This window comes from Panthera onca, chromosome A1 (genome assembly GCF_046562875.1).
Source record: "Panthera onca isolate mPanOnc1 chromosome A1, mPanOnc1 haplotype 2, whole genome shotgun sequence".
Classification (NCBI taxonomy): domain Eukaryota; kingdom Metazoa; phylum Chordata; class Mammalia; order Carnivora; family Felidae; genus Panthera; species Panthera onca.
In genome coordinates, this window is record NC_138339.1 from 154,456,716 (window position 1) to 154,528,804 (window position 72,089).

Genomic DNA, 72,089 nt, shown 5'->3' on the forward strand with positions numbered 1-72,089 from the left:
ACTCATAGTGAATTTTTTGAAAATAAATTGTTTAATTCAGTTTGGTAATATTTTTTAAAGATTTTTTAATCTATATTCCTCAGAGATACTGGCTTTGTGGTTGGTTGGTTGGTTGGTTAGTTAGTTTTCTTATTGTAGTGTCTTGGATTGTATAATAAATTTGGTAGCCTTTCTTCTTCCTCAACTTATTAGTATAGTTTAATTAATATCAGTATTAACATTTTTTTAATGTTTGGTAGAACTTATCTGGGAAGCCATCTGATCCTGGACATTTGTTTATTGGCAATTTTATGGTTATTGATTTTATTTCATTGTTATTCTGTTAAAATTTTCTATTTCTTCCTTATTTAGTTTTGAAAGATGATATGTTTCTAGAAATGTATGCATTTATTTTGGTTGTCTAATTTTTTGGCAGGTAATTTTTCATACCATGCTGTTGCAAACTTTTGTATTTCTGTGATGGCAGTTATTTCTCCTCTATTTCTTTGGGTTTTCTCTGTGTATGTGTATCTGTCTCTGTATCTTTTTCTCTTCTTGATGATTTTGGGAAATATTTTATCAATTTTGTTGATCCTTTCAAAGAACAAACTAATGCTTTCATTAATCTGTTTTATTGGCTTTTTTAAAGTCTCTATTTCTGTAATTTTCGCTCTAATTTTTAGTATTGTTTCCTTATAATGGCTTCTGGGTTTATTTATCTTTTTCTAACTCCTTTAGATGTAAGGTTAGCTTTTTTATTTTATATTTTTCTTGTTTCTTGAGATAGGCCTGTATTGCTCTAATATTTCTTAGAAAAGCTTCGTTGCGCTTCAATGATTTGGTTTCTTATTTTTTTTAATTCATATATTGATTTTGAGAGGTGGGGGAGAGCATGAGTGGGGTAGGAGCACAGATAGAAGGTGAGAAAGAATCACAATTAGGCTCCGTACTGCCAGCACAGAGGCCAATATGGGGCTTGATCCCACCAAACATGAGATCATGACCTGAGCCAAAATCACGAGTCAGATGTTTAACCAACCTAGTCACACAGGTGTCCATTTGGATCAATGATTGAGTGGTTCAACACAACCATTGTGTTTCCATTTTCATTTGTTTCCATATATTTTTGTTGTCTCCTATTTGATTTACTAGTTGACCCATTCATTGTTTTGTAACACATTGTTCAGCCCCCATGTCTTTGTGTCTTTCCAGATTTTTTTTTATTTCTGTATTTGCGCCCAGTTTTATACTACTGTGGTCAGAAAAAATAAACATTACTATGTTAATAATTTTCTGCTTATTGAGAAATGTGTTGTGTACTAATGTGATCTATTCTGGAGAATGTTTAATGTGCACATGAAAAGAATGTGTGTTTTGCTGTTTTTGGATAGAATGTTCTGAATATATCTGTTAGGTCCATCTGGTCCAACATGTCATTCAAAGACACTGTTCGCTCTTTGATTTTCACTGGATAATCTCTCAATTGATGCATATTGAGTGCTAACATGTTCTAGTATTATTGTATTGCTGTCAATTTCTCTTTTTATGTCTGTTAATAGATGCTTTATGTATTTAGGATCTACCATGTTGGGTGCATAAATATTTATAATCATTATATCCCATTGTTTGTTTCTTTTTTCATCATATAGTGTTCTTTTTGTCTCCTGCTGCAGTCTTTGTTTTAAGTTATCTTTTGTTTGGTATAAGTATTGCTAACCAAACTTTCTTCTTATTTTCATTTATATGGTAAATGTCCATCAGACCTATACTGAACTATACTTATTAGTATAGTTTAATTAATATCGGTATTAACATTTTTTTAATACTTGCAGTTTTTCCCGATTGAGGATGATGTTAGCTATGGGCTTTTCATAAATGGCTTTTATGATCTTTAAGTATGTTCCTTCTATCCCGACTTTCTCGAGGGTTTTTATTAAGAAGTCTTGCTGAATTTTGTCAAAGGGCTTTTCTGCATCTATTGACAGGATCAAATGGTTCTTATCTTTTCTTTTATTAATGTGATGGATCATGTTGATTGATTTGTGAATGTTGAACCAGCCCTGCATCCCAGGAATGAATCCCACTTGATCATGGTGAATAATTCTTTTTATACGCTGTTGAATTCAATTTGCTACTATCTTATTGAGAATTTATGCATCCATATTCATCAGGGATATTGGCCTGTAGATCTCTTTTTTTACTTGGTCTCTGTCTGGTTTAGGAGTCAAAGTAATACTGGCTTCATAGAATGAGTCTGGAAGTTTTCCTTCCCTTTCTATTTTTTGGAATAGCTTGAGAAGGATAGGTATTATCTCTGCTTTAAACGTCTGGTAGAACTCCCCTGGGAAGCCATCTGGTCCTGGACTCTTATTTGTTGGGAGATTTTTGATGACTGATTCAATTTTTAGCTGGTATGGGTCTGTTCAAGCTTTGTATTTCCTCCTGATTGAGTTTTGGAAGAGTGTGGGTGTTTAGGAATTTGTCCATTTCTTCCAGGTTGTCCAATTTGTTGGCATATAATTTTTCATAGTATTCCCTGATAATTGTTTGTATCTCTGAGGGATTGGTTGTAATAATTCCATTTTCATTCATGATTTTATCTGTTTGGGTCATCTCCCTTTTCTTTTTGAGAAGCCTGGCTAGAGGTTTGTCAATTTTGTTTATTTTTTCAAAAAACCAACTCTTGGTTTCGTTGATCTGCTCTACAGTTTTTTTAGATTCTATATTGTTTATTTCTGCTCTGATCTTTATTATTTCTCTTCTTCTGCTGGGTTTAGGCTGCCTTTGCTGTTCTGCTTCTATTTCCTTTAGGTGTGCTGTTAGATTTTGTATTTGGGATTTTTCTTGTTTCTTGAGATAGGCCTGGATTTCAATGTATTTTCCTCTCAGGACTGCCTTCGCTGCATCCCAAAGCATTTGGATTGTTGAATTTTCATTTCGTTTGTTTCCATATATTTTTTTAATTTCTTCTCTAATTGCCCGGTTGACCCATTCATTCTTTAGTAGGGTGTTCTTTAACCTCCATGCTTTTGGAGGTTTTCCAGACTTTTTCCTGTGGTTGATTTCAAGCTTCATAGCATTGTGGTCTGAAAGTATGCATCGTATGATTTCAATTCTTGTATACTTATGAAGGGGTGTTTTGTGACCCAGTATGTGATCTATCTTGGAGAATGTTCCATGTGCACTCGAGAAGAAAGTATGTTCTGTTGCTTTGGGATCCAGAGTTCTAAATATATCTGTCAAGTCCATCTGATCCAATGTATCATTCAGGGCCCTTGTTTCTTTATTGACCGTGTGTCTAGATGATCTATCCATTTCTGTAAGTGGAGTGTTAAAGTCCCCTGCAATTACCACATTCTTATCAATAAGGTTGCTTATGTTTGTGAGTAATCGTTTTATATATTTGGGGGCTCCTGTATTCGGCGCATAGACATTTATAATTGTTAGCTCTTCCTGATGGATAGACCCTGTGATTATTATATAATGCCCTTCTTCATCTCTTGTTACAGCCTTTAATTTAAAGTCTAGTTTGTCTGATATAAGTAGGGCTACTCCAGCTTTCTTTTGACTTCCAGTAGCATGATAAATAGTTCTCCACCCCCTCACTCTCAATCTGAAGGTGTCCTCAGGTCTAAAATGAGTCTCTTGTAGACAGCAAATAGATGGGTCTTGGTTTTTTTTATCCATTCTGATACCCTATGTCTTTTGGTTGGTGCACTTAGTCCGTTTACATTCAGTGTTATTATAGAAAGATATGGGTTTAGAGTCATTGTGATGTCCATAGGTTTCATGCTTGTAGCGATGTCTCTGGTACTTTGTCTCACAGGATCTCCCTTAGGATCTCTTCTAGAGCTGGTTTAGTGGTGACGGATTCCTTCAGTTTTTGTTTGTGTGGGAAGACCTTTATGTCTCCTTCTATTCTAAATGACAGACTTGCTGGATAAAGGATTCTCGGCTGCATATTTTTCTGTTCATCATATTGAAGATCTCCTGCCATTCCTTTCTGGCCTGTCAAGTTTCAGTAGAGAGATCTGTCACGAGTCTTTCTTTTTTTTAAAAGTTTATTTTATTTTTGAGACAGAGAGAGACAGAGCATGAACGGGGGAGGGTCAGAGAGAGAGGGAGACACAGAATCAGAAGCAGGCTCCAGGCTCTGAGCTGTCAGCACAGAGCCCACCGCAGGGCTCAAACTCACAGATGGCGAGATCATGACCTGAGCCGAAGTTGGCCACTTAACCAACTGAGCCACCCAGGCACACCGAGATCAGTCACGAGTCTTATAGGTCTCCCTTTATATGTTAGAGCACATTTATCTCTAGCTGCTTTCAGAATTTTCTCTTTATCCTTGTATTTTGCCAGTTTCACTATGATATGTTGTGCAGAAGATCGATTCAAGTTATGTCTGAAGGGAGTTCTCTGTGTCTCTTGGATTTCAATGCCTTTTTCCTTCCCCAGATCAGGGAAGTTCTCAGCTATTATTTCTTCAAATACACCTTCAGCACCTTTCCTCTCTCTTCCTCCTCTGGAATACCAATTATGCGTATATTATTTCTCTTTAGTGCATCACTTAGTTCTTTAACTTTCCCCTCATACTCCTGGATTTTTTTATCTCTCTTTTCCTCAGCTTCTTCTTTTTCCATAATTTTATCTTTTAGTTCATCTATTCTCTCCTCTGCCTCTTCAATCTGAGCTGTGGTTGTCTCCATTTTATTTTGCAGCTCATTAATAGCATTTTTTAGCTCCTCCTGGCTGTTCCTTAGTCCCTAGATCTCTGTAGCAATAGCTTCTCTGCTGTTCTTTATACTGTTTTCAAGCCTAGCGATTAATTTTATGACTATTATACAAAATTCACTTTCTGTTATATTGTTTAAATCGTTTTTGATCAGTTCATTAGCTGTCATTATTTCTGGGACTTTTTTTGAGGGGAATTCTTCCATTTCGTCATTTTGGATAGTCCCTGGAGTGGTGCAGGACTGTGGGGCACTTCCCCTGTGCTGTCTTGAATAACTTGCGTTGGTTGGCGGGGCCACAGTCAGACCTGATGTCTGCCCCCAGCCCACAGCTGGGGCCACAGTCAGACTGGTCTGTGCCTTCTCTTCCCCTCTCCTAGGGGCAGAATTCACTGTGGAGTGGCATGGCCTGTCTGGGCTACTTGCACACTGCCAGACTTGTGGTTCTGGGGATCTGGCATATTAGCTGGAGTGGATCACCAAGGTGCACGGGGTCAAGAGGGACAGGCTCAGCTCACTTTTCCTTTGGATATCCGCTTCGGGAGGGGCCCTGTGGCACCAGGAGGGAGTCAGGCCCACTGGAGTGATGGATCCGCAGAAGCACAGCGTTGGGTGTTTGGGAGGTGCAAGCAAGTTCCCTGACAGGAACTGGTTCCATTTGGGATTTTGGCTGGGGGATGGGTGAGGGAGATGGTGCTGTTGAGCACCTTTGCTCACCCGCCAAGCTGAGCTCTGTCATCAGGGGCTCAACGACTCTCCCTCCCGTTGTCCTCCACCCCTACTGCTCTCGGAGCAGAGCTATTAGCTTATAACCTTCCAGATGTCAAGTCCCGCTTGCTGTCAGAACACACTGTCAGGCCCCTCCGCTTTTGCAAGCCAGACTAAGGGGCTCTGCTTGGCCAGCGGGCTGCCTCTCCACCCAGGCTCCCTCCCCCAGTCCGTGTAGCACGCACCGCCTCACCACCCTTCCTACCCTCTTCCGTGGTCCTCTCGTTTGCGCTTGGCTCTGGAGACTCCGTTCTGCTAGTCTTCTGGTGGTTTTCTGGGTTATTTAGGCAGGTGTAGGTGGAATGTAAGTATCAGCAGGACGCTTGGTGAGCCCAGCGTCCTCCTACGCCTCCATCTTCCCAGGATCCCAAGAACTAGTATTTATTCTCATTGATATAATGATATAATTTATATAATAAATGCACTCATTTATTCATTCAATTATTTATTAAATGAATCTTTACTGAACACCTTCTCGGGATGGAGTCAGCGCAAGTCCCAGCGCCCGCTACCCCTGGGCCACAGTCTGACCTGTTCTATTTTTTAAAACTTTATATCATTTACTTATGCTCCAATCTTTATTATTTCCTTTCTGCTGTTGGTTTTAGGTTTTGTTTGTTGTTCATTCTCTAGCTCATTTAGATGTAAGGTTTGTTTGTTTGAGATTTTTCTAATTTCTTGAGGTTGGGTGATATTTCTCTAAATTTTCCTCTTAGAACTGCTTTTGGTGCATCTCAGAGGTTTTGGACCATTGTGTTTATATTTTTATGTGTTTCCATGTGCTTTTTAATTTATTCTTTGATTTCCAAATTGGCCCATTCATTATTTAGTAGCATGTTTTGTAATCTTCACGTATTTATCACTCTTTCTCTTTGTGTGAAGTCTTTCACAGTTTTTCTCTTGTGGTTGTCTTCTAGCTTCATAACATTCTGGTTTAAAAAGATGCATGGTATGGCTTCAATCTTCTTGAATTTGTTGAGATATTTTATAGGATATGTGATCTATTCTTGAAAATGCCTTGTGTGCACCTGAAAATAATATGCATTGTGCTCTTTTAGTATGGAATGTTCTGAATATATATGTTAAATTTTTCTATTCCAGTGTGTCATTTAAAGCCATTACTTCTTGGTTGATTTTTTTTTATTTTAGATGATCTGTCCATTGTTGTAACTGAAGTGTTAAATTCCCCTACTGTCATTTTATTATCAATTAGTTATTTTTATTTGTTATTAACTGCTTTCTGTATTTAGATGCTTCACTTTTGGATGCAAAAATATTTACAATTGTAAGTATCTCCTTGTTGGATTGTCTGTTTTATTTTATGTAGTGACCTTTTTTTTTTTTTTTCTTACAGTCTGTTTTAAAGTCTATTATGTCATACATGCATTGCTACTCTGGCCTTCTTTTGACATACATTTGCATCATAGATATTTCTTCATCCAATGACCTTCAATTCACAGGTGTCTTAGGTCTAAACGTCGTCTCTTGTAGGCATCATATATATGGGTCTTCTTTTCTTAACCATTTTGTAACTCTATAATTCTGTGTTTTTTGATTGGAGCATTTAGTCCATTTATATTAAAGTAATTATGTATTTATTGTTATTTTCGTATGTTTTGTTGTTCTTGAAGATTTTCTCTGATCTATTCTTGTCTCTTTCACGTTTTGCTGATGTTTTATGATATACATGGATTCCTTTGTCCTTAATATTTGCATATTGATAAGTATCTATTGAAATATGGTTGCCATTAGGATTGTATAGAATCACTTCTGCATATAGCAGTCTATATTACGTTGATATTCACTTAAATTTGAACACAATGTTTACCCCTCCTCCACATTTCAGGTATATGTTGTTATATTTTATGTCCTTCTATTTTGTGAGTTCATTGATTAATTTTTTAGAAAAATGTTTATTTTTACTGATTTTTTTTGTTTCCTACCTATATACTTTCACTTTTGGTCTCTCCTGTCCACTGGTAGAGACACTTTTCGTATTTCCTTCAGGACTGGTTTAATGGTCATGAAGTCCCTTAGTATTTGTTTATATGGAAAACTATTCATCTATACTTCTATTTTCTATAATGGCTTTACTGGATAGAGTATTCTTGGTTGTACATTTTGGCCATTGAACATTTTGAATATATTATTCCACTCCCTTGTGACTTGGAAAATTTATTTTGAAAAATATCCTGCTAGCATGATGGGTTTTCCCTTGAAAGTTACTGTTTTCCTTTGTGTTGTTGCTTTAAATTTATTCCTTTATCCCTGTATTTTGCCAGTTTAATTATGGTATGTCTTATTATGGGTCTGCTTTTGTTGATTTTGATGGAAGTACTCTGTGCCTCCTGGATCTGGATATGTGTTTCTTTCCTCAGATTAGGGATGTTTTCAGTTATTATTACTTCATATAAAATTTATGCCCTCTTGGGGCACCTGGGTGGCTCAGTCAGTTGAGATCTGACTTCTACTCAGGTCATGATCTAATAGTTCGTGGGTTCGAGCCCCACATCAGGCTCTGTGCTGATAGCTTAGAGCCTGGAGCCTGTTTCAGATTCTGTGTCTCCCTCTCTCTGTTCCTACCCTTTTCATGCTCTGTCTCTCTCTGTCTCAAGAATAAATAAACATTTTTTTTTAATTTCTGCCCTCTTTTCTCTCTTCTCTCCTTCTGGGATTCCCATAATACAAATGTCATTATATTTGATGAAGTCACTGAATTACCTAAGTCTATTCTACTGGTCGTGGATTTTGTCAATGGTTTGGAATGGCTGGTCATGGTGGCTGAGTACTGCAAGGTGAGAACAGGGTACCCAGAGGCTGTGCAGTCACACAAGGCTTTACCAAAATTTTCCCTGAGCCTATGGCCAAATCTAGCAGGATGGGAGTGAGAGAACCCTCAGGAGAACTCTTGGATGTGGCACAGTGTTAGCACAAAGGTAGCAAGTGTCTATGAAGCTCATCTATCTGCAGATAGACAAATATTTATGGTAAGGGAAGATGGAACAAAATGACACCTGCCTATTCCCTCCATTTTGTAGAAGTCCCTCAACAGACTCTGAATCCAGTAGAAAATATGTTGCTCCTGTTTGTCCTCAGTGTTGTGTAAGCTGTTGTTTTTATGTTGCCTCTCAGAGAAGGCTGCTGTCTCATCAAGAATGGAGACTCAGCTATTACTTGCTTTCCAGGCTCACCTAGTGTTGAGTCAGCTGACATTTGAAATTCCAGGCTCCAAGTACCACTTGTTACCCAAACACAATTCAGCCCTTCCAGTTTTCAAAACCAAACTTTGTGGGAATTAGTCTTTCCCGTGTGAGCTTCCTGGTGCAAGAGCCAATTTCCCTGCTCTCTTAATGCATTCATTCCCCTACCTCTTGCAGGCAACTTCCCTCCACCTTTTTGACTTTCCTAACCTTTCAGATGAAGCTTGTTCTCTGTATTTAGTTGTGGAGTTTCTTCTTCTAGGTTTGGGACACTTTTCAGTTTATTGATTTATATGTGGATGGTATCTATTTGTAAATGTGGGACAGAGTGGGTTTCAGTTCCTCCTACCCAGTTATCTTCCTAAAACAATCCAAAATATATTTTTTAAGACTGTAGTAGGATACTAAGAAAGACACTACATAATGATAAAGAAAACAATACAATAAGAGGATGTAATAATTGCAAATATCTATGTACCTAACATGTGTGTACCAAGGTCCATAAAGAAATTGTTAATACTCATAAATAAAGAAAATTACAGTAATAAAATAATAGTGGAGGACATTAAGAGCTAACTTACATCAATGCAAAAACAAAATCAACAGGGAAAAAGTGGCTTTGAATGAGACATTGGAACAGATGGACCTAACAGGTGTATGTAGAATATTCCATCCAAAAGAAGAGAACACACACTCTTTAAGTACATATAGAACATTTTCCATAATATATCATATGTTAGTCCACAAAATAAGTCTCAATAATTTTAATAAGATTGGAATTATATTAGGAAACATTTCCAAAACAGTGATATGAAACTAGATTGCAAGCACAAGAAAAAAATCTGGAAATATAATAAATATATTAAGGCTTAATAACATGCATTAAACAATGAATGGATCATCCAAGAATTCAAAATCAAAGTAAAAATTCTTGGATACTAAATAAATTAAATAACACAGATATCCAAACTATTTTTGTTACAGCAAAAGCTGTTGTAAGAGGCATGATTGTAGAAATATAGGCATACTTCAAGAAACTTAGAAAAATCTCAAATATACAACCTAACACTATACACCTACAGGAACTAGAAAAATAAGAATAAGCAAAGTACAACCCAGTAGAAGTTAGAACTTGATAAAAATTAAGTATAAATAAATTAAAGCTAAAATAACACAACTATACAAAAACACACACACACACACAAACACACACAACAGAACAGGTAAGTAACAGGAGTGTAGTTTTTTGGAAAGATTAAATTAATAAAACTTTAGTGAGACTCACTAGAAAAAAGAGAGAAGAGTCAAAGAAATAAAATCAGAAATAAAGTAGAATAGGGGCGCCTGTGTGGGTCAGATCGGTTGAGTGTCCAACTTCAGGTCAGGTCATGATCTCGCAGTCTGTGAGTTTGAGCCCCACGTCAGGCTCTGTGCTGACAGCTCAGAGCCTGGAGCCTGCTTCAGATTCTGTGTCTCCCTCTCTCTGCCCCTCCCCCACTCATGCTCTCTGTCAAAAACAAATAAACATTAACAAAATTAAAAAAAAAAGAAATATAGTAGAATAAATTAGGAGAAATAACTGACAATACATAAATACAAAGGAGTATGACAATTTTATGAAAAATTGTATGCCAACAAATTGGACAAGGTAAAATAAATAGATAAATTAATAGAAATGGATTCCTGCTAAAAGTGAATCAGGAAGGAATTGAAAATTTGAACAGACCAATTATCAGCAATGAAACTAAATCAATAACCAATACACTCTCAATAAACAAATGTCCAGTACCTGGTGAATTAAGAGTGGAATGCTATAAAACATTTAAGGAACAGTTAATACTTATTCTTCTCAAACAATTATGAAAGTTTAAAAAGAAAGTAAAACTTCCAAATTCATTCTACAAAGACAGCATTTCCTGATTAAAAAACAAAAAAACAAAAAACCATGAAACTACAAAACTGCAGGCCAATCTCTCTGGTGACCATAGATGCATAGATGCAAAAATTCTCAAGAAAATATTAGGAAATTGAATCTTTAAAAAAAATTAGTGTTCATTTTTAAGAAAGAGAGCTTGAATGGGTGAGGGATAGAGAAAGAGGAATACATTGAATCCAAAGCAGGCTCCAGGCTCTGAGCTATCAGCACAGAGTCAAACATGGGACTGGAATCCATGGATCATGAGATCATGACCTGAGCTGAAATCAAATGCTTAACTGACTGAGCCACCCAGGTGTCCCAGCAAACTGAATCTAACAGCACATTAATAAAAAACCTCATTCACCAAAACCAAGTGAGATGTATTCCTCAGAAGTAAGCATGGTATAATGTTTACAAATCAATAAATGTGATACATTACATTAAGAAGAGAAAGAAAAATCATATGGTCATCTCAATATGTGCATGAAAGCATTATTCAAACTACAAAACTGATTTATGAAAGATACTCTCAAGAAAGTAGGTTTAGGGGCACCTGGGTGTTCAGTCAATTAAGCTCTCAAATTCAGCTCAGGCCATGATCTCTTGGTTTGTGAGTTCAAACTTGGGGTTTTCTCTCTCCCTCTCTCTGCTCCTCCCCCATTTATCCTGAATGAATGAATGGATGTATGAATCAATGAATAAATAAATAAATAAATAAATAAATAAATAAAGTTTAAAAAGAAAGTAGGTATAGAGGGAACATTCCTCAACATATTATGAAAAAGCCACAACTAACATCATACTCAATGGTGAAAATCTGACAGCTTTTTCTCTAAGACCGGGAAAATGATAAGGATATTCTGTCTGGTTACTTTCATTCAATGTAGCTCAGGAGGTACTAGCTGCAGCAATAAAGCAAGAAAAATGAATAAAAGCCATCCAAACTCATAAAAATGAAGTACAAATTTTACTCTTTGCAAAGGACATGATACTACATATAAAAATCCCTAAAGTCTCCAGCAAAAATCTCTACGAGGACAGATTTAGTAAATTTTCAGGATAAAAGTCAATATACAAAAATGATTGCCTTATTATTCATTAATAATAAAGTAGCAGAAACAGAAATGAGAAAATACTCCCATTTACATTTGCACCAAAAATAATAGAATACCTGGGAATAAACTTAACAAAGCAGGTGAAAGACCTGTACTATAAAACTGTATTTCCCTGGTGAAGAGTGACATTGTGCATCTTTTCATGTGTCTGTTGGTCATCTGGATATCTTCTTTGGAAAAGTGTCTATTCATGTCTTCTGCCCATTTCTTCACTGGATGACTTTATTTTTCGGGTGTGGAGTTTGGTGAGTTCTTTATAGATTTTAGACACTAGCACTTTATCCGCTATGTCGTTTGCAAATATCTTTTCCCTTTCTGTCTGTTGCCTTTAGTTTTGTTGGTTGATTCCTTTGCAGTGCAGAAGCTTTTTATCTTCATGAGGTCCCAATAGTTCATTTTTGCTTTTAATTCCCTTGTCTTTGGAGAAGTGTCAAGTAAGAAATTGCTGTGGCTGAGGTCAAAGAGGGTATTTCCTGCTTTTTTTCTCCAGGGTTTTGAGGTTTCCTGTCTCACATTCAGGTCCTTCATCGATTTTGAGTTTATTTTTTGTGAATAGTGTAAGAAAGTGGTCTAATTTCATTCTTCTGCATGTTGCTGTACAGTTCCCCAGCACCATTTGTTAAAGAGACTTTTTTCCACTGAATACTCTTTCCTGCTTTGTCAAAGATTAGTTGGCCATACAAATCAAAACTACAATGAGATATCACCTCATGCCAGTCAGAGTGGCTAAAATGAACAAATAAGGAGACTATAGATGCTGGAGAGGATGTGGGGAAGGGGGAAGCCTCTTGCACTGCTGGTGGGAATGCAAACTGGTGCAGACACTCTGAAAAACAATGTGGAAGTTCCTCAAAAAATTAAAAATAGAACTACCCTATGACCCAGCAACAGCACTGCTAGGAATCTACCCAAAGGATACAGGAGTGCTGATGCATAGGGGCACATGTACCAGAATGTTTATAGCAGCACTTTCAACAATAGCCAAATCATGGAAACAGCCTAAATGTCCATCAACTGACAAATGGATAAAGAAGATGCAGTTTATATATACAATTAAATACTACTTAACAATGAGAAAGAATGAAATCTGGCCTTTTGCAGCAACGTGGATGGAACTGGAGGGTATTATGCTAAGTGAAATAACCCAGGCAGATAAAGACAGATACAATATGTTTTCACTCATATATGGATCTTGAGAAACTTAACAGAAGACAATGAGGGAGGGGAAGGGAAAATAAAGTTATAGAGAGGGAGGGAGGCAATCCATAAGAGACACATAAGGACTGAGAACAAACTATAGGTAGATGGGAGGTGAGGGAGAGGGGAAAGTGGGTAATGGGCATGGAGGAGGGCACTTGTTGGGATGAACACTGGGTGTTGTATGGAAACTAATTTGACAGTAAATTGTATTAAAAAAATAAAATTCAAAGTAAAAAATAAGTAAGTAAATAAATAATAAAACTAAAATATTGGTGAAAGAAATTGAAGATGACACAAATAAAATAAATTTCATGCTCATATATCAGAAGAATCAATGTTGTTAGAATGTCTACACTACTCAAATCATTCTACATATTTAATGCAACCCTTTTGCATTAGGGAACCATCAACTTAATATAGACTGATATATGCATAATATGTTGTGTATGAATGTAAGGTAACTTCAAATCAAAAGCCTGTAATAGATATGAAAAAATACACAGAAATAACAACAATGTATATATATATATATATATATATATATATATATATATATATGGTATTGTATATAATATATATATAAATTCATATAATATTTATATAAATACATATATTTATACATTGTTGATTATATATATGTATATATATACTTACAGAAATACAACAAATAATACTAAAATTTTTACAGAACCACAAAAGACCCCAAAATAGCTAGTTCCATACTGTTTTAATTGCTACAGCTTTGTAATATAATTTTAAGTCCAGAATCATGATGCTTCCTTCTTTGCTTTTCTTTTCAAGATTGCTTTGGGTATTTGGGGTCTTTTGTGATTCCAAACAAATTTAGGGTTGTTTGTTCTAGCTCTGTGTAAAATTCTGGAGGCATTTTTTATATGGATTGCATTAAATATGTAGATTGCTTTTGGTATTATAGATATTTTAGCAATATTTGTTCTTCCAATCCAAAACCATGGAATGTTTCTCCAGTTATTTTTGTGTTCTTCAATTTCTTTCATCAGCATTTTATAGCAGTCAGGGTACAGATCTTTTACTTATTTAGTTAGGTTTTTTCCTGGGTATCTATTGAGTTTTGATGCAACTGTAAATTAGATTGATTGATTTCTCTTTCTGGTACTTCATTATTAGAATATAGAAATGCAATAAATTTCTGAACACTGATTTTGTATCCTGAAACATTACTGAATCTATGTATTAGTTGTAGCAGTTTTTTGATGGAGTCTTTGGAGTAATTATATAGAGAATCATGTCATCTGCAAATAGTGAAAGTTTGACTTTTTCCTTGCTGATTTGGATGCCTTTTATTTATTTGGATTTTTTTCATTGCTGAGACTCAGACTCCCCTATTATGATAAATAACAGTGTTGAGAGTGGAAACCCTGTCATGTTCCTAACCCTAGTGGAAAAGCTCTCAGTTTTCCCCCATTTACTATAAGTTTTTTTTTTTTTAATATAGACTTTATTATGTTGAAGTATGTCTCCTGTAAACTTACTTTGTTAAAGGTTTTTACATGAAGGGATGTTGTACTTTATAAAATGCTTTTCTGCATCTATTGAAAAGATCATATGACCCTTATTCCTTTTTTAATTAATTTCATGTATCACATTGATAGATTTGAAAAAATAAACCACCTTTGCAATTCAGGAATAAATCCCACTTGATACTTATGAATGATTCCTTTAATACACTGTTGGCTTCAATTTGTTAGTAGATTTTTTTTTAAGTTATTTATTTATTTATTTATTTATTTATTTATCTTGACAGAGAGAGAGAGAGAGAGAGAAAGAGGGGGAAAGGAGGGACAGATAGAGAAGGAGAAAGAGAGAATCCCAAGCAGGCTCTTCACTCTTAGCACAGAGCCTGATTAAACTTAAAAATCATGAGATCATAACTGGAGCCAAAATCGAGAGTTGGATGCTTAATTTATTGAGCATCTCATGTACCCCTTGATTTTCTAGCATTTTAGTGAAAAATGTTGCATCTATGTTCATCAGGGATATTGACCTGTAGTTCCCTTTTTTGGGAAGTCCTTACTGGTTGTGGTATCAGAGTAAAGATAGCCTCATAGAATGAATTTGGAAGTTTTCCTTCCTTTGTATTTTTTGGAGTAGATTGAGAATAACAGTATTAATTCTTTAATTGTTTGGTACAGTTCTCACATAAAGCCATCTGGTCCTGGCCTTTTGTTTGCCTTTTTTGATTACTGATTCAATTTCTTTGGTTGTCAGCCTGTTCCAGTTTCCTATTTATTCCTGTTTTGGTAGTTTATATTTTTTTCTAGGAATTTATCCATTTTGTGGATGTGGTCCATTTTTTGGCATATAGTTGTTCATAATATTCTCTTATAATTCTTTGCATTTCTGTGGCATTGGTTATTTATACTATCTTATTAGCAATATTATTCACTTGCATCTTTTTTTTCTTTTTCTATCGGTCTGGATAGGTATTTATCAATTTTATTAACATTTTCAAAATAAACAACTGCTGGTTTCATTGATGTCTCCTATTGTTTCTTTTTGTTTTTTCTTTTATTTTGTTTTTGTTTTTTGTTTTTCTTTATATTTTTGCTTTAGTTTTTATATCATTTATTTCTGTTCTAATATTTATTATTTCCCTTATACTGGCTTTAAGCTTTGTTTGTTCTTTTACTTGCTCCAATAGGTGTAATGTTATATTTGAGAATTTTCTTGCTTCTTGACTTTGGACTGTATTGCTATTTACTTCCCTCTTTTGCCTGCTTTTGCTGCATCTCACAGGTAGGTATTGGACCACAGTATTTCCATTTTAATTTGTTCCCATGTATTTTTTCACTTCAACTTTGATTTCCTGGTTGACCCATTAATTGTTTATTAGCATGTTGTTTAATCTTCATGTATTTTTGGTCTTTCTATTTTTTTTTCTTGTGGTTGATTTCAAGTTCCATAGCCTTGTGTTGAGAAAATACTCATGTTTTGACCTCAATGTTTTTTTACATGCTGAGGCCTGATTGCTGACTTAACATGTGATCTATTCTGGAGAACGCCCAATGTATACTTGAAAAGAATGTTTCTTTTTTTTTTTTCTGAAAATGTTTGTTAAGTCCATCTAGTCCAGTGTGCTTTTGAAGTCAATATTTTATTGTTGATATTTTGTATAGATGATCTCCCCATTGATGTTTTTGGGGAGTTAATGTCCTTATTATTGTATTATTATCAGCTAGTTTATTTATGTTCATTTTGAATTGTTTTACATATTTGGGTGCTCTATGTTGGGTGCATAAACATCTACAATTTTTACATCTTTTTAGATATCCCCTTTATTATGCCATAGTGCCCTTCGTCACCTCTTGTTACAGATTTTGTTTAAAATCTAATTTCTCTGCTATCATTATTGCTACTCTGGCGTTCTTTTGGTGGTCATTTGCAAGATACATGTTTCTCCATCCTCTCACTTTATTTTTTTTAATGAAATTTATTCTCAAATTGGTGTCAATAAAACACCCAGTGGTCATCCAAACAGGTGCCCTCCTTAATGCCCATCAGCCACTTTCCCCTCCTTCCAACCTCCATCAAACCTCAGTTAATTCTCAGTTTTTAAGAGTCTCTTATGAAAAAAAAGTAACTTTTTCCCCTTCCCCTCATCCATGGTCTTCTGTTAACTTTCTCAGGATACACATAAGAGTGAAAACATATGGTATCTGTTTTTCTCAGTATGATTTATTACATAGCATAACACTCTCCAGTTCCATCCACGTTGCTACAAAGGGCCATATTTCATTCTTTCTCATTGCCAAGTAGTATTACATTGTATATATAAACCACAACTTCTTTATCCATTCATCAGTTGATGGACATTTAGGCTTTTTCCATAATTTGGCTATTGTTGAAAGTGCTGCTATAAACATTGGAGTACAAGTGTCCCTATGCATCAGCACTCCTGTATCCCCTGGATAAATTCCTAGCAGTGCTATCTCTGGGTCATAGGGTAGATCGATTTTTAATGTTTTGAGGAACATCCACACTGTTTTCCAGAGCAGCTGCACCAGTTTGCATTCCCACCAACAGTGTAAGACGGTTCCCGTTTCTCTACATCCTCGCCAACATCTGTAGTCTTTTGATTTGTTCATTTTAGCCACTCTGACTGGCGTGAGGTGGTATCTGAGGGTGTTTTTGATTTGTATTTCCCTGATGAGGAGCGACGTTGAGCATCTTTTCATGTTCCTGTCGGCCATCTGGATGTCTTCTTTAGAGAAGTAAGTGTCTATTCATGTTTTCTGCCCATTTCTTCACTGGATTATTTGTTGTTTGGGTGTGGAGTTTGGTGAGTTCTTTATACATTTTGGACACTAGCCCTTTGTCTAATATGTCATTTGCAAATATCTTTTCCCATTCTGTCGATTGCCCTTTAGTTTTGTTGATTGTTTCCTTTGCAGTGCAGAAGCATTTTATCTTGATGAGGTCCCAATTCTTCATTTTTGCTTTTAATTCTCTTGCCTTTGGGGATGTGTCAAGTAAGAAATTGCTGCAGCTGAAGTCAGTTTTTTCCTACTTTCTCCTCTAGGGTTTTGATGGTTTCCTGTCTCACATTCAGGTCCTTCATCCATTGTGAGTTTATTTTTGTGAATGGTGTAAGAATTGGTCCAGTTTACTTCTGTTGCTGTCCAGTTCTCCCAGCACTGTTTATTTTTTATTTTTTTTAACATTTGTTCATTTTTTTAATAGAGAGAGGCAGAGTGTGAGTGGCAGAGGGGCAGGGAGAGAGGGAGACACAGAATCCGAAACAGGCTTCAGGCTGAGAACTGACAGCACAGAGCCCGACACGGAGCTTGAACTCATGGACCATGAGATCATGACTTGAGCCAAAGTTGGACGCCTAACCAATTAAGCCACCCATGCACCCCTCCCAGCACCATTTCTTACAGAGACTGTTTTTTCTCCATTGGATATTCTTTGCTGCTTTGTCAAAGATTAGTTGGCCATACCTTTGTGGGTCCAATTTTGGAGTCTCTATTCTATTCCATTGGTCTATGTGTCTGTTTTTTGTGTCAATACCATGCTGTCTTGATGATTATAGCTTTGTAATAGAGGCTAAAGTCTGGGATTGTGATGCTTCCTGCTTTGGTCTTCTTCAATATTACTTTGGCTCTTCGGGGTCTTTTGTGGTTTCATATAAATTTTAGGTTTGCTTGTTCTACTTTGAGAAGAATGCTGGTTCAAGGTTGATTGGGATTGCATTGAATGTGTAGATAGCTTTGGGTAGTATTGACTTTTTAACAATATTTATTTTTCCAATCCATGAGCATGGGATGTTTTTCCATTTCTTTATATCTTCTTCAATTTCCTTCATAAGCTTTCTATAGTTTTTAGCATACAGATAATTAAAATCCTTGGTTCAGTTTGTTCCTAGGCATTTTATGATTCTTGATGCCATTATGAATGGGATCAGTTTTGGGGTGCCTGGGTGGCTTGGTCGGTTAAGCGTCCGACTTCAGCTCAGGTCATGATCTCACGGCCCGTGAGTTTGAGCCCCACGTCGGGCTCTGTGCTGACTGCTCAGAGCCTGCAGCCTGTTTCAGATTCTGTGTGTCTCCCTCTGTCTCTGCCCCTCCCCTGTTCATGCTCTGTCTCTCTCTGTCTCAAAAATAAATAAGCGTTGAAAAAAAAATTTAAAAAAATGAATGGGATCAATTTCTTTATTTGTATTTCTGTTGCTTCTTTATCTGGAAATGCAAAGGATTACTGTACATTAGTTTTGTACCCTGCAACTTTGTTTAATTCATGTTTCTGTTCTAGCTGAATTTTAGTGGAGTCTATCGCGTTGTCCATGTATAATATGTCATCTGAAAAAAGTGAAAGCTAGACTTCATCTTTGCCAATTTTGATACTTTTGATTTCCTTTTGTTGTCTGCTGATGCTAGAACTTCCAAATTATGTTAAATAAGAGTGGTGAGAGTGGACATGCCTGTCGTGTTCCTGATCTCAGGGGAAAGCTCTGTTTTTCCCCATTAAGATGATATCAGCTGTGGGCTTTTCATAAATTGCTTTTATAATGTTTAAGTATGTTCCTTCTATCCTGACTTTCTCGTGGATTTTTTATTGAGAAAGGATGCTGAATTTTGTCAATTTTTTTTTCTGCATTGATAGACAGGATCATATGGTTCTTATCTTTTCTTTTATTAATGTGATGTATCACATTGATTGATTTGTGAACGTTGAATCAGCCCTGAAGCCAAGGAATAAATCCCACTTGATCATGGTGAATAATTCTTTTTATATGCTGTTGAATTCGATTTGCTTGTATCTTGTTGAGAATTTTTGCATCCATATTCATCAGGGATATTGGCCTGTAGTTCTTTTTTGCTGGGCCTCTGTCTGGTTTGGGAATCAAAGTAATGCTGGCTTCATGTAATTAGTCTGGCAGTTTTCCTTCCCTTTCTAATATTTGGAACAGCTTGAGAAGGATAGGTATTATCTCTGCTTTAAATGTCTGGTAGAATTCCCCAGGGAAGCCAAGTGGTCCTAGACTCTTATTTGTTGGGAGATTTTTGATAATTTATTCAATTAATTCACTGGTTATGGGTTTGTTCAAGTTTTCTGTTTCTTCCTGTTTGAGTTTTGATAGTGTGTGGTGCTTAGGAATTTGTCCATTTCTTCCAGGTTGTCCAGTTTGTTGGCATATAGATTTTCATAGTATTCCCTGATAATTGCTTGTATTTCTGAGGGATTGGTTGTGATAATTCTATTTCATTCATGATTTTATCTATTTCGGTCCTCTCCCTTTTCTTTTTGAGAAGCCTGGCTAGAGGTTTATCAATTTCCTTTATTTAAAAAAAAACACAGTTCTTACTTTCATTGATCTGTTCTACAGTTTTTTTAGATTCTATATTGTTTATTTCTGCTCCGATCTTTATAATTTCTCTTCTTCTGCTGGGTTTGCAGTGTCTTTGCTGTCCTTCTCTTTCCTTTATGTGTGCTGTTAAATTTTATATTTGGGATTTTTCCTGTTTCTTAAGATAGGCCTGGATTGCAATGTATTTTCCTCTCAAGACTGCCTTCACTGCATCCCAAAGGATTTGTATTGTTGTATTTCCATTTTCATTTGTTTCCATATATATATCTATATATTTTTAATTTCTTCTCTAATTTCCTGGTTGACCACTTCATTTTTTAGTAGGATGGTCTTTAACAACCATGCTTTTGGAGTTTTTCCTGACTTTTTCCTTTGGTTGATTTCAAGTTTCATTGTGGTCTGAAAGTGTGCAAGGTATGATCTCAATTATTTTATACTTATTAAGGGCTGTTTTGTGACCCAGTATGTGATCTATCTTGGAGAATATTCCATGTGCATTCAAGAGGAAAGTATCTTCTGTTGCTTTGGGATGCAGAGTTCTAAATATATCTGTCAAGTCCATCTGATCCAATGTATCCTTCAGGGCCCTTGTTTCTTTATTGATCCTGTGTATAGATGGCCTATCCATTGATGTAAGTGGGTTATTAAATTTCCCTGCAAGTAACACATTCTTATCAATAAGATTGCTTATGTTTGTGATTAAATGTTTTGTATATTTGGTGGCTCCCGTATTTGGCACATAGACATTTATAATTGTTAGCTCTTCCTCATGGATAGACCTGTAATTATTATATAATGCCCTTCTTCATCTCTTGTTATAGCCTTTAGTGTAAAGTCTAGTTTGTCTGATATATGTGTGGCCACTCCATCTTTCTTTTGACTTCCAGTAGCATGATAGATGGTTCTCCATCCCGTCACTTTCAATCTGAAGGTGTCTTCAGGTCTAAAATGAGTCTCTTGTAGACAACAACTATATCAGTCTTTTTTTTTTTAAATCCATTCCAATACCCTATGTCTTTTGGTTGGAGCATTTAGTCCATTTACATTCAGTGTTATTATAGAAAGATATGGGTTTAGAGTCATTGTGATATCTGTAGGTTTCATACTTGTAATGATGTCTCTGCTATTTTGTGGTCCTTGCCACATTTCACTCACAAAGTACCCTTAGGATCTCTTGTAGGGCTGGTTTAGTGGTTATGAATTCCTTCAGTCTTTGTTTGTTTGGGAAAACCTTTATCTTCCCTTCTATTATGAATGACAAACTTGCTGGATAAAGGGTTCTTATCTGCATATTTTTTCTGTTCATCACATTGAAGATTTCCTGCCATTCCTTTCTGGCCTGCCAAGTTTCAGTAGATAGGGCAGCTACCACCCTTATGTGCTACCTTTGTAAGTTAGGGCCCGTTTATCCCTAGCTGTTTTCAGAATTCTCTATTTATCCTTGTATTTTGCCAGTTTCACTATGTTATCTTGTGCAGAAGATCAATTCATGTCTGAAGGGAGTTCTGTCTGCCTTTCGGATTCCAATGCCTGTTTCCTTCCCCAAATCAGGGAAGTTCTCAGGTATGTTTTGTTCAAGTATACCTTCAGCCCCTTTCTCTCTCTCTTTTTTGTCTGGAATTCCTATGATAGGGATATTGTTCTGTTTGAGTGTATCACTTAGTTCTCTAATTCTCCCCTCATACTCCTGGATTTTTTTAGCTCTCTTTTTCTCAGCTTCCTCTTTTTCTATAATTTTATCTTCTAATTCATCTATCATCAACTCTGCCTCTTAAATCTGTGCTATGGTCACCTCCATTTTATTTTGCACCTCATTTATAGCATTTTTAAGTTCCTCATGACTATTTCTTAGTCCCTTGATCTCTGTAGCAATAGATTCTCTGTTGTCCTCTATGCTTTTTTGAAGCCCAGTGATTAATTTTATGACTATTATTCTAAATTCTTATTCTGTTATATTGCTTAAATTGGTTTTGATCAATTCGTTAGCTGTCACTACTTCTTGGAGTTTCTTTTGAGAATTCTTCCATTTTGTCATTTTGGGTAATCCCTGTGGTATTTCCAAATTGAAGGGCACTTCCCCTGTGCTGTCTGGAGAAACTTGTGTTGGTGGGCAGGGCCACAGTGAGACCCGATGTCTGCCCCCAGCCCACAGCTGGGGCCACAGTCAGACTAGTTTGTACCTTATCTTCTCCTCTCCTATGGGCAGGACTCACTGTGGAGTGGTGTGGCCCCTATCTTGGCTGCTTGAACACTACCAGGCTTGTGATGCTGCTTCTATGGGATCTGCCAAAGGCATATTTGCCAGGGTGTATCCACAAGGTGCACAGGGGTGGGAGGGGTAGGCTTAACTAGCTTTGCCATGTGTGGTCTCCTGAGGGAGGGGCCCTGCAGCACTGGGAGGGAAGCAGACCCATCGGTGAGATGGATCCACAGAAGCACAGTGTTGGACCTTTGTGCGGTGCGAGCAAGTTTTGTGATGGGAACTGGTTCCCTTTGGCATTTCTGGGGAATGGGAGAGAGTAATGGTGTTTGCCAGTGCCTTTGTTCCCCTGCTGAGCTCTGTCCTTCAGGGACTCAACCCGTCTCCCTCCCAGCATCCTTTCACCCTTCCCACTCTCGAGAGCAGAGCTGTTGACTTTTAACATTCCAGATGTTAAGTCCCACTAGCTGTCAGAACTCACAGAGTTTCACCCCTCTGCTTTTGCAAGCCAGAGTTCAGGGGCTCTGCCTTGCCCAGTCGGCTGCCCCTGCACCTCCCTGGCTCCCTCCCGCCAGTCCGTGTAGCACACACCGCCTCTCCACCCTTCCTACCCTCTTCCATGGACCTCTTTTCTATGCTTCCCTGGGAGAGTCCATTCTGCTAGTCTTCTGGCAGTTTTCTGGGTTATTTGGGCAGATGTGGGTGGAATCTAAGCAATCAGCAGGACGAGGTGAGCCCAGCGTCCTTCTAGGCCACCATCTTCCCATCCTCTCACTTTCAATTCTCAGGTATCTTTTGGTCTAAAATGAGTTTCTTATAGGAAGCTTATAGATCTCTCTCTCTCTCTCTCTCTCTCTCTCTCTCTCTGTCACACACACACTCTCTCCATTTTGACATCCCATGTCTTTGGATTGGAGCATTTAGTTTATATACATTCAGGACAATTTTCATAGATACATATTTATTATCTCATTACTTAATTTGTTACTGTCTTGGAGATTTTCTATGTTCCTGTCTTGTTTTTGTCTTTTTTTTTTTTTTTTTTGGTCTTTCCTTTCCACTCAAAGCACCCCTTTAATATTTCATGTAGGTCTGGTTTAAAGGTCACAAACTCTTTTAATTTTTGTTTCTTTTTGGTTGTTTGTTTTGTTTTTGACTGGGAAACTCTTTTTCTTTCTATTCTGTATAATAGCCTTTCTGGACAGAGTATTCTTGGTTACAGATTTTTTCCCATTTGCCCATTGATATATCATGCCACTCCCTTCTAGCTTGCCAAGTTTCTGTTTAGAAATCTCCAGTTAGCCTTTTTGGTCTTCATTTGTAAATTAATGGCTTATTTTCTCTTAGTACTTTTAAGAATTCTTCTTTATCAGTATATTTTGCAAACGTGATTACAATATGGCTTGGTGTTTTGCTTCTTTTATTGATTTTGATGGGAGTCTCTGTGCCTCCTGGATTTGAATGTCTGTTTCCTTCCTTGGATTAGGGAAGTTTTTACTTATGACTTCCTCAAATAACCTTTTCCCCCTTTTCTTTCTCTTTTTCTTCTATGTCTCTTAAAATACAAATGTTACAACATTTGATGTAGTCACTTAGTTCACTAAGTCTGTTCTTGTGTTCCATTCTTCTTCTTTCTCTCTTTTGTTCAGCTTCATTATTTTCCATTATTTTATAATCTATATCCTTTATTTTTTCATCTGCTTTTCCCATCCTGTGTTCATTGAATCCAGTCAGGTTTGAATCTCATTTATTGCAGTTTTTGTTTCTCACTGATTTTTTTTTTTAACTCTGCAGTAAGGGCCTCCTTGAAATCTTCCATCTTTTCTCAAGCCCAGCTAGCATCCTTAGTATTCTTGCTTTAAATTTTCCATTAGGCACATTGCTTATATCTCTTTCTATTTTATCCATGGATGTGAAATGTTCTTGTTCTTTCTTAAGAGATAAATTTCACTGTCTTGGCATTTTGTCTAGGTCTTTATGTTCTTATGTGTGTTAGGAAAGCCTGTTATATTTTGTTCTCATGAAAATAATGGGTTTATGAAGAAGAGGTCATATAGTGTCCCAGGCTTGGCACTTCAGGGAGTGTCTCTGATGTGTGCTGGGTGTACTATGCTGGTGTGTTTTGGCTGCTCTGTCTTTCAGTCCAGCAATCTACAGAGGCCCTCCTTGCCTACAGTGCACAGTGTTTTCTCTTTGGCTAGAGTGTGTTGAGTTTTAACTAGGTGTTCTCTGGTCTGCTTGTTAAATGAGATATAATGTTACTTCCAATAAAATTGAAGCCTTGCAGAATTCTCTGGTTGGGAGACTTGGTGTGGGTGTGGTTTCTAATGGTCTTCTGCAGAAGTGGCCCACCTGTCCTTCTGAGGAAATTTGAACATGAAAGGCACTATTGGCAGAGTACAGAGGTATGGGATCTGGTGTAAGCTGATTATGCAGTGTGTGTCAGAGTTGTGGTACCAAGGTTATCTTGAGATGTGGGTGAGAGAAATGTTTCCAGTCATCTGCTTTGTTCCCAGAGTGGGTTCTTCATGCTTATCACTCTCAGGAAAGCACCCCATGGAAAGCAAACATCCTGTGTGTCCAAGGCACCCCCAAATCACTCCCTTCATGCTGTCTTCCTCCAGGCTGTTGTCCTGCCTTTTCTCCAGGAGTACTGCAACACTCCCCATGCTTTATCCCAGCAAAGCCAACTGACTTCAAAACTCCAGGATCTAGGGATTTGGTGTGTGGAGGGGCCTGTGCAGACCTCCTGGGGAGGCTCTCACCGACCTGAGACTGCGCTGAACCTTGACCAAGAAGGGAAGTCTCACCAGAATTCAGGGACATGGGACTCGGACTAAGCAGTCTAGGCAGCCAGAGTGGGAGTTGCACTGCCCCTATAAGGTGGTTTTACATTTATGCTGAGGGATGGGGGAGAAAAATGGCACTGGAAAGCTTTGTTGTCCCTCGAGAGGAGTCTCTGTGAATGTTACCTTTCACAGATGTGTTCCAAGAAGATCCAATAATGTCCACGTGTGTGTCTCAGGCTTTCTTCAGATCACAACATCTGCTTCCAGGTTGTCTGCCTTCTCTCCAGAAGCAGGGCCATACCCCCATGGCTTTATCTCAGTCAAGGTTGCTGAACCTTAAAACTCCAGTCATTAAGCCCGATTGGTTGCAAAAACTTGCAAAAGTTAACTTCTCTAATTTTTTCAGCCAATGACTGGGAAGTGTTCTCATTATGTGTTCCCCTGTATGATCATGTCTCTCTCATCTTTCTTTAGATCAAGCCCACCCTTCTGTAGCACTATGATTCATATCTCCCCCAAACTTTTTTTGCACTTCCTACCTTCATCAATGTGGTCTCTTCTCTCCCCCTAGATGTGGGGTTTGTTCTGTCAGTCCAAAGGTTTATTTCTTGGATATTCAGAATGATTTGATAATTATCTAGTTGTGTTCAAGGGACAAGACAAGGCTAGGGTCTTCCTGCTACACTACCTAGTTTCCTCAAGATCACTGAATTTTATAACTCCTGGAGTTAGAACCCACCAAATTTTAAAGCTTTTGGAGTTAAGCTTTGTTGATTTTCAAAACCAGACATCATGGGAATGAATTTTACCTGTGAAGGTCCCAGTTTCCAGGGGCTTCAGGTGTGGGTCTTATTCTTTCACATCTCTATGCTTGTGATGTCCCTTTTGTTTTTGGTTAGTTGGGCTTGAGTTTAATTTGCAACTACATCTCTTCCTCTTTTACACTCTTCAATTGGCCTTCTCTCTCTCTCTTTTTTAAGTTTATGTTTTATTTATTTTGACAGACAAAGAAAGCATTTGGGAGAGTGGCAGAGAAAAAAGGAGGAGACATAATCCCAAGCAGGTTCCACATTGTCAGCAATGTTGAGGGGCTCAAACAGCATTGTTGAGGGGCTCAAACTCATGAACTGTGAGTTAATGACAGGAGCCAAAAAACAAGAGTAGGGCATTTAACTGACCAAGCCACCCAGGCAATCCCATCTGGCCTTCTCTATTTAACTGTGGATGATCTATTTTGATAGTCTTCAGATTGTTTTCAGAGTTCATTGGATAGGTGCATTTGTTGCCTCATTATGTCTGTGGGTATTCTCCTAATCTGTCATCTGCCATCAAATCTCTCTCTAGGAATGTTTAAACTTGAAATAGAAACAAGCTTAAAAACCATAGTAATGCATGTAAATTTAATATTCACTGGTTAAGATAAATCTATAGACAAGTATAGACTACTGTAATACTATAACAGTGGTGTGAAATTCATTTTTAAATTTACTATAAAATTTAATTAAAAAAAGTAATAATAAGAATAACTGAAAGCATGTTATTGGAAACACAATATAAAAATATGTAAATTGTGACATCAATAATATAAAGTGTAGAAATGAGTCAAATTATAGTTTTAATTTGCAATTACAGTAAGTTGCTATCAACTTAAAACAGATAGTTATAACTATATAAAGTTTTACTTAAGTTTTATGATAACCATGAAGAAAGTATATCTAGAACATACATAATATAACAAGAAAACAAATCAGTGCATCATTTCCCAGAATCAACAAATTATAAAAGAAGGCAGCAAGAGAGAAAAAGAGAGACAAATTATCTAAAAGACAGATGAAAAACACTTAAAAAATGACAATAACAATTTCATAGATATTAATGATTATTTTAAACCAAATAGATTAAACTCTCCAATGAAAAGGCAGAATGACTCAAAGTATTAAAATAAAAAATAAAATAGGATATGCTGTCTACAAGACACACATAGGCTGAAATTAAGTGATGGCAAAAGATATTTGTACAAATGATAACCAAAGGAAAGCAATGATGTGTATTTATACTAGACCTAATAAACTTTATTTGAAGAAAGTGACATGAAATGAAAAAAGGTCATTATGTAATAATAATAAGTTCATGAGGAAGATATAAACATTATAAATATGTTTGCACCTAAAATAGGAGCATCTAATGTATAAGTAAACATTGACTTGAAGGAGAAATAAATAACAAAACAAGTAATAGGAAAATTAAGTATCTCATTTTTAATAATGGATAGAAGAACCAAGAGAAAAATTAGTAAGGAAACAGAAGATTTTAACATACTATAGGAAAAAAAAATAAGCCTAGTAGATGTATACAAGTAATTATTCCCAAAATCAGTAGAACATACATTTCTCATAAGTGTTTATGGAACACTTTAAAGGATATATCATGTTTTAAGTGACAAGAAAAACAACATTCTTTAAAACTATGAGAATATTGAAATCATACCAAGTATATTTTCCAAACACGGTGATGTAGCTAGATCAATAACAGACAGGAAACAAAAAATATATATATATATACAAATAAAATAACACACTTCTGAACAAGTGAGTCAAAGAAGAAATCAAAAGTGAAGTTAGTAAATAACAACAACAAAAAAACAAAAACAAGGAAAACATGAGACACCAAAAGTTACATGATGCAACAATAGCAGTACAAAGATGGAATTTTATTAATCTTACATAAAAAAAAAATATTTCAAATAAGCTAAACTTACAGTTGAAAGGTTTAGAAAAGTAGAAAAAAATAAGGCCAAAGCTATAGAAAGAAGGGGACAATAAGATTAGAGCAGAAAAGAACAAAATGAAAACTGAAATACAATAGAAAAACATTAATGAAACTAAAAGTTGGCTTTTTGAAAAGATAAACAAAATTGGAAAGCCCTTAGTTAAACTAGGTATGAAAAAGATGACTCAAATTATTAAAATTATAAATGAAAGACACTACAACTCATGCCACAGTGATACAAAGAATTTTAAGAGATTACTATAAATGATTACAAGCCAACATATAGGGTAATTTAAAAGAAATGGATACATTTCTGGAAACAAGAAATCTACCAAGAATCAAGAGAAAGTGGAAAATTTGCACGGGCTAATAACGAGTTAGAAGATTGGCCCAATAATTTAAAATCTCCCAACAAAACAAAGCCCAGAACCAGATGGCTTCACTGGTCACTTTTCCCAAGTATTTAAAGAAGAATTAACAGCAGTCCATCTCAAAGTTTTCTAAGAAATAGAATAAAGGGGACACTTCTAAATTTAGATTAAAAGTTCATCATTAATCACATATAAAAGCCAAACAAAGACACTACAACAAAAGAAAACTACAGATCAATATTCTTGATTAATATAGACATAAGAATCCTCAACAAAACACTAGCAAACTCAATGTAACAGTACGTTAAAAGGAACATACACCATGAACAGCTCACTTGGGATATTTACTACTGCAGTGCATGAATGGTTCAACCTATCCAAGTCAATTAATTCCATCAGTTAAGAACCCAAATCAACCAATTAACATATGTTAAATGAATAAAGAATAAAAATAATTACATCATCTCAATAAATGCAGAAAAATTATTTGACAAAATTCAATACCCTTTCATGATAAAAACTCATCAATTTAGGAATAGAAAAAAAAATATCTCACCAAAATATAGGTGATATGTAAAAAGTCCACAGTGAACATCATACTTAATGGTGAAAAACTTTTCCTTTAATATCAGGAACTACTCTCCCTGTCAAATAATAATAATAATAATTTTTTAAAAAGGGACACCTGGGTGGCTCAGTTGGTTAAGCTTCTGACTTTTGATTTTGGCTCAGGTCATGATCTCACAGTCGTGACCTTGAACCCTGAATGGTACTTTGTGCTGGGCATAGAACCTGCTTGATTCTCTTTCTCCCACTCTCTCTGCCCGTCCCTAACTCACACCCCGTCTTTGTCTGTCTCTCTCAAAATGAATGAATGAATGAATGAATAAAAATAAATAAAATAAGATCAGGAACTAGGAAAAGAAAATGCTCACTCTCACTACCTCTATTCAATATAGGTCTGCAAGTTTTAGACCAGGCAGTTAGTCAAGAAATGGAATAAATAATAGGGGCGCCTGGGTGGCTTGGTCGGTTAAGCATCCGACTTTGGCTCAGGTCATGATCTCACGGTCTGTGAGTTCGAGCCCCGTGTCAGGCTCTGTGCTGACAGCTCAGAGGCTGGAGCCTGTTTCAGATTCTGTGTCTCCCTCTCTCTCTGCCCCTCCCCTGTTCATGCTCTGTCTCTGTCTCAAAAATAAATAAACATTAAAAAAAAAGAAACAGAATAATACTCATTCGAATCAGAAGAGAAGTTATTTCTGGTTGTAACTGACAATATATTATATGTGCAAAGCTTTAAAAACCATTAAAAATGAAATAGAGTAAAAAAAAATAAGCAAATTTTCAGATTGAAATATCAAAACTTAACACTCAGTTTCTAAAACTAACAAGTTATACAAAAAGGAAATTAAGGAGGAGGGGCCAACATGATGGAGAAGTAGGAGAATCCGATGTTCCCTCATCTCTCAAACAAAGTAGTGTTGAGACCAAAGGAGTTTGAACTGTAAGAGTCCAGGAAGCAAAGTGACAGTCACTTCCAGGGACCCACTGGGACAACCTGACAGGCCACCTATGGGTGGGTGATTGTGAACTGAGAGAGATCAAACAAATGGAGGGGAGGGACTCCTTCTACAGAGAGACAAAGGGAAGAGAAAGAGAGGCTGGGGAATATAGGACTGTATCTGGACAAGAGAAAAACTAGCGACCAATAAGGAGAAAGATCCAATCTCTAACTGCAGTGCTTTCTCTGGACTCAGCCTGGCTGCCCTGTTCACATACCTGGAGAGGTGGGGAGCCAGCCCCAGGCTCAGTAACTAGCTCAGAGGTGCAGTCCACAGTAGGAGAAAGCGATCCCCTCCCTGGAGTGTTGTGGGAAGAAGGTATATATCAGCTCAAAGCAGTGAAACTTCCTGAACCGGGGCAGACAGAGTGGTAACCTTAAAGACATCAGAGTTGAAGTCCCAGCGGAGTGCCAGCGACACATGGGAGTCAGCAGAGTGGGATAAGCCACACATTCTCTGTACTGTGAGGCTGTGGGGCATCTCTTACTCAGAACCAGGATGCACGGAGTGGGAATCTCTAAGACATCAGGGTTTAAATCCAAGCCAAGCACCAGGGAGGCATGGGAGTCAGAAGAGGGGGGCAAATTGCCTCGTTTACATCCATGGCACAGTGAGGACAGCTTGAACAGAGTGGTTTAGGACACCTGGTCTATGGAGGAGAGACAGGGTTGTCACCATTTTTCTCCCCATCACCAACAAGGTGGGGTGTCAGGGAATGGACAAAGGGCCCACAGTGGAGGCAGTACCCACCTCCACCAAACCATGCCCCTCCACACTTGGTAACTGCATATCTTCAAGAGCAGGATTGACGCTGAGAAATTAGACAGCCCCTTCTCCAGACCAGTGCTGTTACATTGCCTGATTTAATTCTTGGACAATTCTTATTGTATAGATACATTCTTCCTTACTTTTCTCCTTATCTCTTCCCTCCTCTTGTCTGGTTACTCTGATTGTTGGTTTGTTTAAACAGACATATTTAATCCATTCTCTTGATACATGTTCTACACCTCCTTCTTTATTCTCCTTTCTCTTTCTCTGGAATAAGCCATATAGTTTCTCGGCCTGGTCAATTTTTATTTTATTTTATTTTCCCCTGCCCCTGTCATTTCTCTCTTTGTATAGGATAAGGCCTCTTCCATCAGCACTGCATCATCAATGTTGTTTGCTTATAGCTGGTGTTTCTGTTTTTTTTTTTTTTTTTAATGTTTGTGTGTGTGTGTGTTTGTGTTTGCTCTTTTATTTTCTGTTTTTTGTTTGTTTGTTTTCCTATCCAGGGCTACTTCAATGAACAAATCAAAGCACATCTGGTGGAGGGACCAAAACATCACTATGAGTAGGGAGATAAAGTAATCAAAGTCAAAATAACAGAGATCAAGTAACACTCTCCAAAATCACCTCCTGTAGGGACAGTCCCTGGACAGTGTATGGACCCTCTTTAATATAATAGTGCTTGCAGGTGCAAAGCACATAACAAGCTTTTAAAACACATAAGGGACAGACGACTAGCCAAAATTATTAAAGGAAGAATTTTCCTAAAGAGAAATTCCAGAAAGAAATGACAGCTAAAGAATTGATCAAAACAGATACAAATAATATATCATTAAAGTCCCCTGTAATTACCACATTTGTATCAATAAGATTGCTTATTTTTGTGATGAATCGTTTTATATATTTGGGTTCTCCCAAATTAGGTCCACAAACATTTATAATTGTTAGCTTTTCTTGATGGATAGACCCCGTAATTATGATATAGTTCTCTTCTTCATCTCCTGTTACAACCTTTAAAATCTAGTTTGTCTTATACAAATATGGCTACTCAAGCTTTCTTTTGACTTTCAATAGCATGATATATGGTTCTCCATCCCCTCACTTTCAATCTGAAGTTGTCCTCATGTCTAAAATGGGTCTCTTGTAGACAGCAAATACATGGGTCTTATTTTTTTTATTATTATTCATTCTGTTACCCTATGTATTTTGATTGAAGCATACAGTCCATTTACATTCAGTGCTATTATTGAAAGATATGAGTTTAGAGTCATTGTGTTATCTGTAGGATTGGTTGTGATAAATCCATTTTCATTAGTGATTTTATCTATGGTACCTTTCTTTTTTAGAAGTCTGGCTAGGGGTTTATCAATTTTGTTTATTTTTGCAACAACAAAAAAAAAACAGCTCTTCATGTCATTGATCTGTTCTTTTTGTTTGGATTCTATATTATTTCTGCTGTGATTGTTATTATTTCTCTTCTGTTGACCTTGGGGTTTCTTTATTAATCTGCTTTTAGTTCCTTTAAGGGTGCTGTTAGCTTTTCTATTTGAGATTTTTCTTGAGATACACCTGGATTGCAATGTACTTGTCTCTTATCACTGCCTTTGCTACCTCCGAAAGGGTTTGGACTGTTGTGCTTTTGTTTTCATTTGTTTCCATATATTTTTTAAATTCTTCTTTAATTGCCTGGTTGACCCATTCATTCTTTAGTTGGATGTCCTTTAACCTCTATACATTTGGAGTTTTGTAAAATTTTCTGTAGTGTTTTCAAATTTCATAGCATGGGGATCTGGAAATGTGCATGGTATGATCTCAATTCTTTTATATTTATTGAAGGCTGTTTTGTGACCCAGTATGTGAACTATCTTGGAGAATGCTCCATGTGCACTCAAGAATAATGTGTATTCTTCTGCTTTAAGATGAAAAGTTAATATATATGTCAGGTCTATTTGGTTCAGTGTATCATTCAGGGTCATTGTTTCTTGATTGCTTTTCTGTCTAGATGATCTGTCTATTGCTGTAAGTGGAGTTTTAAAGTCCCCTGCAATTACCACATTCTTACCAATAAGATTGCTTATTTTTGTGATTAATTGTTTTATATATTTGGGTTCTCCCAAATTAGGTGCATAAACATTTATCATTGTTAGCTCTTCTTTATGGATATACCCCATAATTATGATATAATACAGCAATGGGCAGATCATCTAGACAGAAAAAGCAATCAAGAAACAAATTATATATATATATATATATATATATATATATATATATATATATATGTGTGTGTGTGTGTGTGTGTGTGTGTAAATATATACATTTAAATGTAATGGAATATTACTCTACCATCAAAAAATGAAAATTTGTCATTTATAATGACACAGATGGAGCTAGAATGTATTATACTAAGTGAACTAAGTTGATCAGATTTAAAAAATACCATATGATTTTACTCATATGCGGACTTTAAGAAACAAAACAAATAAATGTATGGTAAGAGGGGGGGAGAGAAGAGAGGGGAACAAACTACAAGAGGCTGTTAATGATAGAGACCATAATGAGGGTTGATGGAGGGAGGTAAGGAGGGCATGGGCTAGATGAGTTATGGGTACAAAGGAGGACACTTGGGATGAGAACTGGGTGTTGAATGTAAGTGGTAAATCACTGAATTCTATGCCTGAAACCAGTATTTCACCATAAGTTAATTAAAGTTTAAATTTAATAAACAGGAGAAAAATTGTGAGACCTAAAACTATCAAACCCCTGGAAGAAAACATAGGAGGAATCTTCATAACACTTATCTTGGGAATTATTCCTTGTATATGACAACAAAAGAAAAAAAAAAAAAGATGAGTAAGATCACATCAAATAAGAGCATCTGCACCAAAAGAAAATAATCAGCAAAGTCCAGGGCAAGCTACAGAATGGGAGAAAATATTCTTTCAATATGTCTGATGAAACAAATTACAAATCTATATTAAAAAAAAACACTCCTTCAAAAAAACAGAGAAAGAAAGAAAAAGAAAGAAAGAAAGAAAGAAAGAAAGAAAGAGAAAAGAAAACAAAATACTCAAAAATGGGCAAGGGAGTTTTTAATTATGTTTTTAATGTTTATTTATTTTTTGAGAGAGACAGAGCATGAGCAGGGGAGGGGCAAGAGAGAGAGGGAGACACAGGATCCAAAGCAGGCTTCAGTCTCTGAGCTGTCAGCACAGAGCCTGATGTGGGTCTCAAACTCATGAACCAGGAGATCATGACTTGAACTGAAGTCAGACACTTAACCAGTAGCCACCCACGTGCCCCAAAAGTGGGCAAGGAATTTAATAAACATTTCTCTATGAGGACATAGCAACATTTATATGAAGAGGTATTCAATGTCCTTCCCTGATGCTCATCATAAGGGAAATGCAAATAAAAACCAAGAAATATTACCTCATCCCTGTTATGGTGGCCAGTTTCCAAAATAACAACAACAACAACAACAATAACAACAACAACAGAAAATAACAAATCTTGGTGAGAATTTGGATAAATTGAAACCACTGTATACTGTTGATTTGAATACAAAATGACACAACTTCCATGTAAAACACTATGGAAATTTCTCAAAACATTAAAAATAAAACTCTCATATGATTAGCAATCCTACTTCTGTGTATTTATCCAAAGCAGCTTGACATCATGATCTTGTAGAAAAACATGCACTTTCATAATTGTGGAAGGTGGCATTATTCATGGTCGCTAAGAAGTAAAAACAACCTAAATGTATATCAACAGACAAATGGAAAAAGAAAATAAGGAAATTCTTTCATATATGACAATATGTATGAACCTGGAGAACATATGCAAAGTGAAATAATTCATTGACAAAAGAACAAATACTGTATAATTCCAATTATATGCAGTATCTAAAATTGTCTAACTCATATAACAGATAGCAGAATTGTGGTTGTCAGTGGCTGGAGGAAGGGAACATGATGGCTCTTCAACAGATATAAAGTTTCAATTATACAAGATGAACTAGACCTTTGCTGTACAACAGTATGCCTGAAGTTAACAATGTTGTATTTTGCACTTAGAAATTTGTTGACAGTGTAAATCTTATGTGTTCTTATTACAATGAAAGAGACCCTTTTATGAGGGTGAAAAGACAGTTATGGACTTGGAGGAAATATGTGTAAACTACACATCTGACAAAGGACTATAGCAAAATATATAACAGACTTTTTTTTTTCTTAAAGAGAGAAAGAAGGTGCTATTAGGGAAGGGGCAGAGGGAGAGGGAGAGAATGAATCTTAAGCAGGTTCCATGCCCAGTGGGGAGCCCCATGTCAGGCTTTATCTCATGACCATGAAATCATGACCTGAGCTGAAATCAAAAGTCAAACCCTTAACTGACTGAGCTACCCAGGAGACCAATATATAACAGATTTTTAATTCAACAGTAATAATCTAATTAGAAACCAAACAAAAGACATGAACAGGCATTTTACTAAAGAAGATTCATAGATGCAAACAAACACATGAAAAAATGTGCAACACCATTAGCCATTATACAAATGTAAATTAAAACCACAATATATACTTCACACCTACAAGAAGAACTAAAAGAATTAGTAGTAACAACAAATGATGGAAAAATGGTAGAAAATTCAGATATCTCACACATTTGTTTGAGGAATATATAATGGCATAGCCATTCTGGAATTATCATCCTTCAATTGCACTTTTGAGTATGTATCTTAGACAATAAAGACTTATGTTTACACAAGAAAACCCATAAGTACTCACAGCAGCTTTAATTCTAATGGCCAAAACTAACCTAAATTTTCTTCAACAAGTGAATAGTTAAACTGTGATACATCCATAGCATGGATTACTACTTAGCAATTAAAGTAAATTAGTGACTTATATAATGTACAACTTGAATAGATCTCAAAGGAATAATACTAGATGGGGAAAAAAAGCAAATATCATAGAGTTACACAATATATTACCCAATGCATACAACGCTACTGAAATAACAAAACTACAGAGATGGAAAACAGATTAGTGGGTCAGGGGCTACAGAAGAGGAGAGAATGAGGTAGCTGTTACTATTTAAAAAAAAGTAGCTGTTACTATTTAAAAAAAAGTAGCATGAGGGATTCCTGTTCTGGAATTATTTTGTATCTTGCCTATGTTGGTGGTCACACAAATTTATACATGGGGAAAAGTGCATATAATGTACAAACATAGAAATGAATGGATATAAAACTGGTGAAATGTGAATAAAGTCAGTGGATCACATCAATTCCTGACTGTAATTGGGGGAAAGTGTGTGAAGCATAAATGGGATCATCTGTGTTATTTTTCATAACTGCATGTAAATACATATCTTAAATTTTAATGTTAAAAAACATAGTTAAGGGCTATACATAACACTTGTTATTTTTTCAAGAATGGAAAATAAAAAAATATGATTTTTCCACAGTATGAAGCCTGTGACTTCATAGTGACATAAATGAATCACTATGAGAAGGAAGGAAAAAAAGGAGAAAGAAAAGGAGAGAAGAAAGGAAAGAACAAAGGAAGGAGGAAGGGAGGGAAGGAGGGAGTGAGGAAGGAAGGAAGGAAGGAAGGAAGGAAGGAAGGAAGGCAAAGGGAAGGAGGGAGTGAGGAAGGAAGGAAGGAAGAATGGAAAGGATAGAGGGAGTAAGGAAGAAAGAAGGGAAGAAGGAAGGGAGGAAGAAAGAGATGGAGGGAGAAAGGAAGGAAAACCAAGCTCCTGTATAGGATAATTCCAAATAATTAATGTAGATAGCCCACCCCTCAAAAAAGGTGAACATTAGCCTGCCTCCCACCTTGAATGTGAACTGCACTTAGTGCCTTGTTTTCAAAAAGTAGGACATATAACAGGGAAGGGAGGAGTAACTTTACAGTGGAGAAATCTTACAAGCACTATCAGCCAAGTGACCAAGATTAACATCATCAGTGATAAGTCATGTAGACATCATGTACCCCTAGCATGACATGACAAGAGCACTTTACATCTGCAATCTTCTTTCCCAAAACCTATAATGTTAGTCTAATGAGGAGAAAAACATCAGGCAAAAAATAATTGAGGGATGTGCTAAAAACTCCTGTCAGTACTCCTCAAAATGGTCAAGGCTTTAAAAACAAGGACTGAATCACTCTCACAGCCTAGAGGAGCCTAAGGAGACATGCTGACTAAATATAATGTGATCTCCTTAAAACAAATCTGAAAAAAGATAAGTACATTATGGAAAATGGGTGAAATCTGAATAAAGTATAGATTTTAGTTAATATTAATGTACAAATATTGGTTCTTAGTTTTACTAAAGAACCAATGTTGGTTCCATAGTAATGTATGATGTTAACAATATAGAAAACTGAATGAAGGATGTATGGAAATTCTGTACTATTTGTCAACTGCTCTATATATCTGGAACTGTTCAAAAAATAAAAAGTTTATTTTAAAATATTATTAACGTTTTAAAAGTATCTAGTTTGATGAATCATTTGATTTTCTTTTGAATCAGGGATCTATTTGGATCCATTTGTAAGAGGAAAATATATTAAAAAGTAGCGTGATAGGATTGGGTGGCCAAAAGTACTTGATTGAAGCTCAAATGTGGCCGTATTAGCAGTAACAAAGGTGACTGTAGGGTTAGTAAAGAGAGAATGAGTGTGTGGAAAGAAATAAATTCTCTCCAAACAATTTCCTCATATTCCTTTTTAAAAATTTTTAATGTTTATTTATTTTTGAGAGACAAAGCATGAGCAGGGGAGGGGCAGAGTGAGAGGGAGACACACAATCTGAAGCAGGCTCCAGGCTGATCTGTCAGCACAGAGCCTGATGTAGGGCTCAAACTCAGGAGCCACCATGAGATCACGACCTGAGTCAAAGTGGGCGACTTAACTGACTGAGCCACCCAGGTACCCCTAGATTCTTTCATTTTAACAAGCTTTAGTGAATTCATTTTTTTCCCACTTTTAATTTAAAGCATATAGTATAGCATTCATTGATTTAATGAAATGTAAGAATAAACCTACCAGGAATAGGAAACGAAAGGAAAACTGAGGCAAAATCCTAGGCTTTCCAGAGTTTAAAATGTTGTTATTAACTGTAAGAGCATGTTAAGAGACCAGTAACAATACAATGTAGGTAATAAGCCCAAACATATATATTGTAATTAACTAAGAAAAATATGTTGTTATCCACTGTGGACATAAAAGGAGACTTTCCTAGAGAGGTCAGACTTAAATCTGACCTTGAAGAAAATGGAAAATGTAGCTATGAAGATACGGTAAAGGAGATGATTCTAGAAAGGGGAAATAGTTTTAGAGTGATAGTTCTGGGAATACAAAGTAAGGAGAAAATAAGAGATGTTAGAAAGGAAAAAAAAATCAATAACTTGTTTAATGGTTGTATGGGATTAATGACTAAAAGACAAAGAGAATTATAAATTGGACCTCTGGGAAAATAATAGAAGTGATGACAAAAAAAAAACAAAAAAGAATCTAAGCATGTTCTAATAGATAGTTTTGAAAAACTCTATATCATGGGGAGAAGATTGCTACATTTGAATACCACAGCTCTTAATGAGAAACTGGAAGGGCTGTCATGAAGCTGCGGTGTTTGGTCTGAGAAGACATTCCACACTAAACCCCAGGGCACTGAGGAATTAGGCAGATCCCAGCTCTGCTCACAAAGCAACAGGCTGAGGAGAGACAACTTATCAAGGCCTACAGAGTTACTTGTTTTTTTCCTACTAAAATAGTTTATGTTTTCTTCTTTAACAATACATTCAATATTAATTGGCAATAGGAATTTTGAACATTTTATATTTTCTAAGAAATTTTAATGACTGAACAAAAATTACAAGGTAAGCACCTTGATAGAGGAAGTAACTCAATTTTTCTGGATTGTGAAAATAGGTTTATGCTAATGCATATTTATCAATAGTGTTTGTAAGGCTCAACTTGGGAAATGGATAATTTGCTCAGAAATAGGACAGTGTTATTTGACTGTGACCTGGTACTTTATTTATATCATTTCTCAAGTGGACATAATAATGTCGAGCCCCCTTCTATATATTTCAACAAAATAAAATGCTGGAAAGTGCTTTAAAGCCTATAAGGGATCATAAGTCAAAATAAAGCAATAATTTCTGGTAGAAAAATGTTTGTGCTAAAAACATTTACTTGGTCCATGCACAATATCTAGTATTCCATCCCTAAGCTGATGATGTATTTAACTCATTTTCACTGAATGCAACATGATGGATCTAAAGAGAAAAGGTGGAATGTGGCAAAGACAGTTCCTTGCATCATATATCTCATGGTTTAAGGGACAAGGCATACGTTAAAATATATAATCACAAACAATGATGAAATTCAGGTTTCAGCCCAGGCTATAATGAATAGAATTTGTAAGGAAATTTTATAATAGAATTTAGCCAAGCTTATGGATACCCAAAAGCTTCAGGAAACAGCACTTGAGCTAGGAATCAGAAACTATGTAACATGGCACTGAAGTCACAGAACCCTGCTTTGCTTTTCTGAGAAGTTAGACAACTTTGAAACATCTAGCCATTCTGAAAATTCAGTTCCTTGCCATCTGATGACTCTATATCAAGCACAGACAACCCACTGGTTACACCAAGACTCACTCCAAGGCAGGAGAAAGTAAGATTCATGATGGCAAGTTTTGTCATTATTATTATTATTACTATTATTATTTTTATCTTAAACTATCTCCATATCTAAAAGCAGGCTAACTCATCAAGTATATCAAACACCCGGTGACAGAAGGCAGGTCTGATTCGCATGTGATCAATTGATTTGAAGGCGATCAACACAGAATGCTGTAATAAAGTATGGATATATGAAAACAGATGCCTATTTCTGGCAGTACCAACCCACAGAGGCTTTCTCATTCTTCACAAGAAGTTTGAGGCTCTTAGTGTGAGCAAAGGGAGAACAGACTTGGATATTTTTGTTGTCATCATTTCTGTATCCAAAAGTCATTACTATTTTTGGTGAGCAAATCAAAATGAAGTATCTGGAAAGAAGCAGTGAATTGAAATCAAATTGCACAAGTATTAGAAAAGTAATCAATGACCTAATATTTGAACACACTGTTTCTAAGGAGAGGGTACTGGGTGGATGCGGGCAACAGATTCTTTTAGTCCTTTTTGTAAATAACAAAGGAAACTTGGATCTCCCTCTTACAGTTGGCATACATACATACATACATACATACATACACAGCTTTCAGAAGAGGGGAGTATCCTAACAATTTAGAAATGATATTTTCAAGAATGTCATGAATGAATGTCACAGCTTTCCAAGGAGATAATAGAATAGGATATTGGAGTCTCTTATTTTACTACACGTTTCTTAGGTAGGTTTTTAAATCATGATTTAGTAAATTCTATCAAGCTTTTGTAACTAATGCAAAAGGCATATTATTTTTTAAAATTTAATCTGTTCTAATTGGTGAACTAACTTTAGAAATACTCTGATATTAATCTTGCCTTACATTAAATTCAGGTAATTATGTTTTTTTAATACACAATTAGGGTCAATTTACTCTTTTCAAAAATAATTTGGAAACTTTTTGCAAGAATACAATTTCTCTTTCTTGTACTATCATCGCCAGGTTTTTGTAATAAGGTTATAGGAGTCCCATACAAAGACTGTTATAGACTCAGCAAGAGTTGTATAGATATTTAGAGTGTTTTATAGATATCTAGAAAGAGGATTAAATAGAGCTAAGATAATCTAAAAAGGATAAAGTTAGTAAACTTGAAGGAAAGGAGGCCTATAGTTTTTCTCTGAGCCCATCAGTGGCATAACAGCTGTAGCTAGAGGTTAAAGACAGTACAAATTCTATAAGAGCAAGAATCCTATAAGCTCATATAGAAATAAAACTTTCTCCCTCATTAATACATAATCTGAATTTACTATAAACCATGTAAATACAATGAGTAGTTTCCCTGGATAGAAAATCAGACCAATTAGATTAAAAACTTAAATAACCATAAATGTGTGTAACACGAAGCACAGGCCTAATGATCAATTTTCTCCTAAATTATAATGTCCCCTAAGTGCCCAGAGCCAAAAGGCTTGACTAAAGTAGAAGTATTTTAAAATTTTGAAAAATCCTTCTATAAATTAAATTAACAGTGATTTTTTTTATGGGAAAACAAAATCTATAATTTTTCCTCAAAAATATTATTGGGACATGTGGGTGGCTCAGTCAGTTAAGTGTGGGACTTTGGCTTAGGTCATGATCTCACTGTTGGTGAGTTCAAGTCCCACATCTGGCTCTCTGCTGTCAACACAGAGCCTACATTACATCCTGTGTCCCAGTCTCTGTCTCCATCCTTCCCTCTCTTTGTGCTCACTCTCTCTCTCAAAAATATACTTTATATATATATATATATATATATATATATGTATATATATATGTAATATTTTGTATGTATTTATATAATATATATTTATATTTTTATATTATATATAAATATAATTTATATTAAGGAAATCACTGAGAAGATGAGAATGGAAATAGCATAATTTTCTAAAGTTATGAAAAACTGGAAAATGGGCAGTTGGAAATTGTGACTTATCAACACATCATCATATTTTACAATTGTAAAAAAAAACAACTACATTTATCCAAAGTTTCTTTTAATATATGAAAATAAATCTCATAAAATAAAATTAATGGAATGCATTATAATACATACACTCTGGTTTCTAGAAGTACATTAGGGCATGGATAAGTAATGTAGAAAGAAATATTAAGAACTGATTCAAGTGATCATGGATGATTATTTTCATATTTGCCATTGTTATTACAATATTATTCTTAAACTTTAATAAGAAAATGCTTCATTTCTACGATATTTAAAAAAAATCTCTTCTCTTCCTTTTTTAAATCTCCTCTCTTCCTGTTAGCATTACAGACAGCCTTGAGGAGCGGGAATGAGACAAAACCCACAGATTTCATCCTCCTGGGCTTCTTCCCTGAATTTAAATACATTTCAGCCATGGTCTCCATCATTCTCCTGATCTACATGGCAACCTTCACTGGCAACACTCTTCTGATCCTCCTCATTTGGTTGTACTCCCATCTCCACACACCCATGTACTTCCTGCTCAGTCAGCTCTCCTTAATGGACTTAACTTTGACCTCTAGCATCATCCCCAAGATGGCAGCCAACTTCTTCTCCGGATGGCGGAGCATATCATTCTTGGCTTGTGGGACTCAAATTTTCTTCTCCCTGACTGTGGCCATTGCGGAATGCATCCTTATAACGCTCATGTGTTTTGATCGTTATGTAGCCATATGCGATCCTCTTCGGTACCCAGCCATTATAAATCTTAGGGTATGCTTACAGATGATTGCTATGTCTTGGGTTGGAGGGGCACTTACTTCCTTGGGCCACACGGCTTTTACCTTGCATTTTAATATCTGCAGCCCCAGAGAAATTCCCCACTTCTTCTGTGAAGTTATGGCTGTGCTTAGGATCCTCTGTGAGGATATCTCAGCCTATGAGAAGGCAGTGGTGATAACAAGCATCCTTGTTCTGCTCCTGCCCTTATCTCTCATCTTGTCTTCTTATGTTCTCATCTTCCTTGCTGTACTCCGAGTGAACTCCCCAGAAGGTAGGAACAAGGCTCTGGCCACCTGCTCTTCTCATCTCTGTGTGGTGGGTCTCTATTTTGGTCCAGGTTTGTGCATATACATGAGACCTGGTTCTGCCAAGACTCCAAAGTTAAATCAGGGTCTTTTTCTGTTTGGAACTGTCCTCACCCCTCTCCTAAACCCTCTTGCCTACAGTCTCAGGAACAAGGAAGTTCTAAGTGCACTGAAAAAGTTAATGGGGCGGTGTCAATCCTCCAGGTAAATGGCAGAAATCCCAATATCAGCCGTAGGCAATATAAAGATGTACCAACAAAGGGACATTTTGTCTGTTAAATAATAATCCCTTCAAACCCTGGTAAAGTCAACTAATCTTACTGAGTTTATCTGAAGGAAAAAAAATGTTTATCTTTTCCTCCCTGTATCTAAAAATTTCTGTCCAATTGTTCTAGATGATGTGATGATAAAGAACAAGGGACTGTATACATCAATTCTCTTCATGATTTACAATTGATGGTAATGTGAATTTTATTATTTCCAAAGCATCATATTGATTCCATGAAAGAAAGGCCAGTGTCTGCATATCTAAAATGCAAAATAATCACCTAGAACTTAGGTTGTGCTTCAGGATAATTCCCTGGTAAAGTTAATTAATGAGTCCCATGATAAATCATCAGGAATCAAATAAAGTTACCAGTATTTCTTTTTTCTCCCTAACATAATTTTAATTCTTCTTAATCCTGGAAAAATACAATCTTCAATCTATGTCAGTGCTTCCAAAGAGTGGTTTTCTGACCTTTTGCATTAGAATCATTTGCTGACTTCACAAAATATGCTAATTTTGCACCCATCTCAGATGAACATCATTAGAATCTGTTAAATTGGGCTTAAGAATCTGACTAGCAAACCTTTTAGTGATTTTCATGTTTACCAAAGTTTGTGAGTCACTGATATAATTATTGACCCCCTTTTCTAGACCAGCCTTGCAAAATAATCTTGCAAAATAATCTTTAAGGTGGCTGGCAAAAACTAATGTTATTTTTTAAGATAGTAGAGAATGAACTTTATGTTTGGAATACTTCAGAATTTAAATATTTTGAGCACACAGTAGTTGAGAAAGTAAACAAGACTCATATTTGTTATATAAAATATGAATGATTGAAAATATTTATAACAGAATGAAATTTTAAGTAGGATGCATCATAGTGTTTCTAAAATATTGATATATGTCAAAAATATACTACATAGGTAGAACACTAGGAATTTATTACATGTGTTTCTTTTTAAAATTTAATTAATTAATTTATTTTTATTTATTTTGAGAGAGAGACAGTGCACTCAGGGGAGGGACACAGAGGGGGGGGGGGGAGAGAGAAAGAACCCCAAACAGGCTCCATGCTGACAGTGTGGAGCTGAATGGGGGGCTTAATCCCACAAACCATGAGACCATGGCCTGAGCTGAAATCAGGAGTCAGACACTTAGCTGACTAAGCCACCCAGGCACCCTTGACTTTTTATTTTAGAAGTGACTGAGTGAAATTACAGGAAAACAGTTTTTTAGTGAATAGGAAACACTCAGAAGGAGAACTAACAGCCTAATTATTTTTCTCTTAAATATCTCAGAAGCCATCAACTAGACATTGTATTTCAGAGATTGTATTACAAAGCTGAGTTTGGAAAAACTTAAATTATGTGTGTTAAATTTCAACTGTGCCAACAATATTAAAAAAGTCCCCTCCAGAATTACTAGAGGAATGGCTGAGAGAATATGGTTCAAGAAAGGACCCTGAGAATTTCACTTGAAACTGACTCAAAATACCACTTCTCTAAAAAATAAAATAAAATAAAAACTATCTCTAACTCATCTCAAATTGGAGGAGTGGGTCATTTAATAGGTACTACAATGGTCTGTCACTACCCAGTTGTTGGTGCTATAATATTCTGGTACTCTAAGGGGAATCCACAGATAAGATTGAATTTAGAAGATGATGCTAGGAAGGAAGGGAGAAGTACTTAAATGATGAAATAGTGCTAGCTGAAGAGTTTCTGCTGAATCATATATGTTCATAAAGCATGTTATTTATGTTTGACAGTTTTTACAAAGAGTTCTATTTTTATATGTAACTCATAAATGAACATTTTAACCATGTGAAGTTCACAGCAAATAGTTTTCCAGATGGATGTCTGGAAAGCACTCATCTTGGACTTTAAACTATGTGGTTCTAACACACTATTGTTGGAGGAGCACCTTTACACAAGAGGACTTAATGCTTTAGGGGAAAATAAATAAAGTAGTTAAGTACATGATTATTCAGAGGAATTATGATTCAATTCTAATTAAATCATGGTTCTTTTGTTTCTTCCCATTCTCATATTCATGATTTTAATTTTCTTCTTCCATTTTAACAGATATCCTATATGTGTATATCTGTTGTGGAACAACTCAAATATCTTCTGTAAATAAATAAAATATTTAAAAATCAACCACATTACTAAATATACATGAAAATAAAATTTTGTAACTGAATAAATTGCTTTAATATGGAAACTGAACTCCGTGGGTTTAAGATGTAGGAAAATGAAACTTTTATGAAAAGGACAAGATGACCACAATCTCAGGTGCACAGAGACTCTGAGATACTACAAATGGAAAATAAACATTAAATTGTATCGGGGAGGGGGCAGGATGTATTTGAAGACAAACACTTTTCAAATGGTTCTCTGACTTGAGACAATTAAAAATAGCAGTATCAGTCATATCACCACAAGAAATTAGCTGAGGCTTTCTTGACAAATTAGATATGTAGATTGTAATCACCAATTCTACAACTTGCACATAAAAAGTCAAAGGGATACAAAATTACATATGAAATATCTCGAAAACTAAAATCACTATAGAACATGAGTGATTGGTCAGTCTTGTTTTTTTTTTTTTTTTTCCAATTGTTTTTGAGCATGCCTCACTAACTCTAACTTTGAAAGAGAAAATTATCAAGGAAGAGAGCAGTTTTGTGGTGACAAATAACTTTTTGTTGACATACAAACAAACATCAGGGTTTCTTCATAAAATTTCAGGTCAATATGACATCAGAGACTATGGTCATTTTGTTTGAGAAATATTTTTTTTAATTTTTTTTAACGTTTATTTATTTTTGAGACAGAGAGAGACAGAGCATGAATGGGGGAGGGTCAGAGAGAGGGAGACAAAGAATGTGAAACAGGCTCCAGGCTCTGAGCAGTCGGCACAGAGCCCGACGCAGGGCTCGAACTCACGGACCGCGAGATAGTGACCTGAGCTGAAGTCGGCCGCTTAACCGACTGAGCCACCCAGGCGCCCCGAGAAATATTTTTTGAGAACCTACTATATGGCAGGAGTTATTTTAGGCACTGGAGCTAAAGCAGTGGAAAAAAGAAGAGCACTACTCTTATGGAACTTAATTCTAGTTGTGGAATATGAGAAATAATAAATACTCAATACGTAACATGCTGATAAGTGACATGAAGAAAAGAGAAGCAGGGAGGAAAGATAGAGATGGGATGCCTTTATATACAGTATGACCTGGTAAAGCATCTTTGATTAGGGGGCATTTGAACAGAGACTGTAATGAGTAAAGGAGGGACAGTACATTTAGGAAAATATTGTTCAAACAAAAGAACAATTTAAAAACGACTTTGGGTGTAGAAGTGGGCATAGCATGTTCAAGGGACACTGATGAGGCGACACCAGACTCATTGAAAAAGTGATAGGAGACACAGTAAGACAGCATCAGGAGCACATTATCTATGGCCAATTGGAAAAGTATTGCAATATTTAAAGTGAGAGATAGTAGAAGTTTGAACAGAGGTGGAAGAATATCAGTAAGAAGATGTAATCCAATTCTGACCATACCTCAAAGGTATGCATACTGAAAGAATGCAGTTTTAAATCTCTGGACCCAAAAGGGAGACATATTACTTCAGCCTCACAGGTTATTGACAAATCTCCTTTGGTGGCCTTGGGACAGGAAGCACCCATATGCTATGGGTCACTGTCATGGGGTCTGTGCTAGGTAGTCCATATTTGACCCTGCCCTCTCTTGACCGGTATGGACCCCTACTCAGGCTTTATCACCCCAATTCTCTTGTATTCTGACATCCTGTTAAATTTGATCTATGAGAGGCACTGGCAGATCAGAGGGAAGAGTTCAGAGTATTGGTGGCCCCACCTTCACCAGGCTGTGTTTGAGTAGTTGATTGCATTCCTTCACAAAAGGCCATAACCCATTTGGGCAGCGTTCTTGGTTCCCTTTACACCACTCCCTGCCCTTAAAATAAAGGGAAGTAGTGTTACCACTAGTAGCAGCTGCCTGCTTTACTCTTTCTGCTGTTTCCCACACACTGTCCTATTTCTGAACACTATATATTTTTTAAATATAATTTGTCAGATTGGTTTCTATACAACACCCAATTCTCATCCCAACAAGTTACCTCCTGCATGCCCATCACCCACTTTGCCTTCTCCCACACCCCCCATCAACCCTCAGTTTGTTCTCAGTCCTTAAGAGTCTCTTATCATTTGCCTCCCTCCCTCTCTGTTATTTTTTCCCTTATCCTCCCCCATAGTCTTCTTTTAAATTTCTCAAGATCCACGTATGAGTGAAAAGATATGATATCTGTCTTTCTTTCCTGAATTATTTCACTTAGCATAATACCCTCCAGTTCCATCCACGTTGCTGCAAGTGGCAAGATTTTATTCTTTCTCATTGACAAGTAGTATTCAATTATATATTTAAGCCACATATTCTTTATCTATTCATCAGCTGATGGACATTTAGGCTCTTTCCATAATTTTTCTATTGTTGAAAGTGCTGCTATAAACGTTGTGGTATATGTGCCCCTATGCATCAGGATTCCTGTACCTTTTGGGTAGATTCCTAGCAGTGCTATTGCTGGGTCATAGGGTAGACCTCTTTTTAATTTTTTGAGGAACCTCCAAACTGCTATCCAGAACGGATTCAGCAGTTTTCATTCCCACCAACAGTGCAAGAGGGTTCCCGTTTTTCCACATCCTCTCCAGCATCTATAGTCTCCTGATTAGTTCATTTTAGTCACTCTGACCAGTGTGAAGTGATATCTGAGTGTGGTTTTGATTTGTATTTCCCTACTGATGAGTGATGTTGAGAATCTTTTCATGTGCCTGTTGGCCATCTGGATGTCTTCTTTGGAGAAGTGTCTATTCATGTCTTCTTCCCATTTCTTCACTGGATTATCTGTTTTTCAGGTGGGAGTTTGGTGAGTTCTTCATAGATTTTGGACACTAGCCCTTTACCTGATATGTCTTTTTCAAATATCTTTTCCCATTCCGTAGATGGTCTTTTAGTTCTGTTGATTGCTTCATTTGCAGTGCAGAAGATTTTTATCTTCATGAGGCCCCAATTGTTCATTTCTGCTTTTGATTTCCTTGCCTTTGGAGACGTGTGAATTAAGAAATTGCTGAGGCTGAGGTCAAATAAGTTTTTTCCTGCTTTTCCCTCTAGGGTTTTCATGGTTTCCTGTCTCACATTCAGGTTCTTCATCCATTTTGAGTTTCTTTTTGTAAATGGTGTAAGAAAAGTGGTCTAGTTTCATTCTTCTGCATGTTTCTGTCCAGTTCTCCCAGGACCCAATTTTTAAAGAGACTGCCTTTTTTTTTCCATTGGATACGCTTTCTTGCTTTGTGAAAGATTAGTTGGCCATACTTTTGTGGGTCCAATTCTGAAGTCTCTATTCTATTCCATTCTGGAGTCTCTATGCTATTCCATTGGTCTAAGTGTCTGTTTTTGTGCCAATACCATGCTGTCTTGATGATTACAGCTTTGAAATAGAGGCTAAAGTCTGGGGTTGTGATGCCTCCTGCTTTGGTCTTCTTCTTCAATATTACTTTGGCTCTTTGGGGTCTTTTGTGGTTCCATATAAATTTTAGGCTTGTTTGTTCTACTTTGAGAAGAATGCTGGTGCAAGGTTGATTGGGATTGCATTGAATGTGTAGGTAGCTTTGGGTAGTATTGACTTTTTAATGATATTTATTTTTCCAATCCATGAGCATGGGATGTTTTCCATTTCTTTATATCTTCTTAAATTTCCTACATAAGCTTTCTATAGTTTTCAGCAGACAGATCTTTGATATATTTGGTTAGGTTTATTCCTAGGTATTTTATGGTTCTTGGTGCCATTGTGAATGGGATCAGTTTCTTTATTTGTCTCTCTGTTGCTTCATTATTAGTGTATAAGAATGCGACTGATTTCCGTATATTAATTTTGTATCCTGCAACTTTGCTGAATTCATGTATAAGTTCTAGCAGACTTTTGGTGAAGGCAATTGGGTTTTCCATGTATAATATCCTGTCATCTGCAAAAAGTGAAAGCTTGACTCATCAGTGCCAATTTTGATGCCCTTGATTTCCTCTTATCTGATTGCTGATGCTAGAACTTACAAAACTATGTTATACAACAGTGGTTAGAGTGGACATCCCTGTTGTGTTCCTGATATCAGGGGGAAAGCTCTCAGTTTTTCCCTATTTAGGATGATATTAGCTGTGGGTTTTTCATAAATGGCTTCCATGATGTTTAGGTATGTTCCTTCTATCCAGACTTTCTTGAGGGTTTTCATCAAGAAAGGATACTGTATTTTGTCAAATGCTTTTTCTCTATCTATCACAGGACTATATGGTTCTTATCTTTATTTGTATTAATGGTATGTATCACATTGCTTGATTCACGAACATTGAACCAGCCCTGCCTCCCAAGAATGAATCCCACTTGATCATGGTGAATAGTTATTTTCATATGCTGGTGAATTTGATTCCATAGTATCTTGAGAATTTTTGCATACATATTCATCAGGGATAATTGCTTGTAGTTCTCTTTTTTTCGCTGGGTCTCTGTCTGGTTTGGGAATCAAAGTAATGCTGGCTTCAGAGAATGATCTGGAAGTTTTCCTTCCATTTCAATTTTTGCAATAGCTTGAAAAGTATAGATATTAAGTTGGCTTTAAATGTCTGGTATAATTCCCCAGTGAAGCCATCTGGTCCAGGACTCATGTTTTGGGAAGTTTTTGATGACTGATTCAATCTCTTTACTAGTTATGGGTCTATTCAAATTTTCTATTTCTTCCCATTTGAGTTTTGGTAATGTATGGGTTTTTAGGAATTTGTCCCTTTCTTCCAAGTTGTCCAGTTTGTTGGTATATATATTTTTTACAGTATTCCTTGATAATTGTTTGTATTTCTGAGGGATTGGTTGTAATAAATCCATTTTCATTCATAATTTTATCAACTTGGGTCCTCTCTCTTAACTTTTTGAGAAACCTGGCTAGAGATTTATCAATTTTGTTTAGTTTTTCAAGAAAAAAAAAAACCTCTTGGTTTCATTGATCTGTTCTACTGTTTTTGTGGATTCTGTATTGTTTATTTCTGCTCTGATATTTATTGTTTCTATTCTTCTGCTGGGTTTGGGGTGTCTTTGCTATTCTGCTTCTAGTTATCTAGGTGTGCTGTTAGATTTTGTATTTGAGATTTTTCTTGTAACTTGAGATAGGTCTGGATTGCAATTTATTTTCCTCTTAGGACAGCCTTTGCTGCATCCCAAAGTGTTTGGGCTGTTGTTTTTTTTCATTTTCATTTGTTTCAGTATATATTTTAATTTCTTCTCTGTCTCCCTGATTGAACCATTCGTTCTTTAATAGGATATACTTTAACCTCCATGCTTTTGGAGGTTTTCCTGACTTTTATCTGTGGTTGATTTCAAGTTTCATTATCATTGTGATCTGAAAGTGCGCATGGTATAATCTCAATTCTTTTATATTATTGAGTGTTCTTTTGTGACCCAGTATTTGATCTATCTTGGAGAATGTTCCATGTGTACTCGAGAAGAATGTATATTCTGCTGCTTTGGGATTTGGGGTTAAAATATATCTGTCAAGTCCATTTGGTCCAATGTATCATTCAGGGCCATTTCTTCTTTACTGATTTTGTGTCTAGATGATCTGTCCATTATTGTAAGTGAAATATTAAAGTCTCCAGCAAACACCACATTCTTACCAATAAGATTGCTTATGTTTGTGATTATTATTATTATTATTTTTATTTTTAATTTGGGTGCTCCTGAATCTGGTGCATAGACATTTAAAATTGTTAGCTCTTCCTGATGGACAGATGCTGTAATTATTATTGAATACCCTTCTTCACCTCTTGTTACAGCCTTTAATTTAAAGTCTAGTTTGTCTCATATAAGTATGGCAACTCCAGCTTTCTTTTGACTTCCAGTAGCATGATAGGTAGTTCTCCATTCCCTCACTTTCAACCTGAAGGTGTCCTCATGTCTGAAATAGGTCTCTAACATACAACAAACAGATGGGTCTTTTTTTTTCCATTCTGATACCCTATGTCTTTTGATTGGAGCATTTAATCAATTTAAGTTCAGCATTATTATTGAAATATATGGGTTTAGAGTCATTTTGTTATCTGTAGGTTTCATGCTTGTAGTTATGTCTCTGGTACTTTGTGGTCCTTGCCACATTTCACTCACAGACTCCCCCTTAGGATCTTCTGGAGGGCTGGTTTAGTGGTAGTGAATTCCTTCAGTTTTTGTTTTTTATGGGAAAATTTTATCTCTCATTATATTCTGAATGACCACCTGTGGATAAAGGATTTTTGGCTGCATATTTTTCCTGTTCATCATGTTGAAGATTCCCTGCCATTCCTTTCATCCTACCAAGTTTCATTAAATAGGTCTGCTACTACTCTCATGCTTCTACCTTTGTATGTTAAGGCCCGTTTATCCCTAGCTGCTTTCAGAATTCTCTGTTTATCCTTGTATTTTGCCAGTTTCACTATAATATGTCATGCAGAAGATCGATTCAAGTTATGTCTAAAGGAAGTTCTCTGTGTGTCTTGGATTTCAATATCTGTTTCATTCCCCAGATCGGGGAAGTTCTCAGCTATGATCTGTTCAAGTACACTTTTGGCCCCTTTCTCTCCTTCTTCTGGTATTCTTATGATATGGATATTGTTCCTTTTGATTGCATCACTTAGTTCTCTAATTCTCCCCTCTTGATCCTGGTTTTGTTCTCTCTCTTTTTCTCAACTTCTTCTTTTTCCATAATTTTATCTTCTGATTCACCTAATCTCCCCTCTGCCTTTTCAATCCATGCTGTGGCCACCTCCATTGTATTTTACACCTCATTTGCAACATTTTTTATTTCATCATGACTATTTTTTAGTTCCTCGATCTCTGCAGTAATAGATTCTCTGCTGTTTTTCTATTTCATTTTCAAGCCCAGTGATTAATCTTATGACTCTTATTCTAAATTCTTGTTCAGTTATATTGCTTATATCTTTTTTGATCAATACTTTAGCTGTGACTTCTTCCTGGAATTTCTTTTGAGGGGAATTCTTCTGTGTCATTTTGGCTAGTTTTCTATCCCTTACGAGTTTTAAAAACTTGTTATGTTCTCTGCATCTGTGTGCACTGCTATATTAATGGGAGTCATACACTGTCCAGGGCCTGGCCCACCTGGAGGCGTTTTTTGGAGAGTGTTACTGGCTCTCTGTTGTTGTGATTTTGGTTATTTTATTTCTCTACTTGTAATGATGTTTTGGACCCTCCCGAGGTGTGCTTTGATTTTTCCCTTAAGTAGCCCTGGAAAGGAAAACAAACAGACAAACAAACAGGAAAGAAAGACATGCAAGCACACAGACAAATAACACACACACACACACACACACGCACAAACAAAAACAATCCAAAAGCACAAAACCAGAAACACCATCTACAAGTAAAAAACAGGGTGGAGGCAGTGCTGATGGAAGAGCACATACAAAGAGAGAAATGATGGTCGGGGACAAAGAGAAAATAAACATTGACCAGGTAGAGAGACTAAATGGCTTAATCCAGAGAGAGAGAAAGGAAAATAAAGGAGGTAGAAAAAAAATAAAAAATAAAATAAAATAACACGAAGAAATAGATACCCACACGGAGAAACTATATGGCTTGATTATTCCAGAGAGAGAGAGAGAAATGAAAGTACAGAAGGAGGAGTAGAACATGTACCAAGAGAATGGGTTAAATATGTCTGCTTAAACAAACCAACAACCAGAATAAATCAGCCTAGAGGAGGGAAGAGTAAGGAAGGGAGAATATATCTAAATAACAAGAATTGTCCTAGAATTAATCTAGGTTATGCAGCAGCACTGGTCTGGATGATGGACCCATCTGTTTCCACAGCATCTATCCTGCTCCAGCAGATATGCAATTACCCAGAGTGTAGGGGGGTGGAATGGTGAAGGCTGGTCCTACATCCACTATGAGCCCCTGGGGACCCATCGCTGAGGATCCCCCCTTGGTAGTATGGGGGGGGGGAGGCAGGAAATTGGCCATCCCCTAGTCTCTTCTCCATGGTCCTGGTGCACTCTGCTCAAGATGTCCTCAACGTGCCCCGGGCACAGACAGGTGATACTTCTCACTCCACTGACTCCCCTGATCCTCCACTTGGCTAGGATTCAACATCCCTCCATGTGCTCTGGCACTGGGGGAACACCTCTCTCTGCAGTCTGATATGTGCTCCCTGCTGGTTTTGTCTGTGCCATAGCACTTCAGGGAGGACGGCCTTTTCCTGCTTCAGACTGTGCTGCTGACCTCACCATCTAGAGGAGACTGGGGGTGGCAGGGGCAGACAGGCTTTGTCCTGTCCCACAGCATTCCAGGGAGGGGACTGCTTTGTCCTACTGTGGACTGTGTCCCTGACCTACCACTGAACCCAGGGCTGTCTCCTCTCTTCCCCAGGTGCAAGAATGGGGCAGCTGGTACCAATCAGAAGAAAGCCCCAGTTAGAGATGGGATCCCTCTCAGTCCCAGTTCAAGATTTATCTCTTGTCCAGATACAGTCTTACATTTCCCTGGCTGCTCTTTCTCTTCCCTTTGTCTCTCTGCAAAAGGGGATCTCTCCCCTCCATACCTACATGGCCTGTTTTATCTCCCTCATTTCACAATCACCCACCTATAGCCATCAAGGATGTAGCAGTTTATCCCTTTTTGACTCAGTCTCTTTTACTCCCAGACTCTTGGGGTTCAAAGTCCTTTGGCTTTAGCACTTCTTTGTTTGAGAGACATGGGAAGTAGAGAACCTACTACTTCTCTACCATGTTGGCCTCTTTAACAACATTATATTTTTATTCTTGCTCTCTTTCTTGTGGTTTCATGGCTTTCTATAGTGTTATACTTGGATTGTGTTTTTTTTCTTTGTGTGTCTATTATAGGGTGGGTTTGTTTTTTTGGTGGTTGCATTTGGGTTCATATAAAAATTTTTATGTGTATAGCAGCCTATATTAAGTTGGTTGCTTAAGTTCAAAGACATTCTAAAAGCACAAAATTTTTTGCTGCCTGTCCCCATTTTATGCATATGATGTCTTATTTTACCCATTTTTATTTTGTCAATGCCATGACTAATTTTTTCTAGATATAATTCATTTTACTACATTTGTGTTTTTACCTCTACACTGACTTTATAAATGTTAATTTCCTACCTTGACTATGTTTGATTTTTTCTATGATTTTTTTTTTATTTTTATGATTTTCTTATTTCTAATTATGGTCTTTTCTTTCCACTAAAAAGATCACTTTAACATTTTTTTGTAAGACTGGGATACTGTTGATAAACTCCTTTAACTTTAGTTTGTATAGCAACTATTTATCTCTCTTTCTATTGTGAATAATAACCTTGCCAGGTAGAGTATTTTTGGTTGTAGTATTTTTCTTTCAGCACTTTGAATGTATCGTGCCAATATCTTCTTGACTGTAAAGTTTCTTTTGAAAAAAAAAGTTCGGTTGATAACCTTATGAGGTTCCATTGTATGTAACCTTTTTTTCTCTTGTTAATTTAAAAATTATCTAATTATTGTAATATTTACCATTTTAATTATTATGTGTCTTGTTGTGGACCTTTTTGGCTTTAACTTGTTAGGGATTCTGTGTTCTTCTGGGCTTGGGTACCTGTTCTCTTCCTCATATTAAGGAAGTTTTCAGCTATTATTTCAAATAGGCTTTCTGTCTCCTCTATTCTCCCTCTGGGATCCTTATAATATGGCTGTTATTATTCTTAATGATGACACTGACTTCCCTTAACCTATTCTCATTTTTTATTATTCTTTTTTGTTCTTTTTGATGTTCGAGTTGTTTGTTTTACATATCTTGTCCTCAAATATTACACATTTGTTCATCTTCTGTTTTTTTTTTTTTTATTCCCTCTATGCACTTTTACATTTCTCTTATTTGGGGCACCACGGTGGTTCAGTGGGCTAAGCATCTGACTTTGACTCAGGTCATGATCTCATGGATTGTGGGTTCGAACCCCACACCGGCCTCTGAGCTGGAGCCTGGAGTCTGCTTCAGCTCAGAGCCTAGAGTCTGTTTGAGCTTCTGTGTTTCCCTTTCCTTCTGCCTCTGCCTGCTCACATTCTGTCTCTCAAAAATGAATAAACATTAAAACATTTTTTTCAGTTATTGAAATTTTCAGCTTTCAATGGACATTTTTTTTTGTATTTTCTATCTCTTTGTTGAAGTTGTTACTGAGTTTGTCCACTCTTTCTTCAATTCCAGTGAGTATCTTTATGACTATTGCAATTTTTAATTGTTTATTTAGCAAGAGAAACTATTCCATAACCCAATATTATTGTTTCATCTTTCAAGAGCACAGTCAGTGACAAACTTCCATGAAACTCAGCCCAAAGTAATTCTTAACATTACAAAATCACTTTATACTCTAAAAGATATTAGCCTTATTATCTCCTCAAAAATGTTTCTTAGAATCATAATTTCTGTAGGAATCTGCATATGCCTTCTTTCTTGGTTGGCCACAGCAAACTTATAGAAAGCTGCAATCCCCATGAATCTAATGAATGCCCAACAATATGAAATCATAGATGCTTGGACAGAAGGCTTCACATCTGAAGTTTCATTAAAGCATTGGAAGTCAGAATAATTAATCTCCTCTACATCAGCCTCAATCCCAAGGTCTTTCCTAACTGATACATAAATGGATGTATGATCATTATTTTGAATTCTTTATCAGACATATTGTTTTTTTTCCATTTTATTTAGCTCTTTTACTATCATTTGGTCTTGTTCTTTCCTTTAGGACATATTTGTATCTTTCCTTATTTCATATAGCTCACTGTGTTTGCTTCTATGTATTATGTATGTCAACTACATCTCCTGGTCTTGCAATTAATAGACTTTTGTAGAAGAGGTCCTGTGGAGCCCTATAGCACAATATCCCCAGTCACCAAAACCAGGTGCTCCATGGATGTCTTCTGTGTGGGCTGTGTGCACCCTTCTAAGGTAGCTAAGCAATGGCTGCCTTCAGCCCAGCCAACTGCAAGGATCCACTTTGCCTGCTGTTGGTGCATTTTGCCGAGTTTGTTCTTTTTGCTTTGTGATGTATTTCTAAGGCTACTGCAGGCCAGTTGCGGGGGACTGGCAGTAAGCTTAATTTTCTGCACTTAGCATCTCTATAATATCTCCAGACACATCAACGCACAAAGCATGCTCCTTGAACAGCCAGCTAAGAGACCACACTGCCAGAACTGCTCATTAATGTAGTTATTTCAGCTCCCCACACACACCAGTTGCAAAAGTCACTTTGGAGAGGTGGAGATCTGGTTGGGAATATCTTCAGAATGTGATGGAGCAGGATCTGTTTTGAAATAATGTCTGCCTTGGTTATATTGGATGGAAGTGGGGGGTCCACCAGGAAATAGAGGGATGGGGCATATGCTATTAGCAAGGTTGATGGAGAGGGTTAATGCCGACCCCCACAAATGTCCAGTTATCTAGACTGAAGGAGGGGAAGATAAAGAACATCCACCAGAACTTGTGTTTCTGGATAAGTTTCTTGCAGATCCCAGCCCTTCTGCCACATTTAGTTATTAGTCAATAAATATGTGTACCCCAAGCATTTTTTGAATGGCTGATTTTGTGCTGTGTCTCAGCTGAGTTACTCAGTATGCTGTCTTTTTAAAAAATTTTTTTTTATTTATTTTTAAGACAGAGAGACAAAGCATGAGTGGAGTTGGGGCAGAGAGAGAGGGAGACACAAAATCTGAAGCAGGCTCCAGGCTCTGAGCTGTCAGCACAGAGCCCTACCCAGGGCTTGAACTCATGAACTGTGGGATCATGACCTGAGCTGAAGTTGTACGCTCAACTGACTGAGCCACCCAGGCGCCCCCAGTATGCTGTCTTTTAAAGGATGTAGACTCTGTTTCCTCTTGCTTTCTAGCTCTCTTGTAGTTAGACCCACTGACCTTTAAAGTGCCTGCAATTTAACTCTGCTTGTTTTCAAAGCCAGACGTTATAGGGACACATCTTCCCAGTGCAGATCTCCAGTGCCATGGGTTCCTGGGATGGGGTCTGATAATCTGGCTTCTTAAGGCTTGTGATGTCCTTCCCAATTATAATTCATTTTGCTGAGTATTTGGTTCTCAACCATGTTTCCACCTGTCCTACCATTTTTGATGTAGACTCATCTATGACTAGCTGTGGAAGACCTGTTCTGCCATTGTTCAGGTGGTTTTCAAAATTAGTCATCGAGATATAGTTGCTGCTTTAGTGTGTAGGTAGGAAGAGGTGATCTCAGGATTCTCTCATTCTGCTATCTTCAAACTCCCTATGTCAGGATTAATTTTATGGAAGAGTCTAAAGAAAATATTAAGATTAATCTACTTAGAATTTTCAAAGGGAAAATGAGGGCATGATGCAAAATAATAACAACACATTACTGGAAAATGATATCCAGATGGAGGAATAAGATGTCTCCGCCCTCATCCTCTCATGGAAACACAAATTTGATAGCCACACATGCACAAAGATCTGTTTTTGACAGTTCCAGAATACAGGTGGGAGATTGCAATGCTCTGGGTGGAGTACATAAATGAGAAAGTATTCAGTGAAAGGATAGGAAAAACAGTTTCACTGTACCCACATTACCACACCCCAATGCTCATGCAACACATCCCAAAGCTCCTGCTGAGGAAGACAGAGGAAGAGAGGAGAAGAAAGGGGTGGAGTAAAAAAAATGAATTAAACTTCCAATTTTACTGTAGATCCCAGGATCAGGTCCACCTCACTAAACTTCAGTGCCAGACTAATCCTTAAGGACACAGGCTCTTACAGAGCCAGGTCCCAGCCTGTCCCACAAACTCAGGCTCCAACTTGAACATGAAGACCCAGATGCTAGGCCCAGCATAGCAGATAAGGTGCAAAGCTAGTTCAACAGAATTATGCCATGGGATACCCCTAAGATCTCAGGATTCAAACCCCTCAATGGATACCCATGACAGGAAGGCCTCAGAGGACTTAGGATCCATGTATGACCCAGTACCAAGCCATCCCTAATGAAACAAAATTTTACGCTGGTCCCCACAGATCTGCATTCCAAGTTTATCCCCATGAAACAATACACAAGCCTGATTCCAGTGGACATGAGTACTTATCAACCCCAGCCCCAGCAGAATCAGGCTACACACACCACCCCTTCCATGGAGCCAGAAGCCAGAGCCACCCAAGTAGATATTTTTGTCAGGACCACCCGTAAAGATCCAAGATCCAGGCTTTCATGGACCTAGGCTCAATGCACACTTCAGTGGACTTTAGTGCCAGTAGGCCTCAATGGACTCTAGCATCCAGGTAAATGCCTATGGACTCAGGTTCCAGACAGACCTCTGTGAACCCAGGCTCTAGGCCTCTACATGTTGTACCCAATACCAAATAAGATCACACAGACCAAGGCTCCATGACCTCCATGAGGACCCAAGCCTCAGACTCATTTTATAATGAGGCCTGCCTTAGTGGATCAATACTGTAGGCCTACTCTCATGGACCCAGGTTCTAGGCATGCTCCAATGGGCCCAAGCACCAGGCTTGTCTGCCAGTGGACCCTAGCAGTAGGCATTTGCAAAAAATTAGGGGCCAGACTCTCTGGTGAAGGGTAACATAAGCTCAGTTCTGCAGAATGTCCCATATGCATTTGAGAAGAATGTGTATATTGTTTTTATTGGGTAGAATGTTCTGTATATGTATGTCAGATTTGGTCATTTTATTGTGCTTTGTCCTTTTTTTTTTTCACTTACATTGTAACTGGTTGTTCTTCCAATATTTAGAGTGGGATATTGAATGTGTCTCTTTGGATTTTGGAGAGAACATGGAATACCACGTTGGGGTGTGTGACTCTGGCCCATTTATCAAGTGATCTGTAAAGCTTCTAGATTTGAATGGAGCCCAAAAGAATGGTTTGCATCAGACCCGGGCTGTTGTAAAAGTTGCTCTACTATTTGGGCTATATGACCCAGCAGATGCAATGGTCATTAAAGTGTTGGTGGAAAACACTGATGTTGTTTGGAGCCTTTAATAGGTCTCTTTAAGTGAGTCATAGTGCAGACCTTTAGGAGTTTGAATCAATTCTCTCTCCTCATCTATGAATAACTACTGCTTTTTGAGAAACAGCTCTTGGTATGCTATTGGACTTCAATACAAATTGAATATTTGACCATGAGATACCAAGTTACTGTACAATCTGAGTTGCCCGTGATGAACTCGGTGTTCTATCTATCTATCAAGCCATTAAGTTGGGCATGTATGCCAATACTCTATTACCAAATAAAAGTGGTTTCATGCAATTGATTCAGACAAACTCTGAAATCACAAGTAAATTTACATGTAGAAATGGTCCAAATGCCCATGATCTCCATTCCTGCTACATTACCTTCTGTTCTCATGGACATTTCTTCCAATCAGTTGACAGAGAAAAAAGATTCAGGCCTAGTTTACAGATGGATCTGCACTATATGCAGGTATCAATCAAAAGTAAATGGCTATGGTACTACAGTCCCCATTAGAGACATCCTTGAAAAACAATGGCAAAGGAAAATCCTCCCATCAAGTAGCAATTTGGGCAGTAAATCTGGTTGTTCACTTTGATAGAAGGGAAAAATGGCAAGATGTGTGATTATATACCAATTCATGGGCTGTGGCCAATGGTTTGGCTGGTTGGTCAAGGACTCAAAGAACATGATTGGAAAATTGGTGACAATGAAATTTTGGAAAGAAGTATGAAGATAGAGCTCTCTGAAAGGGTAAAGAATATAAAAATGTGTCTCTCATGAATGACCACCAAAGTGTAACCTCAGTAGATTTTAACAATATATTAGATAGTAAAACCCTTTCTGTGGGTACCAGTCAGTCTATTTCCTTTAAGCCAAGGTGATGGATCATGTTTTTCAATTACTCCATACCCTTATGATCTTATGAGTACTCATAAGCTACCCTTATCGTCACCCAATGGGCTCATGAACAAAGTTGCCATGGTGGTAAGGAGAGGTTGTGCATGACCTCAGAAATATTGACTCCCACTTACCAAGGACACCCTTGTTACAGCCAATATTGAGTGTCCAATCTATCAGAATCAAAGACCAAGTCTGAGTTCCCAAAATGACTCATTACCTTGGATAATCATCCAGCCACTTAGCCAAAGATTAATTACATTGGGCCACTTCTATCATGGAAAGGGCGACATTTTATTCTTAATGAAATATATACGCTGAATACAGATTTGCCTTCCCTGCATGCAATGCCACTGCCAAATTATTGTCTATGGACTTACAGAATGCTTTATCCATCTTCACGGTATTCCAAATAGCATTGCTTCTGATCCAGGAACACACTTCACAGCAAGAGAAGAATAGTGTTGGGCCCATGACCATAGAATTCACTGGTCTTACCATATTCCTCACCACCATGAGGCAGCTTGCTTGATAAAACAGTGGAATGGTCTTTTGATGACTCAATTAGTGTCGACTATGTGGCAGTAACTTGAAGGACTAGAGAAGGTGGTCCAGAAGATTGTATATGGTCTGAATCAGCACAGTGGCTGCTCTCCACAGATCTGCATTCCAAGTTTATCCCCATGAAACAAGACACAAGCCTGATTCCAGTGGATATGAGTACTTATCAACCCCAGAAGATTCAGGCTACACACACCACCCCTTCCATAGACCCAGAAGCCAGAGCCACCCAAGTAGATCTTTTTGTCAGGACTGATATTCCATGCTAACATACTGGAGGAATAAATATTATTAAAATGTCTATAATACCCAAATCAGTCCACACATTCAAAGCAATCCTTATCAAAACACCAACAGCATTTTTTGCAGAGTTATAAGTATCCTAAAATTTGTTCAAACCCCAAAAGACTCCAAATAGCCAAAATAACCTGGGGAGGGTTAAGCAAAGTGGTGGCATCACAATTTCAGAATTCAAGGTGTATTACAAAGGGTGGTGAGCACAAAATTATGTTACTGCATACTGCAAAAATTAGAAACATAGATCATGAAACAAAAGAGAAAACCCGGAAGTGAACCCACAACTCTAAGGTCTATTAATCTTCAACAAAATAGGAAAGAATATCCAGTGGGAAAAAGACAGTCTCTTCAACAAATTGTGTTGGGACAACTGGACAGCCACATCCAAATGAATAAAACAAGACCACTTTTTTTTTTTTTACACCATACACAAAAATAAGTTCAAAATGGGTTACAGGTCCAAATGTGAGAAAAGAAACCATTAAAATCCTGAAGAAAAACACAGGTAATAACCTGTGTGACCCCTTCAGAGAAACTTCTTTCGAGATATTCCAGAAGCAAGGGACACAAAAACAAATATACATTATTGGGACTACATCAAAATTAAAAACTTCTGCACAGTGAAGGACACAGTCAGGAGATAGTTGCAAATGACTTCTCAGATAAAAGGCTTGTATCCAAAATATATAAAAAAACATATAAAACTTGGGGTGCCTGGGTGGCGCAGTTGGTTAAGTGTCCGACTTCAGCTCAGGTCAAGATCTCACAGTCTGTGAGTTCGAGCTCTGTGTCAGGGTCTGTGTTGAGAGCTCAGAGACTGGATCCTGTTTTGGATTCTGTGTATCCTCCTTCTCTCTACCCTTTCTCTCTTTCTCTCTCTCTCTCTCTATCTCTATCTCTCTTTCTCACAAAAATAAAAATTAAAAATTTTTTTTAAAAGTATAAAACTCAACACCAATAATAAAATAAATAAAAATTAAAAAAAAAAAAAACTCACGCAAATAATCCAATGAAAAACAAATGGGCAAAATACATGGATATATATTTCCCCAAAGAGACAACCAGAAGGCCAATAGTTGTATGAATATGGTCAAAATCACTCATCATCAGGGAAATTCAAATCCATCCAAACTACAGAGATATCACCTACACCTGTTAGAATTGCTAAAATCAATGACACAAAAAATAGCAGGTGCTGGTGAAGATGTGGAGAAAGGGGAACCTTCTTACATTTTTGGTGGCAATGCAAACTGGTGCAGCCACTCTGAAAAAATAGTATGAATATTTCTCAAAAAGTTAAAAATAGAGCTACCCGGTGATCCAGCAATTTAACTACTAGGTATTTACCCAAAGAATACAAAAATGCTAATTCAATGAGATACTTTCACCTCAATGTCTATAATATTTTCTACAACTAGCCAGTTTATGGAAAAAGCCCAAATATTCATCAACTGATGAATGGGCCAAGAAGAAATTATTATAATTATATATACTATTTATAATTATATAGTATATATATATATATATATATATATAATGTAATGTAATATATTATATATTATATATTATATATAATTACATAATATAATATATAATTGTATAAATATATATATTATATAATTATATAATGGAATGTTACTCAGCTTTGAAAAAGAATGAATTCTTGTCGTTTGTGATGATATGGATGGAGCTAGAGTGTTTTCTGTTAAGCAAAATAAGTCAGAGAAACACAAATATCATATGATCTCACTCATATGTTAAATTCAGGAAATAAAACACATGAACAAAGGAGGGGGTAGGGAGAGACAAACATAGAAACAGAGTATAGAGAACAAGTTGATGGTTACCACAATGGAGCTGGTTGGGGGGGTTGCATTAAAAAGGTGATGAGTATTAAGGAGTGCACTTGTCATGACCACTGGATGCTATATGGGAGTTTGGTTCACTCTATTGTACACCAGAAACTAGTATTACACTGTATGGTAACTAAACAGAATTTAAATAAAAACTTAAAACAGATGTTACATGAAAAAAAAAGACTTAATAAAACAAAATTTGATTAAATCTGATGAAAAAATGATCTGTCATTATGTATATATATATATATATATATGCATAAAATACACAAAATGAGCAATTTTTTCCCCCCAAAATAAAATAAAGTAAAATACAATACAATACAATGCAATATTTTGGGTGGAAATAAAATTCCACAATGATAAGTAGGATAATTATGAAAAGAAATCTTACACAGGAAAAGGCAAACATATAGTAAAAGTTGGGAATTAATCATTTATAAAGGTTAGAAAAGAAACATAGTAAAATCAATTATATGTACCAAAAATAGTCAAATGATACACAAAATTAAAATTTGTGAAATATGATATATATATTTTCAAAATTAACAGACCATCAACTTCACATAGACTGCTGTACATATAACATGTTCTATATGAATCCAATGGTAACCACGAATTCAAAACCTCTCTCTCTCTCTCTCTCTCTCTATATATATATATATATATATATGGGAATATATATATATGGGAATATATATATATATATATATATGGACAAAATGAAGATTATTGACATACCTGTCAAGAATTACCTTACATCTGGGGCGCCTGGGTGGCTCAGTCGGTTAAGCAGCCGACTTCGGCTCAGGTCATGATCTCGCGGTCCGTGAGTTCGAGCCCCGCGTCGGGCTCTGTGCTGACAGCTCAGAGCCTGAAGCCTGTTTCATATTCTGTGTCTCCCTCTCTCTGACCCTCCTCCGTTCATGCTTTGTCTCTCTCTGTCTCAAAAATAAAAAAAAAAAAAGTTAAAAAAAATTGAAAAAAAAAAGAATTACCTTACATGTAAAACACTAAAAGTTCCAATCAAAAGACATAGAGTGACTGACTAAATAAAAATTTAAAGGACCCATTTATATGCTGTCTGGCAAACAGACTAAAAGTGAAAAAGTGGAAAAACATACCATCCAACTGAAAAGAAGCTGGGGGTAGCATTAATTGGACAAATATACTTTAAAACAGATGCTGTCAAGATACAAAGAATGACATTACATAATATAAGGAGATCAATTCAACAAGAGGATATAAAAATTGTAAATATCTGTGCACTGAATATAAGCATATAGCAAATATTAACAAACATAAAAGGAGAAATTAACATTAATACAATAGGAGAAAGGGACACTAGTACCTCATTTACATTAATATATACATCAGATAGAAAATCAGCAAGGAACACTAGCCTTGAATGACATATTAGACCAAATTAACTCAACAGATATATGCAGAAATTCCATCCCAAACCAGCATTTACACATTCTTTTCAATAACACATGGAACATTCTCCAGGATAGATAACATGTAAGGTCACAATAGAAATCTCAACATATAAGAGAATTTAAAACATATCAAGCATCTTTTCCAACTAAAACAGGAAGAAACTAGAAATCAATAACAAAATAAATCTGAAAAAAACACACAAACAAAAAACAAAACAATATGCTACCAAATCAAGAATGGATCAGCTAACAAATTAAAGAGACATTTTAAAAAATACATGGAGACAAAAAAAAAAGAAAAAAAAAGAATCCAAAATCTTTGGGATGCTGCAAAACCAGGTCTAAGAAGGAAGTTTATAGTGCTACAGGTTTACCTCAAGAAACAAGCAAGTTATCAAATATACAACCTAACTATATTTAAAAGAGCTAGAAAAAAAGAATAACAACCAAACCTCAGCTAATAGAAGGAAAAAAAATATTATTACAGCAGAAATAAATAAAATAGAAACTGAAAGAAAAAAAATAGAAAGACAATGGAACTAAAAGCTGCACTTGAAAAGATCAACAAAAGTAATAAACATTTAGCCAGACTCATTAGGAAAAATAACAGCACTTAAATAAAACCAGAAATGAAGGAGGAGAAATAACAAACACCACAGAAACATAAAGGGTTAAAGGACAATATTAAGAAAAAATTTATGCCAGGATGGGTGAGATAGGTGAAGGGGATTAAGAGTATACTTATAATCATGAACACTGAGTAATGGATAGAATAGTTGAATCACTACATTGTACACTTGAAACTAATATAACACTGCATGTTAATTATACTGGAATTAAAATTTAAAAAATAAAAGACAAAACTTTAAAAAAGAAAAAAGGAAAAGTGTGTATCGAGAAATTACACAACCCAGCTGAAATGTATAAATGTCTGAGAACATACAATCTTCCAAATCTAAACCAGGAAAATATAGAATATTTGAATGAACCAATTAAGTAATCCCAATAAGCCAAAGTTGAAGACCAGATGGCTTCTTGGTGAATTCTACCAAACATTGAATATATAGTAAATATCTACTTTTTTACACAATTTCAAAAAACAAAATCAGAAGGAAAATTCCAAATTTATTCTGTAAGGACAGATATTGTCTGATACAAACAAAAAGGAAAGACATTACAAAAAAATGGGGGGGAGGAAGGAAACTACTGAATATACTTATGATGAACATAGAGGCAAAAGTTATCAACAAAATAGTAGCAAAACACAATCAAGAATACATTTCAAAAGAATATTCACAACAATCAGGTGGGATTAATACCAGGCATGCAGGCATGATTCAACATTCACAAATCAATGTGATGCTTCACATCAACAAAAGAAAGGATAAAAATTCTATGATCCCCCTCAACCGATGAAAAACAAAACAAAACATTAGTTAGCATATAGTGAAACAATGATTTCAGGAGTAGATATCTTAATGCCCCTTACCCATTTAGCCCATACCCCCTCCCACAACCCCTCCAGCAACCCTCAGCTTGTTCTCCATACTTATGAGTCTCTTCTATTTTGTCCCCCTCCCTGTTTTTATATTATTTTTGTTTCCTTTCCCTTATGTTCATCTGTTTTGTCTCTTAAAATCCTCATATGAGTGAAGTCATGTGATTTTTGTCTTTCTCTGACTAATTTCACTTAGCATACTACCCTCCAGTTCCATCCGTGTAGTTGCAAATGGAAAGATTTCATTCTTTTTGATTGCCGAGTAATACTCCATTGCGCATATATATATATATATATATATATATATATACTCCATTGCATATATATACTCCATTGCATATATATATATATATATATATATATATATATATATATATATATATCACATCTTCTTTTCATCTTGCAATTTATTAATTTTGTTTTTTTTATTTATTTTCAAGTTATTTAACATACAGTGTGGTCTTGGCTTCAGGAGTAGAATCCAGTGATTCTTCTTTTCTTCTTTTACATATGAAACCAGTGCTCATCCCCAAAAGTGCCCTCCTTAACACCCATCACCCAGTTAACCCAACCCCCAACCCACCTCCCTTCTAGCAGCCCTCAGTTTATTCTCTGTATTTAAGAGACTCTTATGGCTTGCTTCCCTCTCTGTTTTTACTCTATTTTTTCTTACCTTCCTCTGTATTCATTTGTTGAGTTTCTGAAATTCCACATACAAGTGACATCATATGATATCTGTTTTTCTCTTAATGACTTATTTAACTTAGCATAATACCCTCTAGTTCCATCCACATTGCTGCAAATGCAAGATTTCATTTTTTTTCAACACTGAGTAGTATCCCACTGTGTGCACCACATCTTCTTATCCACTCATCAGTTGATGGACATTTGGGCTTTTTCCATAATTTGGCTATTTTTCATAGTACTGCTATAAACATTGGGGTGCATGTGCCCCTTCAAATCAGCATTTTTGGAACCTTTGGATAAGTACATAGTAGGACAATTCTTGGGTCATAGAGTGGCTCTATTTGTAATTTTTTGAGGAATCTCCATACTGTTTTCCAGAGTGACTGCACCAGTTTGCATTCCCACCACTAGTGCAAAAGGGTTACTCTTTTGCCACAGCCTGGCCAACATCTGTTGTTTCATTTTAACCATTCTGACAGGTGTGAGGTGGTATCTTATTGCCATTTTGATTTGTATTTCTATGATGATAGGTGATGTTGAGCATGTTTTCATGTGTCTGTTACCCATCTGGATGTCTTTTCTGGGAAAAAAAATGTCTATTTCTGTCTTCTGTGCATTTCTTCACTGGATCATTTATTGTCTGGCTGTTGAGTTTGGTAAGTTCTTTATATATTTTGGATACTAACCCCTTATTCAATCTGTTTTTTGCAAATACCTTCTCCCATTCTATCAGTTGCCTTTTAGTTTTATTGATTATTTTCTTTGCTGTGATTACACTTTTTATCTTGATGAGGTCCCAATAGCTCATTTTTGCTTGTTTCCTTTGTCTCTGGTGATATGTCTAGTAAGAATTTCCTGTGGCCAAGGTCAAAGAGATTGCTACCTGTTTTCTTCTGTAGGATTTTAATGGTTTCTTGTCTCACATTTAGGTCTTTCATCCATTTTTAATTTATTTTTTTGTGTATGGTGTAAGAAAGTGGTCTAGCTCTGTTCATCTGCATGTTGCTGTCCACTTTTCCCAGGACCATTTGATGAAAAGACTGTCTTTTTTCCATTGTCTCCTGCTTTGTCAAAGATTGGTTGGACATGCATCTGAGGGTACATTTCTGGGTTCTCTATTCTGTTCCATTGTTCTGTGTGTCTGCTTTTATGGCAGTACCATATTGTCTTGATGATTACACCTTGGTGAAACAGCTTACACTCCAGAATTGTGATACCTCCAGCTTCGGTTTTCTTTTTCAATGTTACTTTGGCTGTTCAGGGTCTTTTCTGCTTCCACAGAAATTTTATTATTGTTTGTTCTTGCTCTGTGAAGAATGCTTGTGTTATTTTGACAGGTATTGCATTGAATGTGTAGATTGCTTTGGGAAATGTAGATATTTTCATTATATATTTTCTTCTAATCTATGAACATGGAATTTTTTTCCATTTCTTTGTGTCTTCTTCTATTTCTTTCATAACCTTTCTATAGTTTTCAGTGTACCTATCTTTTATCTCTTAAGTTAGGTTATTCCTGGGTATCTTATAGTTTTTGTGCCATCATAAATGGCAATTCCTTGATTTCCCTTTCTGCTGCTTAATTATTGGCATATAGAAATTCAACCAATGTCTGTACATTGATTTTATTTCCTGAAACTTTAGTGAATTCATGTATCAATTCTAGGATTCTCTTCGTGGAATCTTTCAGGTTTTCCATGTAGGGTATCATAACATCTGTGAAAAGTGAAAGTTTGACTTCTTTCTTGCTAATTTGAATGCCTTTTCTTTCTTTTTGTTGGTGATTGCTGAGTCTAAGACTTCCAGTACTATGTTGAACAACAGTAAAGAGACTGGACATCCCTGCTGTGTTCCTTATCTTAAGGGGAAAAATTTAAGTTTTTCCACCATTGAGGATATTAGGTGTGGGCCTTTCATATATGGCTTTTATGATGTTGAGGTATGTTCCTTCTATCCCTACTTTCTTAAGTTTTTTTTTTTCTTTTTTTCGTGAAACGATGCTGTATTTTGTCAAATCCTTTTTATGCATCCATTGAAAGGGTCATATGATTCTTGCCCTTTCTTTTATGGTGTATTACAAAGATTGATTTGGGAATATTGAACAAGCCCTACAGCCCAGAAATAAACCCCACTTGATCACAGTGAATAATTCTTTTAATGTACTGTTGAATTCGGCTTGCTAGTATCTAGTTGAGAATTTTTGCATCTAGGATCATTAGGGATATTGATCTGTAATTCACCTTTTTAGTGGGGTCTTTGTCTGGTTTTGGAATCAAGGTAACAGTGGCTTCATAAAAATGGTAGAATTCCCCTGGGAAGCCATCTGGCTTAGGACTCTTACTTGGGGGGACATTTTTGATAAATGGTTCCATTTCTTCACTGGTTATAGGTTTGTTCAAATTTTCTACTTGTTCCTGTTTGAGTTTTGGTAGTGTCTAAGTGTCTAGGAAATTGTGCATTCTTCCATATTGTTTTGTTTGTAGGCATATAATTTTTCATAGTATTCACTTATAATTGTATTTCTGTGGTGTTGGTTGTGATCTCTCCTCTTTTATTCATTATTTTATCTATTTGGGTCCTTTTCTTTTTGATAAAACTGACTAGGGTTTTATCAATTTTGTTTATTCTTTAAAAAAACAGTTTTTTTTTATTTCATTGATCTATTCTACTGTATTTTTTGTTTCTACACCATTTATTTCTGATCTAATCCTCCTTATTTCCTTTCTTCTGCTGGCTTTGGCCTTTATTTGTTGTTCATTTTCTAGCCTCTTTAGGTGTAAGGTTAGATTACATATTTGGGATCTTTCTCGCTTCTTGAGATAGGCCTGAATTGCAATGTACTTTACTCTTAGGGTTGTCTTTGGTGCATCCCAAAGGGTTTGGACTGTTGTGTTTTCATTTCCATGGATTCCATGTATTTTTAGTTCTTTTATTTAATTCCAAGTAAGTTAACATATAGTGTAACAATGGTTTCTAGAGTAGAATTTAGTGATTTATCACTCCCCTTAAACATGCACTACTCATACCAACAAGTGTCTTCTTTAATGTCCATCACCCATTTATCCCATTCCCCCCACCTGACACCCCTCCAGAAACCTTCAGTTTCTTTTTTGTATGGAAGAGTTTCTTATTGTTTTCCTCCTTCTGTTTTTATTTTTAATTCCCTTCCTCTATCTTCATCTGTTTTGTTTCTTAAATTTCACATACGGCTGAAATCAAATGATAGTTACTTCCTTCCACTGACTTACTTCATTTAGTAAAATATACTGTTGTTCCATCCACATTTTTTGTACTGGCAAGATTTTATTATTTTTTATCACCAAGTAACATTTCATTGTATTGTTTGGGGGAGATACCACATCCTTATCCATTCATCAGTTGATGGACATTGGGGTTTTTTGAATACTTTGGCTAATGTTGGGGCACCCAGGTGGTGCAATTGGTTAAACGTTTTACTTCAGCTCAGGGCATGATCTCACAATTAATGATTTTGAGACACACATCAGGGTCTATGCTTATAGTTCAGAACCTGGAACCTACTTCAGATTCTGTCCCTTCTTTGTTCACTCTTTCTCTCTCCCTCTCTTTTCTCTCTCAAAAATAAATAAAATCAACATTAAAAATTATTTTTAAAAATAAAATAAATAATTTGGCTATTGTTGCTAGTGATTCTATAAATATCAGCATTTAAATACAGTTTCAAATCAGCATTTTTGTATCCTTTGGATAAACACCTAGTAGGGCAATTGCTGATCATAGGGTATTTTTTAATTTTTTTTGAGCAACCTCCATATTATTTTCCAAAAGGACTGTACTAGCTTGCATTCCCACCAGCAGTGAAAGAAGTGTTCCCCTTTCTCTGCATCCTCACTAAAAACTAATTCTTGAGTTGTTAATTTTAGGCACTCTGACCAGTGTCAGGTGCTATCTTATTGTTATTTTGATTTGTATTTCTCTGATGATATGTGATGATGAGCATTTTTCATGTGTCTGTTAGCCATCTGGATGTCTTCTTTGGAAAAGTGCCTGTTTATGTCTTTTGCTAATTTCTTCCCTAGATTTTTGTTTGTAGTTTGTTTGTTTGGGTGTTGAATTTGATAAGGTCCAGATAGATTTTGGATACTAACCCTTTATCTGATATGCCATTTGCAAATATCTTCTACCATTCTTTCATTTGCCTTTTGGTTTTGTTGATTGTTTCCTTTACCATGTAGAAGTTTTTTTTTTTTTTTTTTTTAATTGATGGGGTCCTAATTTTTAATGTTTTCTTTTGTTTCCCTAGCCTCCAGAGACATGTCTAGTAAGGTCTTATGGCTGAAGTCAGAGAGGTTGTTGCCTATTTTCTCCTCTAGGATTAAACGTCTCATGCTTTACATTAAGGTTTTTCTTCCATTTTTATTTTTTTCTACGGTGTAGGAAAGTGGTCCAACTTCATTCATCTGCATGTCCCTGTCCAGTTATCCCAGCAGCATTTGCTAAAGATACTGTCTTTTTTTCCATTTGATATTCTTCCCTGCATTGTCAAATATTATTTGGCCATATATTTGTGAGTCCACTTGTGGGTTCTCTATTCAGCTCCACTGAATTATGTGTCTGTTTCTGTGCCAGTATCATACTGTCTTTATAATTACAACTTTATACTATAACTTGAAACCAGAATTGTGATGACTCAAACTTTGGCTTTGTTTTTCAACATTAGCTATTCGAGTGTTTTGTGGTTTCATACAAATTTTAGAATTGTGTGTCCCAGCTCTTTGAAGAATGCTGCTGCTATTTTGATATGGATTGCATTGAATGTACAGATTGCTTTAGGTAGTATTGACATTTAGCAACATCTGTTATTCCAGTTCCTGTTCCAGTTCATGAGCATGGAATGTTTTTTACATTTTTTTTCTGTATTCTTCGATTTATTTTATAAATTTTCTATAGTTTACATGTATTTTAATATTTCTTTTTAAATTTCCTGGTTAACCTATTTATCCTTCAGTAGAATGCTCCTTACCTCCATTTATTTGAAGGCATTCAATTTTTTTTCTTGTGGTTGATTTCAAGTTTCATAGAATTTTGATTTGAAAATATGCATGGTATGTTCTTGATATTTTGGTACCTGTTGAGGGCTATTTATGTAAAGCATGTGATCTATTCTGGAGAATGGTCCATGTGCTTTTAAAACGAATGTATATTATGCTGCTTTAAGCTGAAATGTTATGAAAATATCTTTTAAATCCATCTGGTCCAGTGTGTCATTTAAAACCATCGATTCCTTGTTGATTTTATGCTGAGGTGTTCTGTCCATTATAATTGCAGTATTAAAGTATCCTACAGTTGGGGTTCCTGGGTGGCTCAGTCTGTTGAGCATCTGACTTCGGCTCAGGTCATGATCTCCTGGTCCGTGGGTTTGAGCCCTGCGTCGGGCTCTGTGCTGACAGCTCAGAGCCTGGAGCCTGCTTCAGATTCGGTGTCTCCCTCTCTCTCTGACCCTCCCCCGTTCATGCTCTGTCTCTCTCTGTCTCAAAAATAAATAAACATAAAAAAAATTAAAGAAAGTATCCTACAGTAATGATATGTTCAATGAGTTTGTTTATGTTTATGATGAATTTGGGTTCTTTCTAGTTAGAAAAATAAATATTTACGATTGTTAGAGATTCTTGATCTACAGACCCCTTAATTATTTTAACATTTTAAAAAATATTTATTTATATTTGAGAGAGAGGGAGAAAGAGGGTAAGTTGATCCTTTAACCCACTAAGCCACCCAGGTGCCCCAACACCCTTAATTTTAATATAACGCCCTTCTTTAGCTTTTGTTACAATCTTTGTTTTAAAATCTAGTTTGGGGTGCCTGGGTAGCTCAGTCGGTTAAGCTTCTGATTCCTGGTTTCAGCTCAGGTCATGATATCATGGTTTGTGAGTTCGAGCCTGCATCAGACTCCATGCTGATAGTATGGAGTCTGCTTGGGATTCTGTCTCCCTCTCTCTCTGCCCCTCCCCTGCTCATGTACTTTGTCTCTCTCTCTCTCTCTCTCTCTCTCTCTCTCTCTCTCTTCCTTTCTCTCTCAGTAATAAACATTATTTTTAAATAAATGAATAAAATAAAATAAAATTAAATTAAAATAAAATAAAATAAAATAAAATAAAATAAAATAAATATTTTTCTGGTAGAACTAAAACAATTCTGGCTTTCTTTTGACCTCAATTATCATGACAGATGGTTCTCCATCTCCTCACTTTCAAACTGAAGGTGTCTTTAGGTCTAAAATTAGTCTCTTATAAGTGGGATATAGATAGATCTTGGATTTTTTATCCATTCTGATATTCTATGTCTTTTTATTGGGACATGTATTCCCTTTATATTTAAAGTGATTATTGAAAGATATGAGTTTAGGAGCACCTGGGTTGCTCAGTTGGTTAAGTGTCTGACTTTGGCTCAGATCATGATCTCACAGTTCATGGGTTCAAGCCCCACATTAGGCTCTGTGCTGACAGCTCAGAGCTTGGAGCCTTCTTCAGATTCTATGTCTCCCTCTCTCTGTGTCCCTCCCCCACTCATGTTCTATCTCTCTCTGTCTCAAAAATAAATAAAAGCCTTTGATTAA

General features: G+C 36.3%; 1 protein-coding gene across 1 annotated transcript; it reads left to right on the plus strand.

Moving 5' to 3' along the window:
- Nucleotides 1–22,178: 22,178 nt before the first annotated feature.
- On the plus strand, nucleotides 22,179–42,136 carry LOC132680511 (olfactory receptor 2M5-like). Its single transcript, XM_060634185.2, has 2 exons — nucleotides 22,179–22,215; nucleotides 41,184–42,136. The coding sequence occupies exons 1-2, from the start codon at nucleotides 22,179–22,181 to the stop codon at nucleotides 42,134–42,136; spliced, it is 990 nt and encodes a 329-aa protein (XP_060490168.2).
- The last annotated feature ends 29,953 nt before the right edge of the window (nucleotides 42,137–72,089 follow it).

Excerpts from the sequence above, each read along its gene's own strand:
- LOC132680511 (XM_060634185.2), top strand. The coding sequence starts at position 22,179 with ATGGATCCACAGAAGCACAGTGTTGGACCTTTGTGCG. Across the intron at positions 22,216-41,183 it reads CAGTGTTGGACCTTTGTGCG|CATTACAGACAGCCTTGAGG; the intron begins GTGCGAGCAAGT and ends TCTTCCTGTTAG.